Source organism: Gobio gobio (assembly GCF_949357685.1).
Source record: "Gobio gobio genome assembly, chromosome: 3".
NCBI lineage: Eukaryota > Metazoa > Chordata > Actinopteri > Cypriniformes > Gobionidae > Gobio > Gobio gobio.
In genome coordinates, this window is record NC_137099.1 from 53,296,798 (window position 1) to 53,368,886 (window position 72,089).

At 38.5% G+C, this 72,089-nt stretch overlaps 2 protein-coding genes and 1 long non-coding RNA gene across 4 annotated transcripts in view; 1 reads left to right on the top strand and 2 right to left on the bottom strand.

The window, feature by feature from the left end:
* srd5a2a (steroid-5-alpha-reductase, alpha polypeptide 2a) overlaps nucleotides 1-4,252 on the top strand; it is a 7,063-nt gene extending 2,811 nt beyond the window's left edge. The window contains exons 3-5 of the mRNA XM_079812709.1: nucleotides 172-273; nucleotides 2,856-3,006; nucleotides 3,320-4,252. Of these exons, the coding sequence (XP_079668835.1) occupies nucleotides 172-273; nucleotides 2,856-3,006; nucleotides 3,320-3,386 (320 nt within the window). The 3' untranslated portion in view covers nucleotides 3,387-4,252. The remainder of the gene's footprint in view (nucleotides 1-171; nucleotides 274-2,855; nucleotides 3,007-3,319) is intronic.
* On the bottom strand, nucleotides 4,049-5,762 carry LOC307123906. Its single transcript, XR_013816225.1, has 3 exons — nucleotides 5,700-5,762; nucleotides 5,150-5,403; nucleotides 4,049-4,186 (listed from the first exon to the last, which is right to left on the bottom strand). It is a non-coding gene; the product is annotated as an uncharacterized lncRNA (long non-coding RNA).
* Nucleotides 5,763-26,272: 20,510 nt separating this feature from the next.
* jag1a (jagged canonical Notch ligand 1a) lies at nucleotides 26,273-59,239 on the bottom strand. 2 transcript variants are annotated; one of them, XM_079812702.1, is made up of 26 exons: nucleotides 58,922-59,236; nucleotides 58,255-58,563; nucleotides 51,959-52,016; nucleotides 49,577-49,834; nucleotides 48,505-48,565; nucleotides 47,887-48,017; nucleotides 47,683-47,802; nucleotides 43,265-43,378; nucleotides 42,846-42,959; nucleotides 42,430-42,543; nucleotides 40,512-40,558; nucleotides 38,594-38,767; nucleotides 38,310-38,460; nucleotides 36,510-36,674; nucleotides 36,307-36,420; nucleotides 36,105-36,218; nucleotides 35,222-35,335; nucleotides 35,012-35,128; nucleotides 34,371-34,398; nucleotides 33,402-33,487; nucleotides 33,170-33,283; nucleotides 32,947-33,056; nucleotides 32,613-32,837; nucleotides 32,376-32,507; nucleotides 30,164-30,317; nucleotides 26,273-29,591 (listed from the first exon to the last, which is right to left on the bottom strand). In XM_079812702.1, the coding sequence occupies exons 1-26, from the start codon at nucleotides 58,991-58,993 to the stop codon at nucleotides 29,041-29,043; spliced, it is 3,747 nt and encodes a 1,248-aa protein (XP_079668828.1). In that variant the 5' UTR covers nucleotides 58,994-59,236; the 3' UTR covers nucleotides 26,273-29,040. The 2 variants fall into 2 exon arrangements, with proteins under 2 accessions (XP_079668828.1, XP_079668827.1); XM_079812701.1 differs by having other exon boundaries at nucleotides 26,278-29,594; nucleotides 58,922-59,239.
* Nucleotides 59,240-72,089: the final 12,850 nt, after the last annotated feature.

Here is a 72,089-nt window from a genome sequence, read left to right on the forward strand (position 1 = left end):
AGCGATACACCATGAACACAATAAGTGCATCACAAGTAAATGCACCTAATATAAAGTGTGACCGCTCTCTTTGATCAACAATGTGATTCATTTGAATGGAATCAATTAATGCTGTGGTTTCATTGGTTGCAAATCATAAAAACACTCAATTGAAATGAATGTTCCTTCCAGGTGTGTTGATGTTTTTCTCTGGAATGGCCATCAACATCCACAGCGACTATATTTTACGAAACCTGAGGAAACCAGGAGAGGTCAGCTATAAAATCCCTAAAGGTCAGTATTTGATTATGATGAGCGCAGTTATGTTGCGGTCAAACTGATTTATAAAAAATATACTAAATATAATTAAAACGTAGTTATTTTATATATATATATATATATAATATACACATATATATATATGACAGGTGAAGTGAATAACACTGATTATCTCTTCATCACGGCACCTGTTAGTGGGTGGGATATATTAGGCAGCAAGTGAAGATTTTGTCCTCAAAGTTGATATGTCAGAAGCAGGAAAAAAAGCAGGGTGTTCTTCCCGGTCTGCAGTGGTCAGTCTCTATCAAAAGTGCTCCAAGGAAGGAACAGTGGAGAACCGGCGACAGGCTCATGGGCGGCCAAGGCTCATTGATGCACATGTGGAGTGAAGGCTGGCCCGTGTGGTCCGATCAAACAGACGAGCTACTGGAGCTCAAATTGCTCAAGAAGTTAATGCTGGTTCTGATAGAAAGGTGTCAGAATACACAGAGCATCTCAGTTTGTTGTGTATGGGGCGGCATAGCCGCAGACCAGTCAGGTGGTCATGCTGACCCCTGTCCACCGCTGAAAGCACCAACAGTGGCCCATGAGCATCAGAACTGGACCACAGAGCAATGGAAGAAGGCGGCCTGGTCTGCTGGGAAACCTTGGGTCCTGCCATCCATGTGGATGTTACTTTGACACGCACCACCTACCTAAGCATTGTTGCAGACCATGTACACCCTTAAACGGTATTCCCTGGTGGCTGTGGCTCTTTCAGCAGATAATGCTCCTGACAAAGCAAAAATGGTTCAGGAATTGTTCGAGGAGCACAACAACGAGTTTGAGGTGTTGACTTGGCCTCCAAATTCCCCAGATCTCAATCCAATCGAGCATCTGTGGGATGTGCTGAACAAACATGCCCGATCCATGGAGGTCCCACCTCACAACTGACTGGACTTAAAGGATCTGCTGCTAACATCTTGGTGCCAGATACCACAGCACACCTTCAGGGGTCTAGTGGAGTCCATGCCTCGACGGGTCAGGGCTGTTTTGCAATAGATCATTGATTAGAAATATAATTATAAAATAACCTATTATATATATAAAAAAGAATATCTACTAATATCTATTATATAATGTAAAATTATATATATAAATTAAAAAGTAATAAATAATATAATATATGATTATTAAATGATTATTACTCATTAATGCTATTATCTAATCAACCAATCACATGGCAGTTGCTTCAATGCATTTAGGGGTGTGGTCCTGGTCAAGAAAATCTCCTGAACTCCAAACTGAATGTCAGAATGGGAAAGAAAGGTGATTTAAGCAATTTTGAGCGTGGCATGGTTGTTGGTGCCAGACCTCAGTGGTCTGAGTATTTCACAATCTGCTCAGTTACTGGGATTTTTACGCACAACCATTTCTAGGGTTTACAAAGAATGGTGTGAAAAGGGAAAAACATCCAGTATGCGGCAGTCCTGTGGGCGAAAATGCCTTGTTGATGCTAGAGGTCAGAGGAGAATGGGCCGACTGATTCAAGCTGATAGAAGAGCAACTTTGACTGAAATAACCACTCGTTACAACCGAGGTATGCAGCAAAGCATTTGTGAAGCCACAACACGCACAACCTTGAGGCGGATGGGCTACAACAGCAGAAGACCCCACCGGGTACCACTCATCTCCACTACAAATAGGAAAAAGAGGCTACAATTTGCATGAGCTCACCAAAATTGGACAGTTGAAGACTGGAAAAATGTTCCCTGGTCTGATGAGTCTCGATTTCTGTTGAGACATTCAGATGGTAGAGTCAGAATTTGGCGTAAACAGAATGATAACATGGATCCATCATGCCTTGTTACCACTGTGCAGGCTGGTGGTGGTGGTGTAATGGTGTGGGGGATGTTTTCTTGGCCCCTTAGTGCTAATTGGGCATGGTTTAAATACCACGGCCTACCTGAGCATTGTTTCTGACCATGTCCATCCCTTTATGACCACCATGTACCCATCCTCTGATGGCTACTTCCTGCAGGATAATGCACCATGTCACAAAGCTCCAATCATTTCAAATTGGTTTCTTGAACATGACAATGAGTTCACTGTACTAAAATGGCCCCCACAGTCACCAGATCTCAACCCAATAGAGCATATTTGGGATGTGGTGGAACGGGAGCTTCGTGCCCTGGATGTGCATCCCACAAATCTCCATCAACTGCAAGATGCTATCCTATCAATATGGGCCAAGATTTCTAAAGAATGCTTTCAGCACCTTGTTGAATCAATGCCACGTAGAATTAAGGCAGTTCTGAAGGCGAAAGGGGGTCATGGTGTTCCTAATAATCCTTTAGATGAGTGTATATATATATATATAATACATTCCTAATATAATATATAATTATAATAATTTTTTGCATAAAGACATTTTTTTTTCTTTATGGTCTCAAAAAATGCACATTTTTAATTTCTTTATTTTTATTTTGGTGTGAAATAGAACAAACTCATTTTTGAGAGGTTTTCAAAAGGTTTTGAGAGATTTATCTGAGTGTGACTGAACCTCCTTGCTTCTTAATTCAACTGTACACTAAATATTTGCATTGCGTTATCTTCAGGAGGGCTGTTTGAGTTGGTCTCTGGTGCAAACTTCTTTGGGGAGATCGTTGAATGGTGTGGATACGCTGTGGCTAGCTGGTCCTTTCCCGCTTTCTCCTTCGCTCTGTTCACCATCTGCTCCATCGGGCCACGAGCCTACCACCACCACAGGTGCTCCACCAACTCCAAATCTCTCTTCCAAAATCTAATAGTGCCCTACACTGGCACACTCTTGCCAGAATACTGCTTTCTTAAGATATCTGCTTTCAGATATTGATCTATTTATTTTAACTATTGATTAAATTATTTATTTATAACCAGATTAAACTTAAATATTTATAATTATTAGTGTACATCACATTTAAATTGTGACTAAATCAGACCAGAATCGAGCATCTGGCACAGTAGTTATTATAATAAAGAGTTTATGTCTTTATCTTATGCTAACAACCTTGAAGTAAATGTCTGCTTGTCTTCTTCACAGGTATTACTTGGAGAAATTTAAAGATTACCCCAAATCAAGAAAGGCTGTGATCCCTTTTCTGCTATAACTAAGTCACAACCCATACAAAATCTTTAAAAATGGGAAAAATGGCAAAGTTTCCAGCTCATGAAAACAAGTTTACGCCGCAAGCTAAATAAGAACTGCAAGTGCTGATGTTGTTACCGCATGTCCTGCTCACACACAAATATCACACAAGGGAACATTTCTGAAGGTCTGTATTTTTTTTTTTAATACACCATTAAAAACCTATGTTTACATCTGTACATAGTGGAGAATTGTGGGTCATTTATATACATATTCCCATTTGAGAATGTCATAAAACAATTCATCAGTCATAAATGAGTGTTCTGTGTCATATGTCATTGAAAAGATGCTGTTCAAAGTTCACTGAACCATTTCACTGAATGCGCTTGATATGCACCACTGTCGTTTCACCCTCAGTAAATGCTTCATGGCGATGGCTTAAACTTCAGAATTTTAAATAAAAATTATATTACTTTCAAATAATTTCCATATGTGTGTGTGCACCAGAAACAGAGTGTGTAATTTTAATGTCACCAGAGAGACAGACAACAAAGCACTTATATATTAACCGTGATAAACCACACACAAGCCCCATAAATAATTTGCTGTTACTCCTCCGAAGCCATTTTGCTTTTGATCTGCCGTTCGGTGCGCACCGAACTCTTCATGGCCTTCTGCAGGAGCCATGTGCTAAAATGGATTCCAGCAAATGCACCACCGGCAACCCAAAACCAGTTCTTCCTAAGCCAGCTCTGGTTTCTCATCTCCTCAGTCCTCGTTGTACACACGAACGTCTTCAGAAGAGGAGGTGCAGCTCAGGACCTGCAAATGCAAGTGAGAAAGTTAGGGAAGCTAATCAATAAAAGTGTTATCTTCTGCTCAACTTCACCAACAGTCGCTGTTGCTTTATTGAAAACGAACGACTTCCAGGCTCTTTAGCACTCTGAGAAATTGTATGTGTGAATGCTACTAATATCGGGCTGTCAAAAAGTATGCCTGAGTATTGTTGCTGACCATCTCAATCCATTTATGACCACAGTGTACTCATCTTCTGATGGCTACTTCCAGCAGGATAACACGCCATGTCACAAAGCTCGAATCATCTCAAACATGACAGAGTTCTCTAAACTCAAACGGCCTCCACTGTCACCAGATCTCAATAGAGTAGCTTTGGGATGTGGGGGAACGGGAGATTCGCTTCATGGATGTGCAGCCGACAAATCTGCAGCAAACAATCATGACAATTTGGACCAAAATCTCTGAGGAATGTTTCCAGGACTTTGTTGAATCTGTGCCATGAAGAATTAAAGCAGTTCTGAAGGCAAAACGAGATTCAACCCTTAGCAAGGTGTACCTAATAAAGTGGCCAGTGTGTGTGTGTGATTCTGCCCCCATAAAAATGGCACTCTAGACTTTGACCAAAACTGACGTTATCAAGAAAATCTTGTAATCTTCACAGATAAGAGTAAACACACACACACATTTCATCAGAGGAAAGAGCAGTGTGTGTGATTTCATATTCTTTTGTATACAACCAGAAATAGTGACATGAACCCAGTGACTGATAACAGATTGCACACACTTGAGCCAGTTAAAATGAATTGTCATTGTTTACTCACTCATTCCTTTCCAAACACGTATGGCTTTGTTACTTGAATGGAAAGCAAAATCTTTCCAGCTCAATGACAGTTAGAGCTCAAGGTTGTAGTGACAGAAACGCCTTTCAGGGTGAGTAAATAATGACAGAATTTCCATTTTTGGTTGAGCTATCAAAACAATTCCCACCTTGAGCAGCAGCTGCAGTTACTCCTTGGCTTTGGTCTCTCTCTTTCTACTCTTCTCGGGCAGAGGAGGAAGAGGCGGCGGGGACGGGGAGACGTACGACACGATGCCCGGCTCGGGAATATACTCCTCCCTGCTCTTCTTCAGCAGTGGATTGGATTTGATCGAGTACCAACCCCAGTGGACCAAGCCAAGGCCAGAGCCCATAACAATCAGCACTTTATAGTTATGCCAAAAGCTCCGGAGCTTACTCATGTCTATAGACACCAAAACACACGAAACACGTGAATAAATGAATGTCAGACCAGTGGGGAAGATATTCAGTTGACTTCACATCCACTGTCTGTAGTTAAAAAGTGACAACTTGACCGGTCTCTCCTCCTCCTCCTCTATATGTGAATTAATACTCTAATGATACATTTCAGACGCAGTGATGTTGTATATCGGTCTCGTTTATTACTTTGACATGTTTAGAAGTAAATACGCTGGTTGAAAAATGAAATGTCTGTATATGTGTTAAGTGTGCACACGATTACATCAATTTCTCACTCACCTTCAGCTTTTTGATTCACGTTGCCACCATTTTGGGTCCTGGCGATGGAGGCTTAGGTAGCCTGATTACTGTCCTGACTAAAAATATTACTAGGAAAATTTCCCCATTTAAAGTAAATATTTTAATGCAACGCAAGCAAATGTTGTTTTAATCGTTACAATAGTGTAGTCAAGTCAAGTCAATTTACCTTTATTTATATAGCGCTTTTTACAATGCAGATTGTTTCAAAGCAGCTTCACAGTGTTAAACAGGAAAATAATGCAACATAATTTTATTCAGCCGTACAGCCGTTCCGGAGAAAACGGTGAAGTCATCAGTTCATTTCAATTGTCATACAGTGCCAATGTGGGCTTTAGATCAGTAATTCGATCAGTAATTTAGTTTATATGGTTGATTTAGTTTAATAATTAGATTTATTTGGATATTTAGTTGAAAAATGTATTGTCCCCAATCTATAGGCTACATTTTAATGAAAGTATTAGTCCTAGCAAGGTTTTACATTTTTAGAAAACTTAAAAAATAAATAAAAAAAAAGCTACTTCAGGACAAATTGTAATAAACTAATGAATTTTCTTAACAGGCGACTCTATTATTAGTCATAATACTGGGCTTGATTTATTTACACAACATGTAGGCTGTGTTCACATTGACTATTCACTCACTATCCATATCTTCAGAACACTCCTCTAGACCACTTGAAGGAGAGTAGCATCCGAAATAGTGTCGAGGCTAGCTAACAGGGAATGTTCTCGGAACATTAGCTAACGTTCTCTGAAAGTTCTCTCAAAGTTATCAAAAACGTTCTCGCAGTAACGTTATTGGAACGTTGTGCCAATGTTATCTATTGATAAACGTTCTAAAAACGTTAGCTTTAAAACGTTATTCTTACATTGTTAATGGAACGTTTTAAAAACGTCACTACATTTAAAAAAAAGTATTAATCATTACAAATTAGTCTTTTTTCTTCTTCAAATCAATTTCTGATATAATTATTTTATAATCTGGGATTTGTTTTCTGACCGTAAAACATTTAACGAAAAATAGTATTTAAGTGCATTGTCATTAGTTAAATTGTTAATTGTTAAATTATTGAATTGTCATTATGACAATGCACTTAAATACTATTTTTTGTTTTTTTTACGGTCAGAAAAAAAATCCCAGATTATAAAATAATTATGTATTCAATATAAATGTAATATAAAAGTCAATTATAAACGTGGTATAATAATAATAATAATAATATGTCAATAAACAAAAAAAATCACAATACTTTTTTATATTGTAGGCCTATAATTAATTGTGCAATATTTAAAGTAGATAAGGCTAGGAAAATAAACAAAATATATAAAACCCTGTTTTAATAACTTTTGCAATTACAGTAAAGGAGAAAACAGGAATCTTTTATTTGATCGCCTACTCCACATCCTTAGCGTGAATTTCCATATAGCCTACTAGGCGAAAAACAGAAGGCTATGTGACAAAATAAGTATGTTCGAATTCACAGTAGCCTACTCATAAAAAAAAGAGTATAAAAAGTACCCAGATCACCTTATTCTGGCGAGAATCTGAAGTGTACATGCGATGCACACTTTATAGCCATACTATCCCATGAGGCCACAGGAGAGGATGAATGGTGATGATAATTAGGGCAACATGGTGGTGAATAGCCTACATCTGGATGGAATACATTAATAATACACACATAGGCTAGTTTATATAACATATTTTTTATGGTCTTGATTACTTATTCAAAACAAGTAACGTTACGTTACCTAGCCTATTCAAGTACTTTGCTATTTCGGACGCCGCTGAGTGTCCTCAGTTGTATTATTGCAGTGCATTATGGGGACACCACAACAAATGGCTTGCTGAATTTGGAACCGCATACAAGTATGCTAATACTACTTTTACCATATCTTTCTATAGCAGAAAGAGTAAGAGAGTAGTAGCCTAGCATGCGGTTCCGAACTGAGCAATGGGTGATTTTGGACACAGCCGTAGATTTGTTAAAGCTGCTCCAAACTTTGATTTGATCCTTAAAGGAATGCTTTAAACTCTTGAATTACAGGCCACTTTTAATGGGCCTACTTTTCATGTAGCGTGATATTATTGGTTCAACAGAAACTCAATCAAACGGGAAAATAGTCACGCCTATGAAGCACCAGCAGGGGGAGCCACTCACATGTATATAGCCTCATTGTTTGAGCATAATATGCACATTAAAAGTGATGAGCAATAGTTTGGACGGGATACTAGTGAACTGCTTACAACATATTGTGCAGTATAATGTATGCAGTGAATAATGTGTTTCAGGTTAGTGCGTGTACTATGAATTAGTTTTAAGTTAGTTAAAGCTAAAACTGTTGCTTTGACATTACGGTTTAGCCACAATCTCTCTCTCTCTCTCTCTCTCTCTCTCTCTCTCTCTCTCTCTCTCTCTCTCTCTCTCTCTCTCTCTCTCTCTCTCTCTCTCTCTCTCTCTCTCTCTCTGTTTCTCAGTGTCTTACTCCTGTGTAACAAGATGTTGCTGCATCCACTGCATTCCAAAAACATCTATAAAATGTAATGACATTCTGCATACCTGACATGGAAGACAGAGCATTTCAGTTTTACTGCGTTATGCCGTTTATATTATAGTCTGTGAAGTATCTTTTATAATGCCAGGAATGTGCAGCATCTGGGTCTTATCTGTTTAAGGACACTAATGATAGGGTGTGAAGCTTTCTGAGGATTTGATACTCCAACATTAAATGCGAGATCATTCCACACAGCTCCGATCCACTGACATGACTATAGGAATTACAGGAAAACTCAATTGCAACTGATTGCTACTCTTATACCATGTAGGAGCATCTTCAAGCAGCTCTTTCATGTACAACAACGGCTGATAATAACAAATTATGCTTCCCAGAACGTTTGGAAAGGAGCTAGGCTACATGAAGATTTACCAAAAATCCCCAATGTAGGCTATATATGTGTTGGGAATGACATGAGTGTGAGAAAATAATAACAGAATTTAAATTTTTGGGTGAATGCTTCCATAAATCCAGTCCTCTGAGCTTTATGCATGAAGTGGGACTGAAATATCCTTCACAATACTGCATTCCCACTCATTTCGACACCAGGCTTACTCTCTAATTAGCCTGTGTGGTAAACACGCTGTATTTGTTAAAACAGGCCAGCGTCTCTGCAGTTCCCATGAGAATTTGCCCTCATACACACACACACTGTAACTCCACAAGTAATCCCCCCCGAGAGCGTGCCAGGTTCCCCCACTGTGTGTGTATGTGTGTGTCAAGGCGACATCTACTAGATTACTATAAGACGCTAAATAAAGATTAATGAGAGGGAGTGTCTGTCTCAGTTTTTGGTTTGTATCCTTCTTTCACGTCTCGGATTCACAGAAACAGACAGTAATGGATCACTACAAAGTCACTTTATAGAAAACTTGTGTCATACTCATTCCCTGTATTAAGGTGATTGTCTATTTCCATCTCTCTTCAAACAGTTGCCAGACTTCCCATGCAGTGAGGAGTCTGAGAAAGAGAAATGGCAGGTTTAGAAGGAATGACAGAGGGTAATAACAATTCAAACTGGCTAAAAAGCTCAGGGCTATAAGGCAGTCATCTATCACACACACACACACACACACACACACACACACACACACACACACACACACACACACACACACACACACACACACACACACACACATGTTGGGTTTTCATGTTTTATGGGGACTTTCCATAGGCGTAATGGTTTTTATACTGTACATACCGTATATTCTATCCCCCTACACTGCCCCTACCCCTAAACCTAACCCTCACAGGAGACATTCTGCAATTTTACATTTTCAAAAAACATCACTTAGTCTGATTTATAAGATGTTTTCCTCATGGGGACCTAAAAATGTCCCCACAAGGATGAGGATTTCGGATATTGCTATCTTTGTGGGGACATTTTGTCCCCATAACGTGATGATTACCAGTCCACACACACACACACACACACACACACACACACACACACACACACACACACACACACACAGACAGTTAGTGTGGGAAACTAGTTTGTGTTACAGTGACATGCCCAAAATACCCCCCCCCCCCCACACACACACACACACACACGCACAAGCACAGAGAGACGCAGTTAGTGTGGGAAACTAGTTTGTGTTACAGTGACATGCCGAAACTACCCCCCCCCCCCACACACACACACACACACACACACGTGTTAATCCTCCAATCAGCACCCATTCTCTCTTGTGTGCTTGTGCAGACAGAGGTCCTGTTTACACCTGTTATTGACAACCAATTCAATTTCTCAATAAGCCTCATTTACACCACACACTGGATAAAAAGTACACTGTTAAACCTTGCTGTAAAAAATAGCCAAATTCAGACAGTAACACACTATTTTCCATGAAAACAGTAATTTATCGTATAGAAACAATGCATTCTTGGTAGCCTAATATTTGTCGTTTTCGAGAAAATAGCCTACAGGAATACTGTGAGTTAACAGCGCTCAAAGGCAACACTCAGAGGCTGTGAGCCAAATCACACCCTATACCCTCATTCACTAATCCCTACATTAGTTCACTAATATAGTCCACTTGACTATATAGTCCAGAATGAGTGAAAAGAAGAGAGTGAACATGAACACCTGATAAGCAGAATCACTGAAGGAAAGAGAAACAAGAACAGAAAAAAAGAAGAGACGAGCAGAAACACAAGAACTACAACTGACTTCAGCCACACTGAGTGTGAAACCAGTTTAAAAACCAGTTTGACATTATTTATTTCATACATGTACAAATGTTCTTGTTGACAATTAGCAGATATTTAGATGTTGATGTTTTACTGAAAATAATAACGTTTGCCGTCACCATTATGGGGATCAGTGTTTGATTTAGTTGGGCTCTTGACCCTTGACTCTTTAACATTAGTTTTTTTCTGGCTACCTTGACAGTGAGTTTGTAAAGCACGTTTGTTATGGCAAGAAAAAGCCAAGAGACAGTTAAAACAGTGTTGCCAGTATTTTACTGTAAAAAAGCCTGGTAAGGTCTAACAGTGTATATAAATCAATATTATGATATAATTATGTATTATAACATACAAATCATAATTATCATCACAAAATACATAAGTTTTTGTCATAATGATGAACTTTTATAAGTCACAATTATAATCGAGTAATCATAACTTCAAAATGTCATCTCATAAGTATGATTTCTAATGTAGCAGTAAGATACATCGTCTCGATGCAATGGGGGCGCATCATCAGTGTTGTTCCCTGGGGTCCTCGGGTGTTTCGGGTCTTTCAGCATCAGACACCCTCTCCCAAGTGACCCAGCCGGGGTTGATCCGGCCCCAACCTGCATCCCAGTAGCAACTGCCCATGGATCAGCTCTCTTGATCCAAAGCCGCGTATAGATTTGATGGCCGCCCCCCGTGATCCCCAGATCCCCCTGCATCACACCTCTGTGGGCTCACAGTATGTCTTCCAGCCTTGACCCTGGTTATATTCTCCACCAGATGCTGGAACTTTGCATGTTTCCGCTCATTTGCCTCTTCCATCTGCTCTTCCCAGGGCACTGTAAGTTCCAGCATGATCAGCTGTTTTGTGGCCTCAGAGCTAATGATCGTGTCTGGCCCGAGTCATGTTATTGCAATGTGAGGAGGAAACTTCAACTGTTTGCCCAGGTCAACTTTCAACAGTCAGAGGCAGGTTAGAGGAGGCCCGACCTTGTTTTAGCATGTACCTGGTGTTTCTCTCCAGCTTTTTTTTTACAAATCGGATGGACTTAATGGGGGCACGGTGGTTTTTATTGGTATTTATGACCTTGGCTATACTATCAGCAACTGCCCTGAGCACCTGGTAACGGCCTTCCCCCAAGGCCTTTGGGCTGCTGCTGAGAAGATTTCCCAATGAGCCTTTCCTGCGACGACAATAGTTTTTGTGCGCAAAAAAAAATCAAAATAACACCTTTATCCAGCTTGTTATTGTCTTCCGTGTGTGCCTCCACGACGCTGGCGCGAGAATATGACGCAGATCCGGCGTTCGGACAGATGACCCAGAAGCGATTTGTTTACAAGCAGAGGAAGACGCGCGTGTCTAAGCTGTTGGATCGTGCTTTAGGTCTCGGCGTAGTTCTCAAAATGGGGCTAAAGTGTGCATTTCATGGATTCCCGAACGCTGGCGCTACGTCATATTCTCGCGCATGCGTCGTGGAGGCACACACGGAAGACAATAACAAGCTGGACAAAGGTGTTATTTTGATTTTTTTTTGCGCACAAAAACTATTGTCGTCGCATCGTAAAATTATTGTAGAGCCACTGTGGTGAGATGGACTTTGTAACGACGTTTTAAGTGCCTTTTATGGGTCTTGGGAGTGTAAGTGTACTGAATGCCAATGGAGGCCTATCTGAAGCCTTTCTCAGCCATCAGCTTTCAACTAAAATATCTTCATTTGTGTTCCGAATATGAACGGAGGTCTTACCTTAAAAGGTACAATTTTGTACTCTTTTTTTGAGAGTGTGATGTACAGAGCAAGAGTGAAAAGAACAGAAAAATGTCATGTGACTGTATTCCCAGTCCAGTCTTGTATGTTTGCAAATACATGTACATGTGTTGTGGTTAGTCAGCAATGTTGCAGCATTGTTACTTTCCCTCATTTTCACAATAACTACCACTTTTTTTTTTTTTTTTTACAATATATTTATTAAATTTTCAGTTCACATATTACATCCGATTACACAATGAATAACAGTCATGTAAGACTTTTTCACCCTGTTCTCCCTCCCATCACCCCATCCCAGACGGACTACCACTTTTAAAGGACAACAGCCTCCAAGCTATATCTCTACTAAAAAACGCAGTTCGTGTTTGCGTCTGCCAGGGTGTGTTGTGTGAGTGTAACACCTGGTACTACAGCTTCTCCATTATTACTTGAATAGGCTTTAGGGCAATTTCCTAGATGACAGTAACCCATTACACCCATTAGAGCGAGACCTTTCCCCTCTCTCACCCAGTCTTCTTCCTTTTCCACTCTTTTTCTCACTCCCAGGAAATTTTAAGAGGAAACATGCCTAATTTCCCTTCTCCTACAGTACATACAAAATAGGAAACACACACACACACACACACACACACACACACACACACACACACACACACACACACACACACACACACACACACACACACACACACACACACACACACACACACAATACACTATAAAACCTAAAACCAAGCTTTTTTTTTTTTAATGTGAATGCAAAAAAATGACATGATGATAAATCATGTTTTAGTCAAGCGGTGATGTTCAGTTCCCAGAACAGCAGAGAGTCATCTTTGATTTACTACGATTCATTCATTCCCGTCAAACAATTGCTAACTCCACCTTTGATGACGCCATCAGAGCATCCTTTCTTACATCACATATGAGAATCTACTGGAATAAGGTGTGTCCATCAAACACGCACACACACACACACACACACACACACACACACACACACACACACACACACACACACACACACACACACACACACACACACACACACACACACACACACACACACACACACACACACACACACACACACACACACACACACTGTTATCTCGGCTTAGATAAATCTGCAGTTACAGGTAAATCTTTTGGGTGTGTCAGTACTGAGATACATTTCAAGTGTTCTGTAACAAACCTTCAAAACAAAGGTAACAGAGCCAAAAATATATATATAGGTGTGGAGATGTGGAGGCTGGATATGCATGTATGACAACTGCTGGGGCGATTCAGTGCATATGAATGAGTGAGTGTGTGTTCTTGGCAGTACATCTGTGAATCTTGACTTTTGTCAATTTGTTTTTGAACTGCAGAGGGCCTGAAGAGGTCAGACTTTTAGTTTTACTTGTGCCTGACCTACATTCCTCCTGCACCGCAATAGCATGTGGTTTGTCAACAGTTTGCACTGTAGGGTGATAAAATACACACAAACAGCCCAGTGGTGAGTCCACAGAGAGAGCTGGACTCTCAGCACCATATACTCCATCTAAAACACTGCAACAGGATCAGCTCTTCCACACTCTTAAAAGTAAAGGTACAGTCTACAAAAGGTAGTTACTTCTTGGAGGTTGGTTCACTGACCAAAAAAAACCTTCATTAACTTTAACAGAATGTTCGTTCAAAGAAATCTTGTCTTTAACTCTTTCCCCTAGCCTGGATGCCTGCCAAACTTAGCCCCGCCCACAACATTTGAGGTCGGGAAGTTCGGTCTGAACTTGATCCGTTGTGGAGCAACTATGCTCGAACCAGAGCTGTTTGGAGTCGGACCAATCAAATTGTCAGGACGAGCTTTATACGATGATGGACAGATGCTCAACAGTAACATAATCATGCACGTCACCAAAGAGCGCTTGGGTTGAATTCATTCTAAGTCGCTCTATTGCTCTGATTGGTTGTAGGTCTATCCAATTGAATGCAGAGGCATTTTCGACCCCATAATCACAGCCCAATGGAGCAGTATCTGACTCATATTCTGACTAGAATTAAGTATGACGACGTCAGGCTATCTTTCCCCACCACTGACGGAACTTTCCAACTTTCTGTGTTTTCCGTGTTATACGGTAGGGGGCGCTATTACGCATCTTCTGAAAGATCAAAACACAGGAAAAAGTTGCAGAAACAAGCGATATAAACATTGCTTAGGCACGTTGTAGTCTTCGAAAAAACTTGCGATTTGCTCAGACTTTTGTTCAAAATGTTTCTTTTTAAATTAAACTTAGCCACATTCAAGTGTTGATAAAAAAATGAAGCATGAATCTATAGAATAAGACGTTTTTGTTGTTGTTTAAAAGCAGTTATTTCTTTTGATATATTGTATGTTCAGATTTTCATGCAACAAAATAATCTGGGGGCCATGAAGATTTTGTGAAAATTATCAAAATTGCTGTTAATAATTAATAATGTTGATGTTAATAATGTTCTCAAAAAGTTATTTATACATTGTTTTTCTGAATAGTTTTTTTGTTGGATGTTCGTCTAATGTATTTAAACCTTACTAACTTGTTTCAGAATGTTCAGATAACAATAAAAAACGTTCCCATAATGTTAGCAAAATTACAAAATGGAAAGTTCTTGTTTAAGCACATGTTGTTTAGCAATAACCAAGGACATTTTTAAAATTACATCATAAAAACTCAACTGGGCTTTTGGAATGTAAAATTTTCATAACGTAATTGGTAGGTTAGTAAAACTTTCTTTGAACATATTTTTGTTAGCTGAGTCTATGTCTTTAAAGGTGCACTATGTAACTTTTCCGTCCACTAGAGGTCGCCTATTCAAAACAAAGGCGTAGTTTGATGACGCCACGTTTGAGCGCAGAATCTTGGGACATGTGGTCTTCACCTCACAGCCGGTGGAAAAGAATCGGGATTGGACTCGGGCAGAAATCATGTTGATGGATGTCATTATTAGCATTACTGTAGTATGAAGCAGAGCAGGACAGAGTGTTGTGGAGCTGAGCAAGGTCGCTGGAGTGATTGTTAATAAGATGAATGCAACACACGCCTCGCGAGCAGCGGGACTTTGATTATGACACAATCGTCTGTGCCACTTCCGCTTTCCAGGTCATGAGTATGAGGTAACGCAGCTCTGTTTATCATATTAGATACATCTGAGTGTGTTGAAAATGAAGTTATGACGTTACTCTGTACGTTCGCTCGGCGGCTGCTATGACACTTGTTGCACACTGCAGTGAGAGTAAAGCATTTCTGCAAAATAACACCGGAAACCGAGGGGAACACAGATATGACGCCATTGACAGGCGGCTTCCTCACACGTCCCGGTTCCTTAGTTAAAATTGCAATTTTCTCACGATTTACAAATCAAAATTTACAAAAGATCTGTTGCTATTTGCATTTCACCGCCATTTCTTTGGCAAAGACGCTAAGCAGCAATTAGCTATGCCATTGCAACCATCTTTTAACCTTTTAACACCCTAACCCAGAACACCATAGCAACAACCTAATAACCACTGAGAAGAACCTAGCAACAATTTAGCAACCACACGAAGACCCAATCATCCAGAACAGTGTAAAACCTAGCAATGCCTTGGTTATGTCAAATATTAGTTATGTCATTAGTCAATGCAACAAAGAGAAAAATAAATGCATGCTCCTATTAAAGAAATGTCTGACTTGTGGTGAAGTATTTCTTTTGCTGTGATGTTGATTATGTGCTGCAGGTAGAGCGAATTTACAACCAGAACTCACACAATCTTTGCCAATGAGCCAGTTGTGAAGCATTTAAGTGGTCCTGTGTAGCTCACTGTCAATGATGTGGGAAATATCTACAACATCAGAGAAGCAAATCAGACTGTTATCACGCTGAAGAATAGCACAGCAGTTACGCCTTGCAGATAAGCTAATCGCTAATGTTGAAGCCCTGAAATCTAGACTGTCTTACACCGGCCGTCTCTCTGTTTGATCACACACTTCCTGCCCCCGAAACCAAAGATCCAGCTTTTGTTTTCGGCTCAGATAAAAAAGACCTTAAAAACCATGACACAGGAACGTTTAAGATAAAGGCCAAATTCTCTCTCAGTTGTAAGGTTGTATGTTGTTTTTATGACCTCTCTTAAACACTCTCATGTTTCAGAGTGATTAAAGGAACTAAAGAGGAAACAGGAGTGTGTCAGTGGGTTTGTGTTGTGTGTGTGTGTGTTATGTGTGTGTGTGTGTGTGTGTGTGTGTGTGTGTGTGTGTGTGTGTGTGTGTGTGTGTGTGTGTGTGTGTGTGTGTGTGTGTGTGTGTGTGTGTGTGTGTGTGTGTGTGTGATCAGCACATGGGATTAAGTGTGGTTTTGTGACTCTGTATGATTATTAGCATGTGCTATTAGCATGAAACCCTGTGGCGCACACATAAAACTTGGTCTATTTTAATTGACACTTTAGGTATAAGCATCTTTATTTATAATTGGCATTTCCCCCACTTTCTCAAACTTCTTATTTGGATGTTTTCTCTGATCTCATAAACTATTAGCATAAAAGCATGTGATATCTATTTTGACTTCACAATAGTGGGATTTTTGACTAACAACATAAAGTCTGGTCGACGTTGCAGGTTATTCTGGCCAAGAACATGTCTACTTAGACAGGAAGAAATTGTCTGACCAAAATGTAAAGTAACCAGAAATAATAATAATCTGACCATTTTGCTAACTGAAAAATTTTCACTGACAAAATGTAAGATGAACTCGGTGGCTGGAGAGGTGGGAGTGATAAGAGTGATAAATGACATGTAAAAATAAATGGGAGCTCCATGCTCTCTGATGTCCCCCTCTAGCCCAGGGAGGGTGGCTCATGCACAGTTACAGTCAGATCCGTCCGCTCCTGGAGGTCGGTTGTGAGCGAAAACGGTCACAAAACGGACCCTCAGAGTGTTGTCGAGGAGGGGTGATGAAGGTTGATGACACCTTCCTATACAGACCGTCATGAAGCCCACTCAGAGCCACTCTGGGTGGGCATAGAATCCAGTTTCTACCGTGGTGGAAGTCTGGAAGTCCTCCAGTTTATATAGATTATTTAGATAAACAATTCATATTTTTTTCTTCTATGTTTTTTTTTTATTATTATAAATGATTATTAAGACTATTTGTTTTCTTTGGAACCATATGCACTGATGAATCATGCACAATAAAACCAGGGATCAGTGTTGCCAAGTTTTCCCACAGGATTGGGCTATTTTTACATTATTATTATTTTTATTGAACAATATCAATTTACAAACTCAAGTATTGAACAATAATATGAATTATGAAACTATACACAAATAACATGTAATTACTTTTAAACTGTTGCTGTGGGTTGTCTTTTTAGTCTGTGGGTTGAAGTGAACTCAATTTTTACCCCCGAAACACATTTATTTTTATTTTTATATATATACCAGGGAACCCCTCTGGAATGCGATTGGGCAGGTTTTTGAATAGCAATTGGGCTGTATTTGTTATGCAAACCTGATATGCATTAAAAGGATTAGTTCACCCAAAATGAAAATTATAATTTACTCACTCTCAAGCCATCCCAGGTGTATATGATTTTCTTATTTCAGCCAAACACAATCAGAGTTATAATAAAAATATCCTGCTATCCTTCCAAGCTTTATAATGGGAGTGAATGGTACCCTAGATTATGAAGCCCAAAAAAGCGCATCGATCCATCATAAAAGTAATCCATACATCTCCAGGGGGTTAATAAAAGCCTTCTGAAGCGAAGCTATGCGTTTGTCTAAGAAAAATATCCATATTTATAACTTATAAGCTTATAATCACTGGCTCGCCGTACGCGAGTCTAGTGACCTCTGAAGAGTGACCTCTGACCCGACGCATGACGTATTGACGAACACGGAAACGCAGAGGATAGAGCAAAACAAAACACAGGTCACAAATTAGAAGTTTTAAAATGAGGAAAAAAAGCGTAAGGAAATGTCGAATTTGTTTGAACCGCGAGAGGCGTCTACTCTAACCCAGGGACGTAACCACCATAGACAAGCCCCCCCCCAATAATTAGAAATGCCCCCAAATTGCCCAAATTCCCTATGTTAGCATGACAAAAAGGTTTAAAAGTTACATTTTTAGTCTGGTCTTCCTCAGGTCTAACAGCGCTCGTCAATGTCAAAATGTTTGCGATGGCCAATCAAATCAAAGTAGGCAGGGTTTACGTTTAGGTTCTTTTTGGCTTGTGAACAGTCTTCACACAGACGAGCGCGTCAATCTATCGCTATCAGAACGAGATTCTATTGTTTCCGGTGAAATCACGAAACAAAACACAAACATGTTGTCCCTGCTCTTAATATACAATCATTGATGAAAAAAATTCTACCACCAGACCACTAAGGATTTCAAATGATATGAGCAGGTCTATGTATATGTTCACTATTGTGAAGAATCTTGGGACAAATAATATTTAACACAAATTAGTGCAAATAATGTTTGCAAATAGTCCCAAAAGGATTATTTCCCAACTAGAATTATAACTAGAATTTTGTTCACTGTTCTGTTTCTTTATGCTTTATAAAAATAAAGAAAATGCCCCCCCCCCCAATGTTCAAGACATGGTTACGGCATTGCTCTAAGATTACGCTACGCCAAAATCCTCACACATGGAACTCAACTCTCTCATGAACGCTCAGATGGCCGTGACCAGAAGCCAGTGATTACAGTTTATAAAGTTATAAATATGTATATTTCTCGCATGGCTTCTCTTCAGAAGCTCTTTATTAACCACCTGGAGTTTTGTGGATTACTTTTATGATGGATGGTTGCACTTTTTCAGGCTTCAAACTTTATTGACTTCCATTATAAAGCTTTGAAGAGCCAGAATATTTTTACTAGATTCAGTTTGGCTGAAAGAAGAAAGTCATATACACCCAGGATGGTTTGAGGGTTAGTAGATTGTGGGATAAATTTCATTTTTGGGTGTACTATCCCTTTAAGAAAGCAAAGAGAGTCAATTATGATTTCGTGTTGCATTGTTAATAGCCTGTAAAACAACATCATGCGCTAGCAAATCAGTATACAATCATCGGCAAACTGCCTAAGTTAGTCTGTAAATAAACTATTTGTCAATGCAACTGCAGTCTAAATTGCTGACTAAAGCCTAAAGGGAAGGTCCCTCCCTCCCTCATTTTAATTTGCATATTTTTTGGCCTTAAGGAAAGTTGACATCATCATCATCTAAGGACACATAAGTTCCCACACAGTCTTGTGTCTCTGTTTTGCTGTCTCACACACACAGTCATGATACTAAATTATTGACTCAGGAAAGTGTTTCTGCAGGAATGGGCCTCAGTTTCCTCAGGGTGCGTGAATCTCTGTTTGCTATTAAAAAAAAAAAAAAAAAATGCTGGCAGGGAAAGAGTTAAAGACGTTCTATTAAAGTTACTGGAAGAATGTTTGTTCAATACTTTGAGAGAACCTTGCCAGAACGTTAGCCAAAGTTCTGAGAACGTTCCCTGTTTGCTGGGATGTTATCTTAAAACACTATACTTGTGTAGGCATCCCACAAGGTTTTGGAACAGAGCTAATGGTTTTCTGGCTAAATTCGAGCGCAAGTGTCTCTTAAATGCTTTGTACTTTCCAACCTTCTGCTCTGGAATCACTCTCTTTACAGTCCAAACACACACACACACACATAGATCAGTTTCTAATACACTTTTAGAGAACAAATGGCGATAAAACTCCTTCTGGAAGCTCATGTTACATCACCTCAGCCCTGGCAGTTGAACTCGCCGCGGCGTTGTTCTAAAGCGGACACTGAGTCCAGTTACCGTGACAAATTTGTTAACATGATGGAGCCATTAGCGTTGGAGAGGGTGGCCAAGTCAAGTTTCAGAGAGACTTTCCTTCAGCCTGACCCATTTCTTAGGCTTTGAAGTCAGAATATTTTCTATTCTGATGACCAGGAAACAAAGGGTCAGTTAGATTAATAGTCTGAATGTGTTTATGGATTTGTCTACGTCTTCAGGCAAATATGGGATTTTCACAGAAGGCATTTGTTCTGCTTCTGCTTGCTATACATCTGTTAAAATGAAAAAATGATACAGTGGCCCCTGAAAGCATTTATTCCACATTTAAAAATGAATGAATGTCATTGCATTCAAAATGTCGAATCAAGTGTCGTCTGTGTTCAAATGCTTCTAGAAATTTTCTCAGAACTAAGCCATTCACACACACACACACACACACACACACACACACACACACACACACACACACACACACACACACACACACACACACACACACACACACACACACACACACACACACACACACACACACACACACACACACACACACACACACACACACACACACACACACACACACAATTTAAATGAAAAAAAACATTTTGCAACTGGTGTAGGCTAGAGATGATTATCAGTGGATGTATGAAGTCAGTTCTCCTTAAAGGAACACTCCACTATTTTTGAAAATAAGCTAATTTTCCAACTCCCCTAGAGGTAAACAGTTGAGTTTTACCATTTTCGAATCCATTCAGCCGATCTCCGGGTCTGGCAGTAGCACTTTTAGCATAGCTTAGCATAGATCATTGAATCTGATTAGACCGTTAGCATCTCGCTCAAAAATGACCAAAGAGTTTCGATATTTTTCCTATTTAAAACTTGACTCTTCTGTAGTTACATCGTGTACTAAGACCGACGGAAAATGAAAAGTTGCAATTTTCTAGGCCGATATGGCTAGGAACTATTCTCTCATTCCTGCGTAATAATCAAGGAACTGCCATACCATGGGTGCAGCGGCGCAATGATATTACGCAGCGTCTGAAAATAGTCCCCAGCTAGGTAATTTCCAACGTGACTGGCACTAAGTTTGTGTAGTTGCAGACTTGCAGGTTTTCTGGTTCAAATACATACGGATCAGGATCTGCACCAAAGTAAATATCTTCTGAATCGTCTCTCACAAATGTCTCCATGGTTACAACAAGGTTCCTTAAGCAAGCAGGTTGTCACATTGGTTATGTTGACGGAAGTTAGCCTATTTTCAGGTGCTGTGTAATATCATTGAACCGCTGCAGCGATGGTACAGCAGTTCCTTGATTATTAATATGGAAAAAGTCATTTCAGGGAGGTATCCCGAAACCCACCCCGGTAACCCCAAAAATGTTTTTGAAGGAAAGGATATGACATGTAAACTGTACAGCGTGCAATATTGTCATTATGTTTTACGCTTATAAGACAGGGGTAGGTACACTTTCGCATAGTCATGGCGCTCCAATTTCTAGATACACTGATTAACTCGGTTCGGGACGGAGAAGAGATAAAAGCCCGCCCACACTGACAATTGATTGGTTGACTTACCGAAACAGGCCAATCAGGATGCTCTCTGTCTTACATGGGCTTCATCATGGGGCACACACGCACACTAGCGCGCACACATGCAAGGTCTAGATTCCGGGAGATTTTAACTCATTTGCGGGTATCAGGGAGCCGCTATCAATTTGTGGGAGACTCCTGGAACTTCCGGGAGACTTGGGATGTCTGTATTACGCAGGAATGAGAGTTTAGTTCCTAGAAAATCACAACTTTTAATTTTCCGTCAGTCTTAGTACACGATGTAACTACAGAATAGTCAAAATTTAAATTTTTAAATAAAAAAAAAAATATTGAAACTCTCTGGTCATTTTTTGAGTGAGATGCTAACGGTCTAATCAGATTCAATGATCTATGCTAAGCTATGCTAAAAGTGCTACCGCCAGACCTGGAGATCGGCTGAATGGATTTGAAAACGGTAAAACTCAACTGTTTAACTCTAGGGGAGTTGGAAAATGAGCCTATTTTCAAAAATAGTGGCGTGTTCCTTTAAGTTCTCACAGATGAACATGTTCCACTAATGTAAGTCAAGAAAGAAACACTTTTTGTCTTCATTTTGAACGGTGCACAGTTCTACAGGAAAGACTCGGGAGAATTATATTGACAATAGTGCATTTATTAATAGCTCAGAAAGCTAATAATATACAAAGTCAATTTGGCGTAGGCCCCGTCCGTAGGCATAATCCGAGGGTATCGGATCTGCAATTACTGCCTGAAGATGAGGGCAGGGGCGCAGCCGACCCCCCGGGAGGTTTGGACAGGACCATCCTGGTGGTGGTGGGGTGGATGGGGGTAATCGTCGCTTCAGTATCTGCGAACTCAAACATGTTTAAGTACCGGGCTTTTATACAGTGAGCATGAGAATATAATTGGGTTAGAATGAAGGCAATAAGTGACGTAGTAATTGAGTCTTCCCAGCAGAACTTATGCTAGAGCTTTCATTTCTTTCCCGTTTTAATAGTCAGCATCCTCTAGTTTACGTCATAACTGTGCACATGATTTGTTGCTATTGCTAGTCAGAAGAAGGTTGTATTAGTGGGTGGGGCATGTTTATTCCATCTGTATTTGATTGGACAAAAATGTGAAGTGCAAGATGAGTCATCAATATATTTGTCTGTCTCACATTAGATTTTAAATGTCCATATGTGCTAAAAGTGTCAACTTTTAGAAGTACATGCAGATAAAGCTAAAAGACATGACTAAAATCCACAAAATGCAAAGTTAGAAGACATGGGGTGTTTAAAACCTATGCTTTATGTGCTATCTTTAAAATAAATACCTTGAGGTTTGATTATTTTATTATCTTATGCAAAGCAGTGCATATATTTAAATGTCTTAGATGACTTTCTCATTGTGTCATTTCAGTAACGTGATTAATGATAGGTGCATGTCAGTCACTTTAGCTCCAGAGAAACAGTTTTGCACGTGTTCAATGCTTCAGTGTAGCAGGCCTGTTGAGAAAGGGTCACCGCGCGGTTTTCAAAGAAAAGCTGATCGGAGGCGGAGATCTAGAAGAAGACGCTCTTTGTGCGATGCCTTTGCAAACACGTTAGGCAAACGCGTCTCATGCCGTCTATTTTGGTGTGCATCTTCAGCTTTCCCACGACAGCAGAGAGAGACAGTGTGAAAGGCTTTCATAACCTGTCTCACATGGTCGCCCACCCGCCGCGCTCAGCTGAACGTCTAGCCACACACAATGTGGACCCTGTTGGGACGGTTACGGCTGTGTCCACCATGTCAGACCTGCAATTCAGACCCTGGGTTACATTGAATCATGGATAAATAAAGAAAACATCTACAGTATTCTTAGAACTAGAAAGGAGATCATACGTCGTGATAGTATGCCCTTAAAACTTTAAACTCCATAGAAATGAGTGCTGTCAAATACTGTAGATTAAATGCGATTAATCACATCTAACATAAAAGTTTGTAAATATATGTGTCTATATATTATATACAATATATATATGTATATAGTTTTGACAAGGCAAGGCTATTTATATAGCACAATTCATCCACAATGGTAATCCAAAGTGCTTTACATAGAAGGAATTAAAATAATCAAAAGAATAAAAAATAACAGTAAAAGGTGAGAATAAAAAAATTATATTAAAACAGTAGAAAAAAAGGAGGATGCAAAAATAAAATACAGAATCAGTCAGACATACAGTGGCACAGTTAACTTCTTGAGCAATTTGAGCTACAGTAGCTCGGGGCCAAACAAGGGCCAAATTGTGATGGCTAGACGTCCGGGTCAGAGTAGCTTCAGCCTCAGACGTCACGCCCACGGACCGTTGACAGAACGTCTGATCCATATAACACTTATCTGGAAACACTTCAGGAGTTTCAAAGTCGTCATCTGATTGGTTGAATTCTACAGGATGTCTGTGAGACGTGTGTGTTGCGTTCTTTAACGGTCCACCTGGAAAGAAACTTTCTCGTGGAAGAAGAACGCCATCGTGTTTACACCCGTGACAATGAGCGCTTACCAGGATCAACTAAATGCTAGATTTTCAAAAGTATGTGAAGTTCTCAGCTCCATTGTTGCAGTAAACTTGCACAACGTTCTTGAATTAATAATTTATAGACGTACGCCGGTCTGTTATTGCAGGGACATCGACTTTAAATTTCCACCCCCCCTAACCATGATGTAGAACAAAACTAACATGTCAGTCAAACGTCCTCTCAGGCAGTCCTTGACCAATGAAAGCTGCAATAGAGTACAGACCTTCTGCCGTCAGTCTGAAGGTCTGGCTACGCGAGACTAGGGTCAGAGCATCTCCAAAACTGCAGCTCTTGTGGGATGTTCCCGGTCTGCAGTGGTCAGTCTCTATCGGAAGTGCTCCAAGGAAGGAACAGTGGAGAACCGGTCATGGAAACGGTATTCCCTGATGGCTGTGGCTCTTTCAGCAGATAATGCGCCTGCCACAAAGCAGAAATGGTTCAGGAATGGTTTGAGGAGCACAACAGCGAGTTTGAGGTGTTGACTTGGCCTCCAAATTCCCCAGATCTCAAGCCAATCGAGCATCTGTGGGATGTGCTGAACAAACAAGTCCGATCCATGGAGGCCCCACCTCGCAATTTACAGGACTTAAAGGATCTGCTGCTAACATCTTGGTGCCAGATACCACAGCACACCTTCAGGGGTCTAGTGGAGTCCATGCCTCGACGGGTCAGGGGTGTTTTGGCAGCAAAAGTGGGACCAACATAATTGGTGTATATAAATCTATGTAATTTATGTCAAATTGATTAAATTCCATTTCATATAAAAGTTTGTTAATCGAGTAATTATGATTAATCACATCTAACATACGTTTGTAAATATGTTTCTCTCTCTCTATAAATCTATTAGTGCCGTCAAATCGATTATTCGCATCTAATATAAAAGTTTGTAAATCTATTAATCGCATCTAACAGTTTGTAAATATATGTGTCTATATAATATATATATATACGCACACTAGTGATGCGCGGGTCGTCTCATAACCCGCGGGCCCCGCGGGTAACCTGCGGGTCGGGTTGGGGCGGGTTAAGAAATCTTCACTTATTTGCGGGGCGGGTTGGGGCGGGTCATTAAAAACAAAATAAAAAAATCTATGTATGTTGCCTGCAATTCCCTATAGCCTATATAAAATATTTGGGAGTATCTATTTTCATATTTTATTAGGTTTTTTTGATAAGGTTACAATATGAAAGCTGTAGCAACGTAACTTGCATGATGTCCCCAAGCCTTTGGCATCACGCGGCACGTCATGACAGCTGCGCGCAACCACGACAACAAAAACGGAGAGATAAAAGTGAAGATGGAAGACGAGGTGCTGGAGTCTAGCCGAAATAGATTAAACCCTGGTACAGTGGACGCCATTCTTTTTTTGCACAGCGAATGTAAACACGCTATGAACATTTCTGTGTGCTAAATAAAACAAAAGTTTAGTGGTTATGTAGCGTAGGCTATAAACTGCCTATACAAATCTGAAATAAAAAATGGTTAAGCCTTCAAGATCCAAACGCTACTTTGGTGAAAATTAAAGGTTGAAAATCTTTATCATTATCTTGTTATTAATATGACCTGATTTATGATTAATGGTCGCGGATGCGGGGCGGGGCGGGTTTTAAAATTGATACACTGGTGCGGTGCGGGCTGGGGCGGGCCAAATAATTTCATAAAAGCAGGACCCGCGGGTTGGAAAAAAAGCCGACCCGCGCATCACTAACGCACACACATATCTACAAACATTAGATGTGATTAATCGATTTGACAGCACTAATATAGATTATCTGCATTTGAAGAGTCCTACACTTTGACCAATGATTTAACATGATTTTCATCAGTTGTTAGTGAACACTGGATAAGGATTTTTCATCATTCAATGAATCATTCAGACCAATTTGTGAACTCATTCAACTGATTCATTTAAATGAACTGACTCAAAGAATGATTCACTCACAAATCAGACCTCATGTCAGCAAGTTCCACCCTACACAAGACAAATATTTATCCAATGAAATATTTTACAGTATAAAAATGTATTTTTATGGCATAATGATCAGTTTAGGATTAGTTTTTACACCATAGAGTTTGCTTGGTTAAATATATATTTTTGACACACAAACCAAAACTCGTCGTTGGATAGTTTCCAAAAAAGAAAAGTCAAATTCCTAAATTCAAAACATTCAAGTGAAATTTTATTTGATTTAAGGGATCCAAAAGTCAACAACTGAATTTAATAAAAATCGAAATAAATGTTTTGACAAACCCCAGGATGATTTGTTTTCATGGCTCTGCTTTTTCATAGAAGAATTTCATAGACAAACACAAGAAATAAACAATTAAAGGAATTCAACAAACTCTAGACAACATGGCAGTAGTAACACAGATTGCAAGTGGGACTGAAGCAGAAAAGCCCCACAGTCCTATTGTATTGTACAATTAATAAAAATGGTCTACTAAAACTATTTTGATTTCATGTTTGTCTCGCTTATCACATTCAAATCTGTTTTCTTCATATTTCACATTACATTGCACTTCTAATACTGTTGGTTCCCTTTAGACGTTTTGGTTCAAGTTCATTCGAATACTGTGGTTTACCAGAAAACTCTAGACAAGCGTTGTTTGATATCCTGGGCTGCCAAATTCATTGAACACAGCTATGAGCAGAAAATATGCTAAAAATCTTCAGGAATGGTTTTAAAGTCGTAACATCTAGAAAAGTGTATCTGCATCAATCAACACTAGATGGAAAACCCATCTAGCCTACGTCTCAGGACATTACAAACACAAGCCATGCACGTTTTCTTAACAGACATTGCACATTGTATTCTGGATTTAGACACAAATAAACAAGCTATTCTTCAAAAATAAACTATTATTTTGGCATTTCAGAAACAAGAGACAATATTTTCCATCCAAAAATACAAAGATCGGACACATTATCAAACCTAAACAATGTATATAAATAAAAACAAATGATAGGCTCTCGATTATTAAGTTAATAAATCAAATATACACAATGATTAATTAGAAAATATGTACAAAGTCATCTATACAACATCTAAATTGACAGTGAATTTCTTCATATAGACAGTAACTTCTAAGCATGACTGTACACATGTAAAAAAAGGAGAAAAAAAAAGAGAGCTGAATAAATAAAAATGAACTGCTGGAAAGAGCGGGAAAATAAAATCCAGTCAAGAACCCAATAAATGGGAGTTAAATACAATCTTCAAGCACATTTAGATTTTTGGAAATGATTCGCAAGCTATTTCTGGTGCATCACGTTCGAAGATTGAATACAGTCTGCACGTGCCATTCAGTTCAACAATTGGGTGATACTCACGAAACCATCAGGAACATTTCCATGGCTAATTTCATCCCAAAGTCATAAGAAAGTATAAAGAAACTATATTTTTCACAACCTATGTTTAGCACTATAAAGTTTAAGCACATTACCCTGTCATTCTCATTTCCGCAATGCAAAAGAACAGCAAAATTCAAGCATAATTTGAATTACTGTAATGTCATGTTTGAACTTCTAAATAATGGTAGGTTATTTTTATTGTAGAATTTATTGAACTGCCTTTAGGGGCCGTTTGACACTTTGACTCCAACTTTTTAGGCATTTTGGCTGTTCATTTACACGACAACAGCGTTTTGGGGGCCTGAAAACGCCAGCTTTTGAAAGCGGGTTTCAAAGTGCAAGTTTTTGAAAACGATAGTTATCGTCTCAGTGTAAACAACAAAAACGCCAATATGTGAAAACGGTGACGTCATGCGCATGCGTACTACGTGTTCAGTCTACACTCTCAGAAAAAAAGGTACAGTGGAGGTACAATTTTGTTCCTTGGGGAACAAAACGTATAACTGTACCTTTAAAAGGTACACAATTGGTCCTTAGGGTACAATTACACCAATGTTTTCCTCTACTTAGAGCAGGGGTAGGCAAGTTCAGTCCTAGTGAGTCGCCGTCCTGCAGAGTTTGGCTCCAACCCTGAAAGACATCTATAGACGCTCTTATTGAGAATGAACAGAGGTTTAGATGTGGATGTTTTATTGAAAATGGTGGTGATCCATTATGGTGATTAGTGTTTCCTTTAGTTGGGCTCTTGGCACATCAAAAATTCTGAATTTTGATTTTTAAATACATTCTAAGGGGAAAAAAGTTTAGATGCACACAGATATCAAGATGGTGACATACTTAATGCTGCAATGCATGCTGGGAGCCATAATTTAGAGGTACGAAAATGTACCCTTAAGGTTACCACCCCAGTGACGGCCAATTGTACCTTAAAAGGTATAATTTTGTACTTTTTTTTTTGAGAGTCTATAGGCATGTAGTGTTTCTTTACAAAGTGATCGCCATCTACTGGCCTGGCATGAATAATACAGCGTTTTTAGTCGTTTTCGTGGATACGTGCGAACAGGGATCGTTTCTGTACACAAAACCTTTAAAAAACGTGAAGGAAAAACTTTCCCCTAAATTTATGTAGGACAAAAAAATCCTAGATTTACAATATTTTTTACTGTATAAAACGGCAGTATTTCACTTTAAAAAAAGAAAAGAAAAGGGAATTGCAAAAATACCATAATGAGAATTTGGGAGACAAATGTGCTTAATTGTCATTAAGATAATGTCATAATGTCTATGAATTCTGGGTTGAAACGTGACCTGGACATGTTTTTGTGAGATTCACGCAATTAGCAGATTTGAGCCAATTACACTCTCGTTCAGGTTTTGTGTTTCAGGCTAGAAGTTCTGCACAGGTTAACGTCTTTTTACGACTGGCGCACATACAAAGAAAACGGACCAGCCTGTGGTCCGCCGCAGCGCAACGTCTGAACAAATACTGTCCGGACTTGTCGTCACAGTCAACAATAAGCTTTTTGATTCATTCGCTATCCTTTGACCTTTTGAGACGTCGTCAGTGATTGTTATACGATAAACTCCATTTTGTGCAAGCTGTGTTGCGTGTCCAGATCTCTTTGCTGTGAATCCGGAGCTCTGTGCTGTGACTCCAGATCTCTGTTGTCGCGTTTATTAGTCCAGTGCGGGTTTTTTACGTCCGTGCCGTTGGAGCTGAGCCTGTCGTCTCTGTCCACCAGCATGTAGGCCGGCTGACGTGGAAAGCGTGCCTTCTGCAGCCGCGTGTTGGAGTCGTCCTGCGCCAGTCTGGTGGATTCCGAGAAATGCGTCCTGATTTTGGCGTTGACGGTGTTCTTGTCGTCACAGAGGTGCTCTTTTCCTGGCAGGCTGCCGTTAGACGCGTTCTTCTCGATGTGGTTCTTGATCTGGTTGAGCTGCTCACGAGCGTTGTTCACTGTGTTTTCTTCTGCACTTCCTGTGGTGAAAGGAGTGGCGGGGTTGATCGCGGTGGCGCTGGAGCTTTGTTTGCGTCGATGGCGAACACACCACAGAAACACCGACGCCAAGGCCAAAACCCAGATCGCCGTCACAATGGAAACCAGCAGTGGCACCAAGTAGTCTACTGAACGAGAACCAATGAAAACTTAGATTAATAAAAACAAGCTGGCAAAATATGACACCCCTGTATTGTGTGCAAAGAACTTAGCATTTCATACTAAATCTTATCTCATGTAATTCAATACTGTATATACACACACACACAGTACCATTTAAAGGTTTGGAGATTTTAAAATATATTTATGCATTTATTTGATGAAAAATACAGTAAAAACAGTAATATTGTGCAATATTATTACAAATTAAAACAATTATTTTCTAATTGAATATATTGTCAAATGTCATTTATTCCTGTGATCAAAGCTGAATTTTCAGTATCATTATTCCAGTCTTTTTTCACATGATTTTTGTAACATTACGTATTTCACTTTTGATCCATTTACTGCATCCTTGCTGAATAAAATAAAGTATTAATTTCTTTAAACTCACTCAACCAACCTTTTGATCGGTAGTTTATATCTCAATATCTATGTATTTTCTCTGAAATTATGATTTCATTTCCAATCAGAGGTTCCATAATTTTGACCTACGGCTACTTCCTGTAAGGTTTAAACACTTCCTGTCGTGTCTCACCGTTGGGGTTTTGCGGTTGTTTGCGCTGCACGCGGACCTCAGCGATGGAGCCGATGATGGTGCTGTTCGCGCTGTGTTTGCTCACCAGATCGATGATGCTGTCCGTGATCTCTTTAACAGGAACTCTGCCGTGAATACCATCCTCAGTCACATGCTGGAAAACACAATATTTATTTTAAGAAAACAATTCAGATCTAGATAGATAGACCATGGGCCCTATCTTGCACCCAGCGCAATTGACTTTGTAAACCGACGCATGTGTCATTCCTATTTTGCACCCGCGCAAAGCGCGCTTTTCCCTCCACAGAAGCACGTCGCTAAACTAGTGAATGAACTTGCGCTACCTGGGCGGTTCAGTGCAAAAAAGGAGGCGTGTTCCGGCGCAAACAATCCCTGGTGTTATTTTGCTGTTCCATTAAACAATTGCGCCACTGACCAGAAAAAACCTAGTCTAAAGTCAGTGGCGCGTTGCGCGTTGTTCATTATGCTATTTTAAGGGCGCATGCTTGACCATAATGTATAGCGTGCACAACGCGCATACACTTTGCTCATGTAATCTACACAGATGCAACAGTTATTTTTGCAAATCATAAATTGTTACACTAAAAAATATTAACACATGAGATGACGGAAATCATTGTGGTGTGCCACGAAGATGTGAAAAAATAGGCATAAATCTAGCTTACAAATTATTCAGGCTAATTGTAGTCTAATAATTAAGGAGACCTGTTTGCCCAATAGTGGCAACTTCTGGCAAGACATATATGTATATAAGGACATCTAACAAATTGGTTTGTCCGTCAAGAACCAGGAAAAAAAATCGGTGAGGGTGGACGCAGCGATGTCCTCTGCTGACGTCAGGTCCTGAGTAGAGGCAGATCCACCTCCCGTTACACGGCGTGCCCGATTGATGCTGGCAAGCTTGGACTTTCCCCGTCTTCTGATGTCATTGTAGCGCTTGCGGCACTGGTGCGACGTCCTGGGGATGCCAGCTGATGAAACAATTGTGGCTATTTCCTCCCACGCCTGTTTAACCAACGCTATTTTGGGTGGGTTTCTCCCATCCCCATACAACACAACTTCTCTGTCTTTCACTGCTCTTACAAGAACATCAGTCTCCTCGGCTGTGAACCGCTCCTGGCGTGCGCCTGGTAAATACGCCATAATAATAGCAATCCATAATGGAACTTGCGCACCTGCTTTTACAGGGAATGTTGGATGACGCTCTGAAAATAGCAACAGCGCCGAGACCCGCCCACAAAGTTACTTGCGGTTCGCGCTTTGACACTTGCGTTTCAGATCGTTAAAATAGGGCCCCATGTGTATTTCAGCAGTGGCGTGGACGCAGTCACTCCTACTAGCCCCTTTGGCGGGTTGAATTTTATATATAATATATACATATACAAGTCTTTTAAAAAGGCATCTGAAATAATAAACTAAGTGCAATGTAGTGTTTTTAAAAATATCGATTTTTTGATACATATCTATACTGAAATATCTGAAACGCTTCCGATACTCATTTTCCGCAGAATAGACACACAATACCAGCTGCTCTTTCTCTCTTTCTCTCTCTCTCATCTCTCCGACAGCGAATTACACACAAACCCACCTCCACTCACTCACTCGTTTCATTTGCTCCAGATGAATATTGTTGCTGCTAATTTTACTCGTTCCCGCAGATTTTGTGTTCACACCCAAAGAGCATGCTCATAAAGCCGCCTCTCAGCACTAAATTGAGTTGTTTTTTGCTGCTTATTGGGCTTAAACAGCCAAATAAACACAAAATCATGTCAAAATGCTGGTCTTGGCGAGTATTCATGTAAACACAGTCAGTAGTTTTAAGTGAATGTAAACAGTTGAGGAAGAAAAATGTGTAACAGTATAATGGATCCGTGCGTCATGTCTTAAAGTGACAGCAGCCTAATATTCCTGCTGCCAAATTATGAGATAATATAAAAAATATCTATAATGGCAGTTTTTCCCCATGGTATCAATGTCAAAATTGTGGCCAGTGGAAATGCTGAGTGGCTGGTAAACCACGAGCCACAGTGGCTGGTAAGCAAAAAAGTGAATGTCATGCCCTGTATATATGATTTTCAATGATCAATGATTTTTCCAGTCGTTCTTTATTAAGGATACTAAAGCATTTTATAGAAAGTGCACTCACAAAAAGCCTTTTCTAGCCAATTAAATATTGTGTTAGATCACTTACGATGGCCACATGGATCTCATTGTTGGCGGCAGAAGAGAGTTCACAAGTCATAGAGATGGAAAACTCAGTCGAAACATTCTTCGTCACATACAGATGTCTCAGCTCACGACACACCTGCTCCACCGTCACTCCCTGAGAGCCAAAGTACATCCATTACAGACATCATATAACGAGAACGCTAATTGAATATATGCAACCATATCACCAAACTTTGACTCTTCGTCTCAGTGGGCTCACCTGTGGCATGGTGTCCTTGTTGAAAGTGAAGGTGACGTTGGCGCAGTCGCTCTCGGGGTGACAGCGTGCGCGTACGGCCGGCCGGTGAGCAGACCGGCACTCGCCCAGTGACGAACAGGGCTTTACGAAACACTGCTCGTCACGTAGCTGCACACACAGCTGACCCAGCGGACAGTCACCTCGCCCGGAGCCAAGCATACGGCAAGGCTTAGGGCCGCACCACAGCTGGCGGCCAGAGGAAGGAAGCGTGAGTATTGTAAGATAGCAAATTCAGAGACGATGATGCTTCACTATTAATATCCGTCAACAATTAAACAACAGCTACAACACATACCTTAGTACAGGTGACGATCCCCTTTTGACAGTAACAGGTGTTGCAGTCTTCGGCCCACTTTGCTCCGTCTACAGCGATCCGACCTGCAGCCACACACGGACGTCCCGTGACTAAGAGAAAAAAACAAGCCATTTTAGGAATCATGTGACATTTACACTTTTTAGCAACCACAATTATGTTAAATAAACAGCAAGCATGAATTATGTGAGTCTGGGCCATGTACCTTCCTGACACCTGGACCCGGTCCTGCCGGGTGGACACAGGCAGCGGTAGCCGTTGATTTCATCAACACACGTGGAACCGAATGCACAGGGAGACGACTGGCACTCATTGATGTCTGTAGGGTGAGACGCACATGTTTAGCCAACAATAACATTACTGTCAAATCATCATCTTATGTGTCAATATGACTATATATATCATATCCATTAGATAAAGCATCATTAATCACTCACTGATGCGACAGTCCGGCCCTGCGAATCCACTGGCACACTCACAGCGGTACCAGTTATCACCGTCGACACACGTACCGCTGTTATAGCTGCACAGAGATGATACACGTAATGAGATAAGGGGTCAAAGATCAACAGGACACATGCTATCTTCAAGTCCTCCAGGGAAATTTCTGCAAGTTTGGACATAATGTCCATCATTTTTTGTCAGAATGTATTTATTTCACATTTCATTCTCTTGTTTTTACAGAAAGAGTTTTAGTTGTAATGAAAGAAATGTACCAAAAAATAAATACATCTATTAGTAATTTATAAAAAATATTTTAAAAAAAATTGTATTTTGTATGAAAATATTATTTATTAATTTTAAATATTTTAGAATTATTTGTATTTTTTATTCTTGTGCACACACAGAGAATAATGGGAAATGTAGTTTTGTCACACAAGCCATTATCTTCATAAAAAGGCAAAATTTGTAGTATTTTCTGATAAAATGTATCACAATTCTTCATTAACAATAAACAAAATATGTATAAACTACATTGTATAGTTTATGCTCACAATAAAAACTTGATTATGATTAATACCAACTAGTTTCCACCATTTTTCTTTAGTTAAAACTTGAATAAGTTCAGAAAGTAAAATTATATGTGGGTAAATATTGCTATTGATCACAATAGATTGTTATATTTTATTGATAAATATTATTATTAATTTAAAATATATAATTTTTAAAGATTAAATTAGGTTAAATGATTTAAGTTGTTAAATTAAGTTAAAATAAGTTAAGTTAAACCTATCAAGTTACTAAATTAAATTATGTTACTAAATGACGTTAAAACAAGTTTAAATTAAATAATTAAATTAAACAAAATGATTAAATAATATAAAATAAAATAATAACATAAAATAATAAACAAAATAAAATAAAATAAAATAAAAGGCAGCAACACAATTGCAATGTTGACTTACCATGGTTGTGGGTTGCAATCGTTGGAATCTGTAAAACAAAACATCACACATTTTGTTATTACAGATTGAATACAGATAAAAAAAATAATCATCTAAAAAACTATTCTCATTGGAATGAAATCAACACGTCAACAGTCGCAATATTGTTACCCTAGTTACATAGCAGATCATTATCCCACGGTGGGATTCCCACCTGAACAATCATTCATCACAGATACGTCTGCCAATGATATTTGAGCTGAACCTACTAAACAGGCACAGACAGAATCGGTGACTATTTAGGGCGTTTTCTGTGTTTATTTTGGAAAACCTGGAGTTCTGAGGTGCAGATTCTGTGTGGGTCTGCAAACTAAAGGTAAAGGTGATGTGTGTCATTTTCCTACGATAAAATACTTTCTTCTCTGCCAGTGCAATATGCAGAGACAACTATATACGCAAGTAATTCGTAGATAAGGCCCGTCATTATTTTGGGATGACACTTGTGACGTAGAAATGACACACTTCAGCTTTAAGGGACTATCCAATTAGTATATAGTTTGGAAGAGAACCTTAAGCAGCAGTAGGTGAGAGTTGGAAACAGGAGGTAGACAGGAGTCAAGACAGGAAGTAGTAAGGAAGTGGAACAGGAAGTTTTGCCGTACTCTGGCTGCAGGTGAGCCCCTCCCAGCCTTCTTTGCAGACACAGGTGAAGCTGTCACCTGTGACGACACACGTGGCTCCGTTCTCACAGGGGTTCGGCAGGCAGCTGCTGTTCTTTGCTGGAGAGCGAAGGATAAAAAATAAAACAGTTCAATATAACGGACTCAGAGCCCAGCTCACAAAAATGGTCATTCAGGTCATCAGCTGCTCACCTATATTACAGGTAGCGCCTTCCCATCCAGGAGCACACATGCACTTAAACGAGTCGCCTTCGTCAGAACACGTGCCACCGTTGTTACACGTCGCCTCGTCACATTGGCTCTCGCCTATAAACGACAAGAAATCAGCTGTCAGACAAATGGAATATATTTGTGATGATTTTGCTGGCCATTTAAAATGAAGCAACATCATGAGTATCACGACACTATGAGATAAAAGTGTCTCTGATTTAAACGTGCAAACATGACATTCGAGTCCAGAGAGTGTGATTCATTTCTATGAATGTGATCAAACTGTTCATTTAAATGAACCGATTCAATGATTCATTTGCATCATCACTCATATTCAGGGAATTCATACATTAAAATATTGTTTAGTAAAACAAAAAGTAGATAAATCTAGCTGTTTATCACTAATTATTGTTATTATATATATATATATATATATATATATATATATATATATATATATATATATATATATATATATATATATATATATATATATATATATATATATATATATATATATAAATAATGCAAAAACCTAAATAGACATATTTACTAAAATATTTATATAAAAACTATATAGATGGAAAAATGACCCCCCCCCCCCCCAAAAAAAAACACACAAAACATTTCTTAAAATGATAAAAATTAATAAAAAAAATTTAAACGAAAACTAATTCAAAATCTTAAAGAAATAGCATCTTAATGATACTAAAATAACACAGTAAAAACCTAGCATGTTTTGTTCAGTGTTTTAGTTCTTACATTAAACATTTTGAATCTACTCATTTTATTTTTGTACATCATTTTGTTAGTTAAATGATCTAGCCCAAAGTCAGCGGTATGCAAATGAGGAGGTGGGGCTTACGTGAATGACAGGTCTTTCCCTTCCAGCCGTTTTCGCACTCGCAGTAGAAGTCATTGACCAGATCGCGGCACACTCCTCGGTCCCGACAGGGGTTCATGCTGCAGTCGTCAATGTCTGTTTTGGAAACAAACAACGTTTTAGTGCTAAATATAATTAGAGAAATTAGAGGACTGCGTTCCATTCAAGGGAGAGATGCACTCACTGGTCTCACAGTTGGGTCCCTCCCATCCATCAGCACAGATGCACTGGTAAGTGTTGATTTTATCAATGCAAGTACCGCCATTGCGGCAGGGGCTACTTTCACAGTCATTGATGTCTGAGGAGAAAGAGTGAGCGATGATAATAAAAAGTCTGTTCTTTCTAATGACAACAGAGAACACAAATAGCGCCGAACATCGCGCTTACTCTCATGGCAGTACGTTCCGGTGAATCCCTCCTGACACTCGCAGCTGAAATGCCCACCGGCGTGACTCCGACAGCGGCCGTGAGGACCACAAACGCTAGAGGAGATGAGCCGCGTGCCGCCTGGAGTGCTGTTAGACGCCACGGCAACCGTGCAACTGTCAATCACTGGGGGAAACATAAGCTCAGAGTTATCAAGAGTCATTTTGGTACAAACTAGCTACTACACACATGAAGGGGCGACAATAGGACAAGTCTGTGTAAAAATGAGAGCTTGTGCCGTCTTGAAAGGTTATGCAGCTGGATAAACAACATAACAGCTTATGTTAGTTTTTAAAGTTGGTTGATGCAGGCTCTAGGTGGTCTAGATCTAATTTGACCATGATGGTCAACCAGATCAAAATACACTGACTGCTAGACCAGAGGATCAACAATTTAGAACAAACAAAACCATCAGAAACTGGTTTAAGCTATATTTACCAGCAAGGAATCTCTCCACAGTATACCTAATAGTAATTATTATTATTATTATTAGTAGTAGTAGTAGTAGTAGTAGTATCAATATTATTTCATACTAATTAAGATGATAAAAAATTAATAACAATATAATAATTATTATTTGTATTATTATACTTATTATTAGTATGAATAATAATATTATTTATATTATTAATAATATTATTATTATAGTATTTAATAATTATTTAAATATTAAATAATAATAATAATTCTTAATTGCTATGCAGTAAAATAATAATCAATAGAATTAATATTATTAATAGAATAATAATATTAATACAATTAATAATAATTAACAATGTAAATGTTTACATAATCATCAATAATATAATTTCATAATTATTTATAAGTATTTTGCTATTTACTCTTGTTTTAGATCAAAAATATCTAAACAAAATCAAATAATTTCAAAAGAAAAAAGTGAACAATGACTTTTCCAGCAATTTGTGCAATTTGAAATATTTTAGAACTACAAAAAAATAACAAAACTACATATTTAGAAAACTAGAAACATGACTTTTCCAGGCCTGGAAATTCACATGTCATTTTTTCCCCAGGTTTTCTATGACCGTGGGAACCCTCGAAATATCTCTTTCACGATGACAAATATGATGAAAGCATTCAGCGGCATGCTAAGAATTAGCAAAGTCGTCATGTAGTCTGACTAGCGGGGGGTTTTCCCCTCTCGGTAAGCTCACGTCGGGTTAGCATACGCATGGTGTAACGATATCTTAGCTGTAACCATGGTGAAACAGGCCGGGGGAGAAATAGACTAGAGTTAGCGATCGCCAACGCTACGGCGTACACAATGGCACGGCATCAAACGCAGCGCGGCCTTGAGACGGGGATAGACTTACGGCCGCGCTGACTAAAAAAGACTCGACTTCTATTTCGAGAGCCCATTAAAACCTCAGTATGTGCCCAACCAGATAATCTTACAACCCCACACATGAGGGTCGAGATCTGGAGTCTGAGAGCGCCGATTAGCACTCAATAAAGCTGGAGACATGAGGACTCCTGGAGTCCACGGTCTAGCACTAACATGGATATCATTCATTGACTAAACCGACTATCTCAGGTTTGTCTACCTCCTGTTTCCAACCCTTAAGGTTCTCTCCCAAACTATACTAAGTGGATAGTTCCTTAAAGCTGAAGTGTGTCATTTCTGCGTCACTAGCGTCCTCCCAAGATGGTTTCCTTATCTACGAATGACTGGATATTAAAAGAAACGGCCGTCTCATCAGTATTATATCCATATACATGTAAATCTTCTGGGTAACCTACCTTGACATGGTGTGATGAGGCAGTGGTCTTTGAGTTGGGAGCAGTTTTTGCCTTCGTAATCTTCCGGACATTTACAGTAGTAATCCGAGGCCAAACTAAAACACTGTGCTCCGTTCTGACACGGGCCGCTCTCACAGTAGTCTATGTCCAGCTGAAGACAGAACCACACAGACTCTTACACCTGCTTCAGTCATTTTGTGTGTGTTGATTCAATATCCACATACATCGAATGACCACAAATGGTTAAGACATGAGGTGTTCAGGCAGGGGTGTGTTTTGCTCACCTGACATGTGACTCCTGAGAAACCAGGTGGACACAAACACTGGAATCCGTTGACACCGTCCTGACAGCGTCCGCCGTTGAGACAGGGTCGACTAGCGCACTCGTCCACGTCTCGCTCACAGTGTTCACCTGCGAAGCCTGGGGCGCACAGACATCGATATCCACTGACCAGATCCTGAGGGAGAGACACGGAGAGGGAGAGACACATTAGAACCGGGCGGCATATTCACTGACAAAAACTAAAATAGAATACTAATCAGTATTAAACAATAATACCATTAATAATGACAACAATAATAATAATATATTGTAAAATAGAATAACAATAATTATTATTATTAACAATAATAATAATGCTGACAATTATTACTAATGATATTTAATAATTATTTATATATTTTCTTAATTCTTACTTGTTATACAGTAAAATAATAATACTAATTTGTCATGAAATTATTATTGTTAAAATAATTATTATTATATACAGATTAAGATGAAAATAATTATTGCAACATTAATTGCAATAATAATGATGTTGACAATTATTTTTAATAATATTCCTTAATTGTTTATATATTTTCTACATATAATTACCTGTTACAGTAAAATAATAACAATTTGAATAATCATAATAATAATAATTATATTATTATTTCATACAGATTAAGATGATAAATAATAAATTACTGTCAACATTAATAACAATAATTATTGTAATTAATAATACAATTTTGAAAATAATTCATATGATTTAATAATTATTTATATTATGTTATTTTATATTATTTGTATTATATTTTATATTATTATTTATTTATTTTATATATTCTTATCCAGTAAAATAATAGTAATATTTATTAATAATAATATTTAATCATTATTTATATATATTTTTAATTCTTACAGTAAAATAATAATAATTTGTAAAATTGAATAATAATAATAATTATTATTATTATTTCACACAGATTAAGATTACAGATTATTCATAATAATAATGATGTTGGCAATAACTCATATAATTTAATAATTATTTATACATTTTCTTCATTCTTGTTATACAGTAAAACAATATTAGCAATAATAATAATAATTTGTAAAATTGAATAATAATATTATTTATTATTATTATATGTTAATAATAAATTTATTATTATTTCATACAGATTAAGGTAATAATTATTGCTAACATAATGTTAATAATAATAATGATGGTTAATAATTTATATTATTACTTAATAAATATGATTAATAATAATAATTCTTACTTGCTACACAGTAAAATAATTATTAATTGTATTCATGTTTTAGATAAGACATATTTTCATAGAATATATCTTGAAGCTAATTTTTCTTAGCCCACTGACACATTTTTTCTTTTAAGTATAAAACCAACAACAATTTTGTGAGGTGTATGCAAAAACAACATCGGCCACCCCTAGTTAAGGATATTTTACTGTCTTGCAGTCTAAGGGACTAATATCCTAAAGTCCATTACAACATGTTGCATTTGATCAAATCAAACACGGTATTGTCAGTACTGATTAGGACTTTACTCGCTGTGTTTTTATAGCTAACTGGCTCAGACAATGTCCTAATGCATTCCAGCTGTACAAGTATCCGCCTGGACTACAGCGCTGAGAGCGAGTGAAGAAAGTATACAAAAAGAGCACAAAAACAATGAATAGGAGACAAGGGCAGGAGACAAGAATGTTTATGGTAATCTGATCGTTTTACAAACTCACTCTGTCTTTTTGACCACTTTGTCTTTATGTACATTCTCCAAAGCATGACTCAGCTTCTGCTATTTTTAAACAAGAATGGATGGAGGTGATAGAAACGGAGCGGTAGACAAGGAGAACGAGAGTCTGGGGTGCTTTCACCTCTGCCAAAACCAATGGAAACATCGGAGTCCTTACCTTACACAGCCCTCCGTTAAGACACTGTCCATGGCAGTCGTTGACATCTGCGGGGGGTAATCCATCAAAATATCAGTTCACATTTCATAAATCACGCCAAGAAAGCAACATTAGGCTCCATATCAGGCCCAGATCTATGCACACTTTTTTGCATTTCCCGCACACTGATTTTAGGGCGCAAAATCCTGGGTTTAATCGAGGTAAAACATGTGAAACAGAGAAGGCTGAGAGTCCTAGACTCTTTGAGCAGCTGAACGCTAATAGAATTAGCCATAATATTGAATAAACTAACAGACAAATGGCAAAGCAGTTTCTAGGTGGTTGCCAAGTCTGATATTCTGGTATCTAGATATTGCTCAAGTTCCTCCTTCAATGTAAGTGTACAGGAATTCATTCATAATTGAAAATTATAAGTGTGGTCAGGTCACTGTCAAAAACTCTTCTCAACCACCTGCACAATGTGAGATATTATCATCCATGTCTGTACTACAGATTGCTCAAATGTCATGCTGGGATTAGTAGGAAAACTAGAATGATGACTCGACGATTTGGTGAATCCATTTTTTGGAGCGGATTCATTTCAAAGAACTTGCGTTTGTCACAATAAACCACTACTTGTTGGAAAAATAGGACAAAAATAATGGACAGCTTTGAAAACAGCTGAACATATTTCAGCAGTATTAGTGTTATTTTGTATAATTTATATACCATTATAGTATTTAATATTTTTAATTAGCTTTTATTTTTATATTTTCATTTAATTTTAGTTTTAATGATTTTGTGCTTTTGTAATTTTTAAAAAAATATTTATACTTAGCTTTAATTGATTTTATTTCCAATTTTAATTTGTCATTTTAGTACATATAACTAACTTAAACTTAGTTATTTCAACTTTTAAAGTAAATTTTTTTAAGTTCAAGTTATTTATCTAACATTATATTTTATTACTATAATTTAATATATTTTATTTCAATTGGAATTGTTTTTTTTTATAGTTTTAAGTTATAATAATAACAACACTGAGTAATATCATAACTTTCTACCCAACACTTTTATAAGATATTGAAGCATCTTGATATAATTGTGCCGTTTTATTCGGAAACACACTTGCAGGGTATCTGCAGGTTTCACCAAGTCAAATTTAAGACTTTTTAAGACCATTATAAATTACATTTAAGATGACGCAATAAAAAAACATACAAAGGAAATGCAGAATCACAAAATTAATTGCAAAGCAAATTAATTAATTCAAATTAAACAAAGTATGAGTAAACTTGCACTTCCTCATAGCTCAATCCCACTAGGATTTCACTATATATATATATATATAAATTGTGATTTTTTTTTTTATATCAAAATGACATTTCCAGAAATTTGCATCAAAATCTTGGCTTCAAAAAAAGGCTGGTCCAGTGGTAGATTACATGAACAATAGAGGTAGCGTTACATGGAACATTAAGACCTGTTTAAAATTATTTACGAACTCATCTAGAACTCAATACTTCAGCGAATGTAAGACTTTTTATGGCCTAAAATTTAGATTTTTAAATGCAAGACATTTAAGACTTTTTAAGACCCCGCAGGTACCCTGACTTGTTGACCATGAGCACACTCCTCATCTTTTAGAGCTCCAATGGGGCCGTTCACACAGTATGCGTTTTTCCATTCCACTGCCCTACTTTTCCATCGTTTTTTAATGTAAACGCACTAGACGGGCATCTTTAACCATTGTGCTCGCGCCTCGCGCATGACTGGGCGCTCTAAAAGCGTGGCGCACAAGTTAAAAGAACTTCAACTTTTAAAAAATCGTGTCACTAGACATTGCCGTTTTTTCATTCAGTCTCACGTCTTTAACAGCAAAACTGCGTTCTGTGTCCAGTTATAAGAAGTCAGTCTCTGACTGCCATGAAATACTTACTGATGTCGCAATTCTGTCCTGTCCAACCAGGGAGGCACTCGCAAAAGTATGCGCCAATCAGATTCCGGCAAGAGTGGGCATTGATGCATGGGCTTTCCTCACACTCATTAGCATCTGGGCCAAAAATGACAACAGAAATCAGCATGAGAGTAGTCTAAATTACAATCAGACAGATACACATACAGCCAAACGTCCCTGAGGAATTTGTATGACTATGTGTGTGTGTGTTAATGGACTGTAAATGCACTCTAGTATGAAACAGCGGTGGGGTCTCATGGTGGTCTGTTACTTAAATTCTTCCAAAGCGGACTCGGTTACCACGGAAATTGGATTTTTGGACAAACACACCCTGACTCAAAGAAAGAGAGGGAGTGCTGTAGAGGAGGCACAGAGAGGGGTAAAGAAGAGACTCTCACCAATGAGACACGTCTTCCCGGTCCACTGCACCGGGCAGATGCACTTAAAACCGTCCACCAGGTCCACACACACGCCGCTGTGATTGCACGGGTTTGGACTGCAGTCATCTTCATCTGAGGAAGAGGAAGAGGGAAAAACCCAGAGGAGATTGGCATCATATTTAAAGAGACTCCTGAAGTTCTGAGTTTCATTTAAGTATCAAATCTTTGTCTCAGATGTTTCCCTTAAAATATATGACATAAGTAAGAGTGGTACATATCACTGTAATGTTACTAATGTAACTGTGTCAAAAGAGCCCACCTCCATGTCTATATGACACTCTGGTTTCTATATATGGCTCGGCGCTCTCTTTCAATGTAAGTCTTTTAATGTCTGAAGGCAAATCTGAGCAGTTTGAAACGTTGTAGAGAAGGCTTACTGATATTGCAGGACGGTCCTGTCCAACCCGGCGCACACTGGCACTCAAATCCCTGACTGGACTCCACACAACTGCCTCCGTTCAAACACGGCTCAGACAGACAGGCATTATCCGCTGATATAGAGAGCCAGAGAGAGAAATATTATAATGTCGTGCTCACACACAATCAAAGCAAAACTGAGACAGAACAGCATTTTATGAAGGAATGCACAAAATACACAGACATTCTACCCCAAAATAAAACACATGGACCACACATTCGCCAAACAATGACAAACTCTCCTTCTGTTCAAGCAGCGCTATAGGCCTGTTTCGTGTCATTTTATGGCTCCACGGTCTCTTTCTACACACGTAATAGAATCATGTAAACTCAATATTTATTGAATTAGTTATTAGCCACTTCATATCAGTTGCTATTGTTCTAGCAGCACTAAACTAAAACTATTAAAAATCGTTATTTTTAATATAAAAAAATAACACTGAAATAAAATATAATATAAATATGACATGAAAAATTCAACTACATTTAGAAATGTTCCCTTTGCAACTAACTGAAATAAAATAAGTTTAAGGTGTTTAAGTTACTTAAAGTAAGTACATAAATAAGTACTAAAGTTACAAAACCTAAAGGGAAAATAAATGAAAGCTAAATAGAGATTGAGATAATAATAATAATGACAAAAACAAAGCTTAAATTATAAACAAAAATTAAAATGAAAACTGAAAATCTAAAAATAAAAGCTATTAATTAATTAATATTAATGATTGCTATAATTGTAAATTAGTAAAGCTAAAATAACACTGATGTCAGGGTCCTGATTGCAATGTTTTATTTATATGATCTGCTGACTGTACATGACTAAATTTAGCCGTACAACATAGCTCATTTTAATTAATTAATTAATTAAATTAATTTAGTTTTGTTTACTCCATTTACACTATTGCCACTTCACTTTTTACTTATATAACAATGCTTTGGCAATACAAATGTACAGTTATATCAATAATATATCAGTAATTTCAATAGTTCTGATTGGGACTGATCTGTCCTTTACATCCAATCCGCACGCAATCACATTATTATCGCACGGCACAAGCTGATTGGCCTCTGCTGATCCTGCAGCCAATGAGATTGCTTGCTCGACATTTAAATAATCTGGTTCAGAGTTCTCTGTAAACTGGTCCTGCAGCAGCTATCAGAGTTCCTCTGAACCCCTCCACCTCCCCAGCTCCACCTGCCTAGATCAGCTACAGGATTAATGTATGATTTATGCAGCAGCAGCAGATCTTACACGCTCATGTCAGCGTGTCTGTGTATCTATTAGCAGTAGCAGCAGATCTAGTCCACCAAGACCAAATACATCAACATTGCCATATTTAATAACATGCTAAAACTATTCAGAGAGTTGTCATGATTGAACTGACATTTCACATTATATTCTGCAGTTTTCTAATGTATGCATATGGAAGTCTTGTGTGTTTGGAAAGCTTTACTGAAATCTGCAGTTCACCAGTTCAGAAATCATGGGGCGTTTTGTTAAGCTTTTGTTAACCGAGGGGGGTGATTTTAGCAAAGGATCAACTGAATGTTAAATTGACAGAGAGAAGAATCAGTATCGGTTTTATTGTATCAAAATCATATTCTCTTAAGAGTTCACAGGCAGTCAGGCAGGGTCACGTCTTGGTTTTCCCCCTTTCAATCTCCCAGTCACTCCCTCTCCTCGGTCTATCGCTCTTTATCAGATCAGTCAGTGGACGGGAAAGCCCCTTTGGCCTTTCTCACACCGAACAGAGACCACCAACAAAAACAGAGGAGTGTAGCAAGAGGCTGTGAGCATTAATTTCCAACAAGACACGACAAGAAAAAGGGTCAACAAAAAACCGATGCACACCAGAACAAAACGAAAACAGCAGAACAAGAAAAGATCTCTATTATTGAGTCCTGGACGGCCTGGTGAAGTGTGTTTGACAGGAGACACATCATGCCAAACCAACCAGAGCTATTTTTCCAACACACATTATGCGATGGAGCGTGCACACGATGTGATGGATTTTTCTGCTCAAATCAAATTAATGCACTCTGCATTCTTTGGCTTGGCCAGGACACCGACTGCTTGATTGGTATTTCAAGTGTATGTGTGCATTTTTGGCAGGGCATCGTCTCTCTTTTACTGACTGAACAAATCTCCGACAGATCACAGAATCCAGGATGAATCGAAAAAAGAGAAATATGCAACACTGACAAGCAAGGTCCAAAATGAACCCTCGCCAAGTGCCAAATGTGAGTAAAAACTGGCTTTGGCGAGTAAATAAAATTGAGTTTCTTGCCAGTTGGACGGTATGAACGGCAACATGATACATGCTTAATTTGACGACTCGCTGATAAGCAACACGAGCGATTCGAATCAAAAACATACAAATCGTGCACTCAAGAAAACATCTGTCAAACCATTGATGAACAACTTTCTTCTCTTTGGAAAATTCGAATAAATCAGTATTTTATCCAGGACGTTTTTTCTTTTCTCCAGATCTTCCATGAATGTGGAATATTCCTCTCATCAAATACATACACTAGTGTTCAAAAGTTTGGGGTTAGTTTTTCTTTTTCACCATAATTAATACTTTTGTTCAGCAAGGATGCATTAAATTGATTAAAAGTGACGGTCATTTTTAATTTCTATTTTAAATAAATGCTGTTCTTTTTCTTCAAATAAACGTCCTATTCATCAAAGAATCCTGAAAACATGTATCATGGTTTTCACAAAAATATGAAGCAGCATATTAAACTGTTTTCAACATTGATAATATTGTTTCTTGAGCATGATTTCACTGAAGACTGGAGTAATGATGCTGAAAATACAGCTTTGATCACAGGAATAAATTGCATTTTAAATATATTCAAATTCATATTAAATTACATTTTACTGTATTTATAAATAAATGCAGCCTTGGTGAGCAAAAGAGACTTCTTTTAAAAGATATTTTCAAAATCTTAAAACGTTTAAACTGTAGTGTTAATATGGAGAAATCTTCAGGTTTTGTGTTTCATAATACTCTAAGGGCCAGATTTACTAATGTTTTTTTGGCGTTAAAATACTACTGTCAGAATTTACTAAAGACACGCAGTGAAAAATTAGCGCTGAAAAGGCGTGGACGGGGTTATTTTTGCGGCTGACCTTATTGCATATGCATTTGTAGGAGTTTCCCTTTTAGACTCAAAATTCATGGGAGGACATTATTTAAATAATATATTATGCAGGTGATTTAATAAGCTTTGCGTTCATCAATTTACTGGTATTTTCTAAATTATTTACCGCCAAAAAAGCATGTTTTTAACCAGAAGCTAACTGGTAAAATTCTGTCATTAATTACTCACCCTCATGTCGTTCGAAACCCGTAAGACCTCCGTTCATATTCGGAACACAAATGAAGATATTTTTGTTGAAAGCTGATGGCTGAGAAAGGCTTCAGACAGGCCTCCATTGGCATTCAGTACACTTATACTCCCAAGACGCATAAAAGGCACTTAAAACGTCGTTACAAAGTCCATCTCACCACAGTGACTCTACAATAATCTTACGATGCGACGACAATAGTTTTTGTGCGCAAAAAAAAATCTAAATAACACCTTTATCCAGCTTGTTATTGCCTTCCGTGTGTGCCTCCACGACGCATGCGCGAGAATATGACGTAGCGCCGGGGTTCGGGAATCCATGAAATGCACACTTATGCCCCATTTTGAGAACTACGCCGAGACCTAAAGCACGATCAATGTAGAATCCAACAGCTTAGACACGCGCGTCTTCCTCTGATTGTAAACAAATCGCTTCTGGGTCATGTGTCCGAACACCGGATCTGCGTCATATTCTCGCGCCAGCGTCGTGGAGGCACACACGGAAGGCAGTAACAAGCTGGATAAAGGTGTTATTTAGATTTTTTTTTGCGCACAAAAACTATTGTCGTCGCATCGTAAGATTATTGTAGAGCCACTGTGGTGAGATGGACTTTGTAACGACGTTTTAAGTGCCTTTTATCGGTCTTGGGAGTATAAGTGTACTGAATGCCAATGGAGGCCTGTCTGAAGCCTTTCTCAGCCATCAGCTTTCAACTAAAATATCTTCATTTGTGTTCCGAATATGAACGGAGGTCTTACGGGTGTCGAACGACATGAGGGTGAGTAATTAATGACAGAATTTTCATTTTTGGGTGAACTAACCCTTTAATTTGCTGGAATTGCGTTCTCACGTTAATTTGCCCAGTTTAGTAAATCTGGCCCTAAATAAACGAAGCTGAGCTCATGTCACAAAGTTCAATCAGGAGTCCTCATCCCCCCGCCCATCATTTTCTTTTTTTATACCGGATGTTTACAGTGGACATCACTCATGTGAGGTGTGTCTGTTTGTGTGTGTGTGACCCACCTCTCTCACAGTTCTGTCCAGAGTAGCCATCAGGACAGGCACAGTGGTATTTGTCTGGTCCGGTGTTACTGCAGGTGCCGCCATTGAGACAAGGCTGCCGCGTGCCACAGGTGTTCAAGTCTAAATCAGATAAAACAACTCAACAAATGAGCAAAGCTGAAGAGAAGAGAACAGAACAGAATAGAAGTGAACAGAACAGAATACCTTTGTCACAGAGCTGCCCTCCCCAGTTGGTGTCACACAGGCATTGCCAGGGTTCGACGCATGTGCCGTGCACACAACCGGGATGTGGAATACACTGGTCACAATACTCTCCCTGCCAGCCGTACAGACACCTGTGAAGGGCAGATCATCACCTCTGAATATAAGACACACACATTTTGTAACACTGATGTAATGTGGCTCTGTTGCAATTCCTAGTGAGCTGCCGACATAGAAAGGATTTCAGAAATTATGCTTCAATGCTTTTGCATTCGCTCGCAAATGTTCGCGTTCCCCCGAGAAACTTTTGCGAGTGAATGCAAAGGCATTAAAATATATTAATATATCTCCCATCTCATATTTTTTCCATCACCATGTCCGTTTAGGGGTTCCATAGAATGCGTTATTCATTATCCGTGCCTTTCCGTATAAGGTATTTGCCTCCGGGCACATCCCTAATAATGAGTAGGCCAAAAAAAGGCTTTGTTTGTGTCTATTTATAAGGCTCTACTCTTTTTAGTTAGCATGCTTTATTTGTACAGCAGACAGCGAGGCAGCTCACCTGGTTTTGGAACAGAGTCATTCAAAGCATTTTCTGTGTAAATAAATGCTATAAGTTACCTGCAGTCTCCAGGCACTTTACAGGAGCCATGCTCTGTGCTACAGCCCTGCTTACAGATCGCTAAGAAAACAAGAGAGGAAGAGAGAATATGGTTACTGCTATCAGCTCCATCTGTGTGATCTCAGCAATTCTCTCTCATCACGCCATTTCAGCCGCTCTGAAAATCATCGCACACACTCTGCCAACATGATGTCATTTCTCCTCCCCTCCACTCATGTTTCTTCATGCGGGAATGAATGAGGGAATAAACACTATTACAGAGATAAAATCCACCCTAATACTGTCGCAAACCCACACCGTATCAAACACTAACACACACTAGCCGTCAGACGGGATGCTGTGTGTGTGTGTGTGTCTGAGAGAGCCAAAGCTTTGTTGTGATAGTGACATTCTCAAATAACAATATCCCTATGAGGTCAATGATACAGAGCCATTATAAGTCTGGCCGAGCCTGAATCCAATTCCCACACTTTATAAACAATTCTCTTTAAAAAAAGAAGAGTTTGCAACCAAGTACAAAGGTTATAAAATTATAAAAAAGTTATAAAATGTACATTCAGTACATAAATGTACATTACTTTACATAAACATAAATTGTATAAGTGGAAATTCCAATTTTTAGTAAAAGTAAAGTCATTTAAAATCTTTCTATTTCAAATAAATGCTGTTATAAAACTTTAATGAGCTTTCTATTCATCAAAACACAACTTTTTTCCACATTGATAATAATATTAAATATCTATTGAGCATCAAATCATCATAAGTGGGATCATGTGACACTGAAGACTGGAGTAATGATGCTGAAAATTCAGCTTTGATCACAGGAATAAATTACATTTTAATATATATATTCAAATATTTCTATTTGTATATATATTAAAATGTAATTTATTTTAAAATGTAATCAAATTTCACATTATTACTGTTTAAACTATAGGCTTGGCTTGGTGAGCAGAAGGTGCTTCTTACAAAAACATTTAAAATGTCTTTCAGACCCTAAATGTTTGAACGGTAGTGTACATCTAGCAAAATCCATAAATATGTGGCCACTATCAATGCCCCGCCCCTTACCAGTGTTGCACTCTGGGCCAGCCCATCCCTCCAAGCAGGTCTTGTTGCCATTGTGATCGCAGGTATAGTGGCCGAAGAAGTCATCTCTTGGCCGACAGAACTTATTGCAGCCGAAGCCGAAGTAATGCTCATCGCAGGTCACCCGAATCTGGTACTGGAACTGAGCCACGGGGCCGTTGTGCTTCAGAAGCTGCCACTGCCGGTTTGGGTTGATCATGCCCGACTGGACCGCTTTCTCTATTACTTGTCCATTAATGCCTACAGGAGAGAGAGACAGGGAGAATTGGAGCAGCTGTGGTTGAATTACGCTTGTGTTCGGCGTGACTGTGAAACTATGGCACTAGCTTACGCAACTCTGACACGCACACTCAGACTGTTCGCAAACAAGCGGATTTGTGTACTGGCTTTAAGGTGAAAGCTTTCTGATATGCTATGACCCCATGAAACACAAAAGGAGAGTTTAGGCTGAATGTAAATTATTATTTATAGTCTACAAAATGACAAAAAGCACAATTAAAGTATTTAATTAACATAATTTAAGTCTTTTGAACAGCTCAGCATGACAGATATATTCCTAAATGTTATCCTTTGATCCTTTTAGGAGCTTGATAGTATAAAATCACCAACTCATTTTGTTGCATGGAAATAGCAGCTCAGAGATTCTGCTTAAAGAGGCCATATTATGCCCTTTCACAAGTCTCGATTTAGTTTTTGGAGTCCACTAGAATAGGCTTTCATGCTTGAATGTTCAAAAAACATTATTTTTTATCATATTCTTCATTGTTGCAGCACCTCTTTTCCCAGTATGTCAGTAACACTCTGTGTAGTTCCTGTCTCTATGAAGCCCCTCCTTCTGAAAAGCACAGTGTGCTCTGATTGGTCCGCTGGACCAGTGTGTTGTGATTGGTCAACCGCTTTGAGTGTGTTTGGGAAATGTCACGCCCCTTACCATAACTGAGCCTCTCCCCTTCATTTGCGTTTGTCTTGGACGGGAATTATTGAAATGAGGAATATTGTGACGTGTTCTTTCCCGGAAGGTGTTTCAGGGCATTTCAGGGAGTTCAGAAACAGTGTGCACTAATACAGAGACTAACTGACTTTGCTTTGCAGAACTTTTTCATGCTCAAACCGCAACATTACACACTAAAGAAAAGTAGAATAAAAATGTTTTCTGTAATATCTGTTTTATTGTGTTCGTGTGTGACAGGAGGTTAAGTAAATTATGATCTTTGGGGTGAACTGTCCCTTTAAGAGCAGTGTATCGTTCTTTGTTTACTATTGTTCTTATGTGCAGAGAAATACCGTAGTAATTTTTTCAGGGCAGGCCAGTATCCAGCACAGCGGTGAGGTATTTGGCCGAAGGGCTATAAATTGTGAGAGGAGCGTGTGAAGTGTGTGCGGCTCGTGGTTTATGAGAACAGAACTAACTGTCCTGACCCAAACCTGTCCTTCAGAAATACAGGAGGAAAGGCATCAGTGTCAGGCTGCCAAACCTGAGATCTCACTGTTACCTCTCCTCGCTGTTTACCTGAGAGCGGGACGGACCCTCACACTCCCGCATGACGCTGGAAACATCACACCATTGTGCAAGAGGGAAAGCTGTCATAGTAAATATTTACATATATAAAATGAAGGAAAATAACAGCAAAAAGTATGCCCAGTTTATTAATTATGCACAGTATACTATATACAGCAGAATTAGTATGAGTATTATTATTAGCATGAGAATTAATATGAGTACTTGAAAACTTAGTTAAATAGCAAATAAAATAGTAATTTAATTGGTTATGCTTACAGCTGTTTCATGTACTAATGTGTGTGTGTGTGTGTGTGTGTGTGTGTTAATGAACGGTGCACTACAGAAGCTGGACCCGTGCTAAAGGCTACTTGACACACTGGTGTTAAATACAAGTCAATATTTGCACTCCTGTTCATATTTGGCACAGTAACATCGCTCACTTAGATCGGAATTAAATAAATAATGACCACACGTTACATCTTTGTTTGTGTACAAAACTATTGCAAGTAATAACCCAAATGTCCTACTTTTTCACTGCTCTCTTTGTGTGCGTGTGTGTCTCATGCTTATAAAAATGTGTTTAAAAGACTGATGAATGCAAGCAGGTGCAAGCAGCGGTTTAGTAACAGGATGTGTTTGCCAGCCATCCACAACACACACACACACACACAAATGCACGCAAATACACACAAGCAGCATGCTGCTTTTACACACTCTCAATCTCATTGTCACTCACTGACTGTACTCTCTTCAAACATACAGAACAAAGTGTGTGTGTGTGTGTGTGTGTGTGTGTGTGTGTGTGTGTGTGTGTGTGTGTGTGTGTGTGTGTGTGTGTGTGTGTGTGTAAGTGTGATACTTACTGCCAGTGCTTGAGTCATTATTGAAATCCAAAGCCTCCACAATCAATGTATACGACCTCTGAAAGAAAGAAAAGACATGAAAACATCAATACACACTCCAAAGAAAACACGTTAAATTTTAAAATGTTCATCTTATTTTCATTCACAATGATCCAATGGAATACAATAAGGACGACCCCCTGGCCTGCAGTTAAAAATAATAAACCGATGTTCACGTAATATTTCACCAAAAGGTTTGCACTAATTGTAGAGCTAAATGGTTAATTATATGCAGGCCAGGGAACCAATCACAATTCAATATGCATATAATATGCCATCACTGTTTGTTACATTTCAGAATATTCTATACATTAAAGTCTATGGGATTTAAAAGTGTAAAATGTAAAAAAATACAAAAAATAAAATAAAAATGTAAACAAGTATACTTTAATATTAAAGTCTAAAATTTACAAAAACCAAACACAGTCACACTACCTTTCAAAAGGTATTTTATCATATTTTATTGCCTCTTCTGCTCATCAAGGCTGAATTTATTTGATTAAAATACAGAAAAAAACTGTAATATTGAGGAATAATCAAATCTGTATTTTCAGCATCATTACTCCAGTCTTCAGTGTCACATGACCCTTCAGAAATCATTCAAATATGAGGATTTTATGCTCAAGAAACACTTATGATTATTATCATTGATGAAAACAGTTGTGCTGCTTCATATTTTTGTGGAAACTGATCGTTTTTTCAGCGTTCTTTGGTGAAAAATGTCTTTTTTTACAATTTAATGTGTCCTTGCTGAATAAAATTATAAATGTCTTTAAAAAAAAAGGTACTGACTGAGTTTTTATTAATAAGCCTGAAACTATCTATGAAACAAAGTTCGAATGCATTCAAGCTGAATTAACGCAGAACTTCCATACACAGGGTGTATAACAAACATTTCCAGAATGTTTGAGGAACATTAATACACACTAATGATTGATCACTCTTCGCTTTATCAGCAGACATCACTGAACTACTTTCGCTGTCTCGATTAAAGATAAGTAACAGGACAGACAGGAGAGTGAAAGAATGCATGAGAAAATCTTCGACACAATGTTTGAGGAAAAAAACTGAAACTAACAGAGAAAGACTCTCAGAATATGAGTGTGATTCTGAGAACAGACAGCAGAAACATTGACTCTGTCAGGGAGATGATGACCTCACGTCACACACACCAACAATGCCGGCTCTTCCTGCCAGTCTGAGGGATCTATGGGCCTTTATGAGCTCTAATCCATCCACACACACGCACACACACACACAAGCGAAGGTAAATTCAGACGAATGTGTGTAGCTTGGGCTGGAGCTGCACGCATGCAGGCCATTCAAAGTTCAAACTCACACAGAAAGACACAAGTGACACCTCAGTGATTTGAACTGGAGATGGTCTGAGAAAGACATGAAGAACCTCTCCGACAGCCCTCACTTCACACACTCGGAGATGTTTGTTTGACCATATTCAATACTTATATCTCTATGTGTGCATTTCATCTGTAATGGCTTAAACTGAGAGTTCTATCAGTTAGAAAAAAACATCATTTCAACCAAATAGTGATTGTAACCAATGAGATTCGAAATATTTAAAAATGTTTTTCACTAATTTACCAGACTATTTATTTCATATTTTCATCTATATGCACCAACATAAATAAATAGCACTGAACAGCGTTATATTAACTACATATTTCTCCATGAAATTCCACAAACTGAATCATTGAAACGGACAGTTTGATTCACAGAACTGAATCAAACTTACCAAAAAAATTTATATAAATTGTGAATATTCATTATATCGCACAGCCCTAATCAAAACTTTTTTAGTTTCACCTGGACAAACAGGATGTTATTATGACTGAGAGATCAATATATGGATCTGAAAATCTATCAAATGTAACAAAGAACCTTATACAGTGAAAATGGTTCTTTGCTGAATTTAGGGCATATTAGACAAAAGTGAAATATCTACAGTAACAGTTGAAGCTCTCTAGTCTTCAGCGTCTCCAAGTTCACTAACAGCGGGACGCTGGTTACCAAGACACTGTCCTAAACATGCATACACACACTGCATTTTCATCTGACCACTGCTGATGATGCAAAAACGAACAACAGACGGATCGGAACACACACACACTCATGCAAAGACCCCCTGCGTTTCTTTGTGAACCCGCTTTGTTGAACCGCCGTCCCACAATCCAGCATCCAGTTCAATTGCTAGGTAGACTTGTGACGGAAAAGAAAGCATGCAAGATGACAATGTCTAATTAATGTCCATTCAGAGCGGCTGTGAGGCAGGTCTAGACCGCTCTGATCCACGTGGGCAGGGGGTGAGATGTTTGAGCGCGGCTGCCACGGAAACGGGCCCTAATTGGACTATCAGACTGACTCGCTTTGACCTCGTATTGACGGCTCGGTCTTATGAGTTGTGAAAGTAAACATGGGCTTCGGCGAAAACAATTCCACCATTCAGATTGAGAAGAGAGAAAAATGGACGCCAGAATCAGATCAGCCTTGGGCGCCGTTCTAAAAAAAGTAGTGGTCGACTGATAAAGAGATTTTCAGTGAGTCTAGTGGTTGACCGACTGACTTTGAGTTCAGACTGCAGGTAAATGTGGCCCAAATCCAATGGTTTTTTTTTTGCTCACATGACTTTCGGCACAAACCACATGAAATCTGATCTTTTTTATTCTGATTTGGGCCACTTCCATATGTGGTCCTAAATCCGATACAGGTCGGATACGACCTCAGTCTGAACGGTCATATTGGAATTCATGCGACTTTTACGTCACTCTAGGGCAATATTTGTCACAATTCTGCGCTCATAGGAGTCACTTCAAAGATTTGACATACCCGAAGTTATCAAGACAGTTGCTAAAGTCAGTGTTGTGTCAGAACTTATTGTGCGAACAAAATTCGCTCTGCCAACGACGCTGTAGAAAGATTTGTGGACGCGCTGGCGCTTTGACGTAGATCGAATGCTTGGTCTTTTTTTGAACTATATTTAAAGGGGCCAAGGCAAACATTCATGTTGATCGGCATTATAGGAGACGTTTGCTAGCTTTGGTCTTTAATTAACATTAACATTAATTTGTGTGCAGCCTACATTACAATAACTGTCCTGGTTGAAGTGCAGCATTAATGCAATAGAGACAGAGCGTATTTAGGCCACGCCCACACCGGGGGGGGGGGGGGGGGGGACAATCCAACGCTCTCCATTGACTTTGCATTGTGTGAGGCTTCCTTCTTGTCATTTCGGACTTATAACAAAAAACTGAACAATGTCTAAAAGCTGATATGTGACAAAGTGTACAGCAAACAAGCTAAAAAACACAGACATAAGTTTTTATAAGCTGTCGACCCAAAAAAAACGTGAGTTTAAGGAGACAAAAGTGGATACAGGCAATACGAAGTGAAGCTTCAGCAGGAAGAATGGGTAAATTTTGGGATCCTGACACTCAGTATGCCTCAATATGTCTATGTGTGCAGTAAACATTTTGTCACTGTTAAGTCAAATATCCAAATGTCAGTATTATATATTATATTTACTGTCCCCTCTAGTCGCCGTAGTTCTCAGTGTAATATGACCCGCGCGCTCTGTCTCAATGGCCTGAATCCACTTTTTTGTCCTTAAACGCTCGTTTTTTGGGTCAACAGCTTATAAAAACTGCTGGGTTTTTGCTTCTGGGTGTTGTTTAGCTTGTTTGCTGTACACTTTGTCACATATCAGCTTTTATACATTGTTCAGTTTTTTGTTATTAGTCCGAAATGACAAGGAGGCAGCCTCCCGCAATGCAAAGTCAATGGAGACGGTTTGATTGTTTTCCCCCCAGTGGGCGTGGTCTTCAGATTATGACGCGTGTCGCTCTGTCTCTATTGGTCAAATCAGTGTTGTTTTGAGCAAATTAATAGCATTCCCGCTGAAAAACAAGCGTTCTACAGCAAAAATGTTGCCTATAAATAGTGTTCCGCGCCTTTTTATCAAACCCGCCACAGCAATGATCAACCTCTCCTCCATTTTGCTTGGGAACTAATGTGGTCGGAACCAAAGTTTACAGCACTGCGTTCTCTGGAATCCTCTCAAGCGGAGCACTTCTACATTCCCATTGGTTGCTGCCTGGTTGCCGGCCGAACCGCATCATAGCTCATTACCATAAAGTTGACCTAATTTCACTATATTTACTAAAATAATTAAATAAATCTGAAAAATAAATAGATGTACACTTTAGATAGAAAACTTGTTATTTATGTCTATGTGGTGTTTTTAATATGCTTTAAGACAAACCATGTGCAAATTCAGAGTCAAAGTCAACATATATATCAAAGAATATTCTCTACTTGAAACTGCAGTGAACCAAAGAACCAATCACTGGTGTTTCTGCCGGCACAAACTACCTTGTAACCAATCACGTCAATGTGTGGGCGGGGCTTTAACATATCATTAACTGTGACCGCTTTGAAGCAGGCGAGCCACATCGGTATATTTTTCTGTTGATATGAAAAATCGAGTACTTTTAGCAATATAGTGTAGTGGGTGAATTGTGTATATGACGTATATTACGATGTTATGATGAACTATATGCCTTTCTCCACTGACGTTCAAAGCATTTCTAAAGATATTGATTTTTAGAAGGCAAGGAACTTGGTTTGTGTAACATTAGCAACACATTAATCATATGAATTAACGTTATGTGTCCGCCGTTGTAAAGAGCAATACCTTTGTGCAGCGTTTACCACAGTAAAGTTGAGCGAGTGGATGTGTGAGCTTTGTGAGTGAGTGGAGGCGGGGCTAATTTGCATATTCATGAATATGCGTATACTAAATAAAGCAAGGGTGTACATTCAAGCTATTTTAAGGCATGAAGACATTTTTTTCACATGCAGGAAAAAAAAAACGTTTAAACGTCATTTTGGTGATCAACGATGAGTTTTAAGGAATAAAATTATTGACTGCAGGGCAACTTTAAACTTGATTACAAAATATGTCAAATATAAAGATGTATACTTTAGATAGGAGCTTGATTATGTAATCCAATCCTTGATTATGTCTAGACTACAGAGGAAGGTGGTCTGTCTCTGGTCAATATATATCAAATGTGACATACATAAAATTACTGAAATGAACACTTATTTTGCACAATCTTTACTCAAAATTACCCCCCAAAAAATGTGTATATTTCATTGACAAGGCTGTCAGAGGAACACTTTTGCCAATCAAGTGTACAGCCAATGGCAATCAGCGCTAAACGACTGTATATTGCTCAATCATATTGGACTAATAAATCAGCTTGGGTGGTCAATTGGCCGAAATCTGACAATTTTGAAATGATCAGCACGAGGCAATAACCGTGTATTATTTTGTAGTGTTGATTTAATCATTTGAATTTTATTATTTCTGCAAACAGCATTATATTGTCCACTCTGTCCTAGTTATCCATATCCGAACTGACCCATATAAAAACCTCCTCATATCTGAATGCACGCTTAGTTTAGGTTGAATTACTGAATGTGCCTCAAAACATGTGGACCAACCGCATTAATTTACCAGCATCATAGGCACGTTTTGGATATATGATGCCCACAAATCCTGTCTAGGTAGGTAGGCACCTCTCTAGGTTTCATTAAGAGATACAGAGATACAAAGATAACCCCCCCTTTAAATGATCAATGGTGGCCCTGACTGGATATCTAAAGCCGTTTCCTGTGGCCATTGTGTGTTAAACAGCCTCTGAATGTCCATCAGTAGGTGCTGGAGATAAACTCAGGTGTTTAATAACGCATTGTCCTGCTTTTTTGTCCGGATAGGGTGGGGTAACACACGACCCCTGTCCAACCTGAGCGTCATCATGCAGGAATGCCATGGCACGGAGCACGTGAACGGGGCCAGAACCGGAGCTCACAAAACAACAGCTTGTAATCAGAATCCTGGGAAATGTCGACTGTGTGTTTACAAACAGAATGTGACGCCGGACGCCTCATGGGAATGGTAAGGCGTAGCCTATGTATGGGGAGACCGGGGCAAGATGTCACAGAGAGTTTCATGACCTGCTGTTGGGGGCATGTTGTCACAAAAACTTATTTTTTTGTAATGGTCAATAACAGTGTGGATGTTCAGTATAGTCTAAAATAGTCACACATAAACCTTGACCCACCCACACATAAACAAAAGAGTGTGACAACTAGCCCCAGTCTCCCGTAATCCCATGTTCAGCCGTTTTGTTTAATCAGATTATGATTTCCCAACAAAATCAGCTTTTTCAACTCACCGGCCACGCGAAACTGAAGGGCAGCACAATCCTCGATTTATCGCTCGTGCTGTCGAGGGGCTTGACAGAAAAAGTATTCCCACCGATAACCGGAGTAGATCCGCTTCCGTAGCTGCACGGGCCTCCCGAGGACACCCGCGACTGATACTCCTTCAAACACACGCGGAAAAACGTATCGCACTCGTCCGCCGTGCATGTGCGGTCCGCCGCGGCTCGCGCGCCGTCGCAGCACGCGCCGCTCTGCAGCTCCCCGTTCACGTTCTGCATGGACAAAACCTGCATCTCAAAATGTCCCGATGCCTCACACACCTGGAACAAAAACATACGAAAACAGTTACTATATTAGCCAAATCTTTGACATTTGTGGGTTAAATCTATCTATCTATCTATCTATCTATCTATCTATCTATCTATCTATCTATCTATCTATCTATCTATCTATCTATCTATCTATCTATCTATCTATCTATCTATCTGTCTATCTATCTGTCTATCTATCTATCTATCTGTTGTGTGCATAAAGAATTATAAAACTTTTGAATGTGAGATCCAAGAAAAACTTAGATGAGCACCAACTACAGGACATCTCTCATTCAAATCTCAATTTCAATACATTAATAAATGTTCTGATAGCATCATCACATATGAAAAGCCAAAGCGCACGTACCCGCATCCACAGGCACCGCAAAAGCACATGAACGGACAGCACCGCAAAACTTGGACTCGGTCTCAGGATCATGCCTCCTCTGTCTGTCTGTTCGCTGTGAAACTAGAAGTTCAGCCGACACACGGCTCTCATATAGTGCCTCATGCACGAGGACAGAGCCGCTCGGATCCAATAGAGGACAGATTCCCTGATGCCCCTTTAGAGGCTCTATTATCCTCCACTCTATTCTTGTATTGTCCTTCTGTTTTTACAACAATGCCCACGGGCTGGAGAGGAAAAGCTGCGAGTGCGACTGAGCGAACGCTCCATCTATACAGCGCGTTCACGGAGGAGGGGCGTGGCCGACACTCGCGATGCTTGCATATTCATGAGTGGGCGGGGCCAGCGATGGAAATAACATCCACCTTGTTTTCTAAAGCAATTTTTGTCGACCAATTATTTTGGATAAAATAAAATAGTGTACTTTGAACAATGTATATTTATAAGACAATCATATATATATATATATATACACTCTAAAAAAAAAAGGTTCTATATGGCACCAAAAATGGTTCTTGGCTCGTAATCATAGGGGAACCTTTTTTAGTGCTATATAGCACCAATTTTGGTGCTTCAGTGCTTCTTCAGCGGTTCTTCAGAGGTTCTTCAGCGGTTCTTCAGAGGTGCTATAAAGCCCCTTAGTCAAAGAACCGGTGAAGAACCGGTTTTATATATATATATATATATATATATATATATATATATATATATATATATATATATATATATATATATATATATATATACAATTTAGAATAAAAACATTAAAATAGTGACAAGATTGAACCTTAGTCAGGGTGAATGCCATTTAATTTTGTATTGGCTATATATGTCACACGATTTTTGCAGCCAATGTTTTTTCTCCACTACACTCAAAAAAAGTAAGCACTTACGCATTACAATTAATAGTAAATTTCCATCAAATTGAATAGAATAATCCTAACATATTATTCTATAATAAGAATTTTAAATGAGTACAACAACTAGAGCTTAATAAATTTTTTTTATAAATCTTAAACTTAAATGTACACATTTTTTTTATGAATACGATTAAATTCCCTTGTTCCATTAAGATTTATACATGTTTTATTAAGCATTAATAATTTATTTATTAAGCTATATATTTTTTACTCATTTAAAAAATTTTTATTCATAAAAATATGTAAGTATTATTTAATTCAATTTGATGTAATTTTACTATTTATTGAAATGCGTAAATCTTGAAAAAAGACAATTTTAAGTGTAGAAAGACATTTTTAATGTTCTATTGTCTCAACAATCAACGCCAAGTCACGGTACAATCTCTTCAACTGTCTATACGTCAATCCCTTATAGTGTCATCTTCATTCATGTGAATTTAAAATGGCCTTCAGACAGCACAGACATGTTCTCTGACAGTTTTTCCCATGAGCCTGCATAGACGTTATCAGCGCATCAGCATGTCAGTCTGAATCGTGTTAGGCATCGCTCTCTGACCTCCTTTCCTGCATGGTGTCTCTGCCTTATTGCATTTTTGGTACTTGATTGCATTCTAATGAGGCTCATTCGCTACACATTTCGGCACAAGTTGCCATTGTGACAGTCCTGTTTATATGCATATATTATTCATGAGCAAGAACCATGAATATCACAACACAGGACCGCTGCTAGTTCTCCATTGTTTTTGCCACAGAAACAGCCTCAGTCTTTTCATGCCTGTAATGGCAGCTGGTCGGAGACGGCTCTTTCTCGGGACGACAAACTGCTCTTTTCAAAGCTAAACGTGAAGCGGTTAATCATCTCCCAGTCCCGTGCTAGAGGAGTCCCTAATGAAAGGAACATGACAGGAATTGGGGGGGATGGAGAAGAAAAGGGGATCAGGAGGGGAATCTCCTGTGAAATAGAGATGGAGGAAGGAGGGGCTGATAAAGGTGGGGGTCTTTATTTTTAAATTAGAGCAGCTGGGTCTCACTCTCCTTAAAGAGCGGTCATGAATAGATTATGGCACAGGCCTAAACAGGAGTCGCACACCCCCTCCCTTTGGGACACGCCCCCTCAACCTCTGCAATACATTGACAATAAAGAGAGCAGGTATGATTCAACCACACGTAAAAAACTAGTGCTGTCAAATCGATTAATCACGATTAATCGCATCCAAAATAAAAGTTTCCGTTTACATAATATATGTGTGTATGTGTATAATTAATATGTATGAATACACACACATACATGTAAGCCTATACACTCTCAGAAAAAAAGGTACAGTGGAGGTACAATTTGTCCCTTGGGGAACAAAATGTATAACTGTACCTTTAAAGGAACACAATTGGTCCTTAGAGTACAATTACACCATTGTTTTCCTCTACTTAGAGCAGGGGTAGGCAAGTTCAGTCCTAGTGAGTTGCTGTCCCGCAGAGTTTGGCTCCAAGCCTGAAAGACATCTATAGACGCTCTTATTGAGAATGAACAGAGGTTTAGATGTTGGTTTTATTGAAAATGTTTGGTCACCATTATTGTGATCAGTGTTTAATTTAGTCGGGCAGTTTGACTCTTTGCTTTTTATGCGAGTTAGTGGTTTTTGATACAGTGTTAACAAAACACATAATCTGTTCAAATCAAAATAAGCCAGAAAACAAAAAATCATGAAGAATAAATACATTCTAGGGGGGGGGGGGGATTTAGATGCACACAGATATCAAGAATCAGCATATATGTGTCTCAACCATGGTGACATACTTAATGCTGCAATGCATTCTGGGAGCCATGCGTTTTATACTATGGTGATTTAGTAGGGTTGGAGCTAAACTCTGCAGGACATCAGCTCTCTAGGACCGAACTTGCCTACCCCTGACTAAGAGATACAAAAATGTACCCTTAAGGTTACCACCCCAGTGACGGCCACTTGTATCTTAAAAGGTACAATTTTGTACTCTTTTTTTGAGAGTATATATTTAAGAAAAAAAAGATATATATATTTATATATAAAATATTTGTATTTATATAACTGAATTGATACAGTTTATACATGCAAATATTTCTTAAATATATACATGTATATGTGTGTATTCAAATATACATAATAATTATACACATATACACACACACATATATTATGTAAACAAACTTTTATTTTGTATGCGATTAATTGACTTGACAGCACTAAAAAAATATGAGGCTCATCTCATGAACAAGTAAACACAGTTCAGTAAGGGGTCGTAAGTTTTTTTCTGCTCACCAAGACTGCATTTATTTAATCAAAAATACAGTAGAATATTGTGAAATATTACTACAATTTCAAATAACTGTTTTCCATTTGAATATATCGTAAAATATAGTTTATTTCTGTGATGGTAAATCTGTATTTTCAGCATCATTACTCCAGTCTTCAGTGTCACATGATCCTTCAGAAATCATTCTGATATGATGATTTGATGCTCAAGAAACATTATTATTATTATCAAAGTTGAAAAGAGCAGCATTTATTGCAAATATATATATTTTGTAACATCATAAATGTCACTTTTGATAAATTGAATGCATCCTTGCTGAATTAAAAGTTTAGTCACAAACAATCAACTATCATGTCTTTAGATAATCTATCTAAATATTTTATTAGTTGTAGTACATTTTCCAGGACTGGAATTATGTTTTTTTTTTTTTTATGGCAACAAACCAGAGCAATTACAAGTGTTTCAGGTAGGGCTGGGCGATATATCGCATGACATTGTTAGGCGCATCTCGTCAGTAAAGCCGGTTCCTTGATTAGTAGTAAATCGCCATCACCTGCTTTCAGATAGAGCGGCATTTACTACACAGAGCCGTAGTTCACTGACAAGCTGAGACATATCGCATTAATTATCACGGACGTATCGCCTGCGATAATTAATGCGATATGGCTCAGCTTGTCTGTGAACTACGGCTCTGTGTAGTAAATGCCGCTCTATCTGAAAGCAGGTGATGGCGATTTACTACTAATCAAGGAACCGGCTTTACTGACGAGATGCGCCTAACAATGTCATGTGATATATCGCCCAGCCCTAGTTTCAGGTGTAATTTTGTCCCATTCTTCCTGCAAACAAGTCTTAAGGTGGGCAACAGTACGGGGTCTTCGTTGTCGTATTTTGCGCTTCAAAATGCGCCACACATTCTCTATTGGAGACAGGTCGGGACTGCAGGCAGGCCAGTCAAGTACCCGTACCCTCTTCCTCCGCAGCCAGGACTTTGTAATGTGTGCAGAATGTGGTTTTGCATTGTCTTGTTGAAATATGCATGGACGTCCCTGGAAAAGATGTCTTCTTGAAGGCAGCATATTATGCTCCAAAATCTCTATGTACTTTTCAGCATTAATGGTGTATCACAGAAGTGCAAGTTACCTTTGCCAAGGGCAATGACACAACCCCATACCATGACAGACCCTGGCATTTGGACTTGTTGCTGGTAACAGTCTGGATGATCCTTTTCTTCTTTGGTCCGGAGCACACGGCGTCCATTCCTCCCAAAAAATACCTGAAATACTGATTCATCTGACCACAGTACACGTTTCCACTGTGCGATGGTCCATCCCAGATGCCTCCGAGCCCAGAGAAGTCGACGGCGCTTCTGGACACTGTTAACATAGGGCTTCCTTTTGGCACAGTACAGTTTTAACTGGCATTTGTGGATGTAACTACGTATTGTGGTACTTGACAAAGGTTTGCCAAAGTAGTCCTGAGCCCATGTGGTGATATCGCTTATAGATGAATGACGATTCTTGATGCAGTGCCGCCTGAGGGATCGGAGATCACGGTTGTTCAGCTTAGGCTTGCGCCCTTGTCCTTTACGCACTGAAATTCCTCCAGATTCCTTGAATCTTTTAATTATGTTATGCATTGTTGAATGTGAAATATCCAAATCTCTTCCTATCTTTCTTTGAGGAACATTGTTTTTAAACATTTCAATAATTTTCTCACATATTTGTTGGCAAACTGGCGATCCTCGGCCCATCTTTGCTCCTAAAGGATTAGACCTTTCTTGGATGCTGCTTTTGTAGCAAATCATAATTAAAATCACCTGTTGACATCACCTGTTTCAAATCACATCATTATTTAACCATTTTACCTCATTAGCCCTAAATTGCTCCTGTCCCAACTTTTTTTGAAATGTGTTGCAGGTCTGAATGACAGGAAAGGATGCATATTTACAAATGACATGAAGTTGACCAGACAAAACATGAAATATTTTGTGTTCATATTGTCTGCAATGAAATACAAGTCAAAGTAAATTTAGAAATCACTTCTTTCTTTTTTTTTTTTGCGTTTTCCATACGGTCCCAACTTTTTCTGATTTGGGGTTGTACTTCATTTTTCTTTGGCAAGTTTTTGCACACATATTTTTAAAGTAAATTTCAATACATTGTAAATTGTCTTTGCAATACATTTTACTCCAAAAATATAAAATTGAATTATACCACACTTTTGAAGTCAACAGTATATATTGTGTAGATACTCTACATTATAGAAGTAACAAGACATCAATACTTGGTACACAATACACAGTGACGACGGTAACCTTTGATGAATCGTTTTTGAGTATGAATGTGTCATTTTGAGTAGAAAATGAACTCCAAATGTCAAATTACTAAACCTAACAACAAAAGCAATGATAAAACAGTGTAAATACAGCTGGAAAACAGTGAAAAATGGACCTAATTAATTATTCAAACCCCAGTGCATGAAACATTTTCAGTATCAGCAAAGTTGAGTAGGTTTACTTAATTTTATAATGTTGATATTTACGCTTTAATTCCTTCAAGCTTGAATTGAGCACTAAATTTACTTTGTTTTTCAAATTCTTGCCTGAACAAACTTTTTCATGTAGAAACTACATTAGTTTTTTTCTGTAATATTTACTTCACCACAAAAAATTTTTCAGAAGCAAAAAGTGAAGGTTGTTTGTTGGCATATTGACATCTGCTCCATTCCCCTTTGTGGTCAAAACAAAATTGAGGTGTGATACTAGACGAAACTATTCAAATAAAAAAAACTAATCCAGGTGTCTTTTATCAAGGAATCTCAGACTCTCCCAATTCCTCAGAACCCATAAAGACAGTGACATCATAGCACCTCAACCACAATTACCCAAACTGATATTAGCATCCCAACAGGCCTGTAGCCACAGGCAGTGGTACGCTGTCAAGCTGCCAGTATGTTACTCTTCCCCCGTACGCTTCACGAGGAAAGCAGTTTTACTTTCCTGTATCTTCACGCCTTATCATGCATGACCGATGACAAGGGTTTCCTCACCCTCATGAGAAAAAACTTAATCAGTCAGTGTTTTTGTTCATTTGCATGTTTGTTTACCTTTGACTTAGTTTTTGGAGATTGATCATTCATAACTGGGATGTTTTACAGTAATATCGTGCTCTTCTTGTGTTTGTGTGCGCGTGTGTTTGTGTACGAGCAGAAGTTCCCACAGCCTCTCCTCTCCTTTCTTGCTCTGACCTGTGTGTCATTTCCCTGCAGGAGCGACGTTGCGAAACATGTCAGTGAGAAAAAAGAAAAGAGTTAATGAGCAACTATTGTTACATATTAGATCTGCAATCCTTGTCCTTCAGATTTCTCACAGACACCCAGCATTTCCTTAATCAGCGTTGCTGTATTTCTTCACTGTAAAAAATTAATCATGGGTCTTGTAATTTTCACTCACAAAAATTAAGGTGCTATTTGAAAATAGTACGTATATCTTCTTAAGAAAATTGTGGTTCAGTGTTGTATAGAAAATATTGAGAACATTTCACTAATAAAACTAAGAAATACATTTCCCACATGTTTTTAAGGAAACGTAAGCAATTTTAATTAAGGGGAAAAAAATGTCTTCATCCCAGGTACAGTGGCATATGTTTCAGCATGTCATATGAATATAATTTCATGGGTTTTATTTTTTTCAAACGCCAAATGATCGCGATTCTCACGTTTACAAGCCAGCGTCATAGTAGCCTAGTCTATTGGTTCCCGTTTTACGGAATCTATATGATACTTCAATTCAATGTTTGAGTGGTAGATAATAACCATACATCGTCAATATTATAATATCAAGCTACCATAGATGAATCTGCAAATTTGAAAAATCGATTTGCATTATAGCTTGAGGCAAGACAAAAAAACAAATATCACAGACATGTTAGGTATCCTAAAATATGATTTTGTACGTCTTACGTATTTACTTGCAAGAATGTAGCCCCTCCTCCTTCAGCTCACGCCAACGAGCAAACGCTGGCCCAATGTTGATCCTCGTCCTGCCTTTAATCCGATCACTTTCTCGTTTCCTCTTTTTACTTTCCTCCGACAAAACCTTTGCTTTCTTATTTTTCTGTGCTGCTTCGGCCATGACTATAACATCTGGCAAACAAACGATAGTTTGGCTCGCACATCCGAATTTAAGGAAGTGGGGGTGGTGGTGGAAGTGACGTATATGCCGTAAAGCAGTCGAATTTTGTAGTTCTTTTTGTTCTCGGGTTACTACCCGAAACCTGAAGTTTAAAAGTACGATTAAAAACGATACAGACCCCGTCAGGCTATGGCAGACGTGTCATTCAACCTATTGTAAGTCGATGTATCATCACAAGAGTCTTGAAAATATATTATGAAGGTTGAAAAGTTACCTAGTGCTGCTTTAAGTGCTGTATAGCACCAAATCTTTGTGCTTCAGTGGTTCTTCAGTGGTAACCCAGCTTCTTGTCCAGGCCCTGGTCATTTCTAGGCTTGACTACTGCAATGCGCTTCCGGCCGGACTTCCATCATGTGCGATCAAAACGCTCCAAATGATCCAGAATGCAGCAGCACGTCCAACTCGATCTCACGGCAATTCGTACATATTTTACGAGGTGGCTAATTTGTACGAATTTGTACGATCTCACTCGTACGAATTGGTCGTGCACGTCTTCTTCAACGAACCCAAAAGGGCCCACGCCACACCACTCTTCATCTCTCTGCACTGGCTACCACTCGCTGCTCGCATCAAGTTCAAGGCGCTACCGCTTGCTTACAGATCCACCACGAGCTCAGCTCCTGCATACTTTGACTCGCTCCAAAGTTTACAAAGAGAGAACTATTTGGGGGGAAAAATATATACCATATACCATTATATTATATATATATATTTGAAGGACTTTTACACGTCACCCCTGCTCTCGTCACACGGCACCCCGGTTGGGAAACACTGCTATATAGCACCGCTACAGAACCTGTTAAGATATGGTGCTATATAGCACCAAAAGTGGTTCCCATGATTACGAGCCAAGAACCACTTTTAGTGCCATATAGCCCAATTTTTTTAGAGTGTATTTATTTTAAGAGAATTTGTCCAATTATGCCGTTTGATTTAGAGACACCATTGTTAGTTCCCATCATGCTTTGCATATGGCTGGAAATGGAGTATTAATGTTGAAATTAACTATGATTAATTGAAGTTTTTGAGTGAAGGGAAACATCTGTTAATGTTTGACTTTTGAAAGAGTTTCTGTTGTGTTGAAATTTTGATCATTACCATTGTGCAGAAGAGTAGCTCTTCATGTTCAAATAATATGATGCATGTTGCTTTGTTCAATGAGCAATGACTTTGCTAATGGCAGTGCAGTAACAAGTTTGTTTCTGCTTGTGCTGTGCTGCATATGGTCTGTTAATTGAACATCACGACTCAAAGTCAAAAATAAACAGGTCATTTCCATTCACTCTAATCCACACCCTTTTTTAGAGTCAACTTAAAATAAAAAGCACATTATATTAAATTAATTGTTTCATAGACTAAATCATGTAGGACATATTATTCAGGTTGATTGCATTAAAGAAATACTCAAAATACTATGTGTTATATTGTTACCATATTTTTTTTAAGTAAATAGCACATAACATTTTTTACAGTGTTCCAGTAAAATATCTTAAAAACTAAAAACTATATATTATGCATTTCATATATATATATATATACAACTAGAAAAACATTTGCAAATGCAATAAAAAACATTAATATATATTAAATTAATATTTATTACATATATTAATTGGTAAATTATTAAAATATATGAAAAATCGAACATTAAATGTAATATATTTTCTGAAAATATTTTGTGCAATTTTGGGTCTTATTTAAGAACCAAGTAATTTAAGTATATTAAGTCAATGTAATTTTCACCCCTGTCTCTATCACCCCTAAACTTTTTTTTTTTTTTTTTTTTTTCAAGATAAATATAATGGAATTATATTTTTGGTTATATGGTTACATGACCTCTGCCCATAGCCATTTGTCCATTTTCATGGCACTGAACATTTTTAAAAGGGCTATATGCAAGAATTTTCATGTATTAATATTAATTGAATTTTTATTTCAAATTTCTTAAACAATGTTTATAGCTTTTTTATTGTATGTAACAAAACTTAAAAAAACCAAGACCTTCCCAGACTTCCTAGGTTCTCTGAAAGCCAGACTGATTTTATGTGAAGGACTCGGTATGTTTTTGTCAGGAAAATCAAATAGTGTGATGTTTGCACGCTCCTGAGAGCCTCTCTTCCGTTCAAAGACATAAGAAATGAATATATAATGATATAGGCTACAATGTACAGAAAAATGCACAAAGAGCCATTCTGTATTGTAATGTCAATGTGAAATGCAAAGAAAGAGGATTAATTCAAACTATAGTCTATATATAATCAGACATATAGGCTTAATAATCAAACTATCATAACCCTATCATAAAACTATCATAACTTTACTTACCTCATCTGTTATGATGCCAGTGAATTGCAGAGCTGGTGCAAACCATAGACCGTAAAAAAATATGGACGACGCGACTTCATTGACTTCCGCTGACCATAGTTGAAGCTTTCATAGGCCCGCTCACGGCGCTGACATCTTGGGACCGAGTCTGCGCAGTAGCGATCTCGGGACCGGAGTTGCGCAGTAGAGAACAGGAAGTAGAGGCGCGATTATCAAAAGCCCACCCACACTCTCACAGATGCAGAACAATTCATTATGTTGGTGTGAAATAAACAGTTATGGAAATTTAGAAATTGAAGCTAAAGCTCCAATCTCCTCCCAAAAATCCCGAAAAAAGTCAGTTAGTGCCTCAGTGACAACTTCACTCAGAGAAGCCGTCAATCTCAGCTGTCAATCATGACGTCACACCCCCCATTTTTATAGCATCAAATAACTCACTAAAACTAAACTTATTTAAAAAACGAACACTTGAAATGAAATTATCGTAATAAAAACTGCCTAAAATGACAGAAACCATCTTTAGGAAACAATTATTTGAAGTGTAATTAAATTGTTTAGTGTGTCTCGCGTCCATTCTAATATATGGAGGGGTGGGGTTTATGAGCTATACTGGGACCAGCCACCGGGGGGGGGGGGGGGGGGGGGGGCGATCGAGGCGCGGAAGCTTCAGTTCCTGACAGGAGTGCTGCAGGCTTGGTGCAAACATATCCACATATGATCAGATGCTTTCTTAACTGCTGTTTTCTCACTGCTGATATTGTTGCATGTTTATTTTGTCATTGAGAGGAAAGCGTGCAGCACTTATTTAGGCCTACATTTTAACGTCGCTCTCAGCAGGGTGGGCGATGGCAATATGTTCGTTAAAAGTAGACAATGAATGTCAGATTTTGCATTGAAGGTATTTCCAACTTCTTTTTACTTATAGGCAAATCATAAAAAAAGAACTTTGCCGTGAGTGTATTGGGGCCTTGAATTACTTTCAATCTCCTGTACGTTGCATGTGCACGAGTGCAAACACGTTGCTGGCTGCAGTTCACTTAACGGCCACCGGTGTCGCTAATAACAAGAGTTTCTGAATTCTACATACCGCCACTTTCAATGAACATGGTTGTGTTTCATCAGCTCTCAAACTATAAACTATTATGTATAAGCACCTGTATAAGGACAATCTGGAATGTCCAGCTCCGGTCATGAAATAAAATGACCGGTCTTCCTCTCATCTGCTCAGCCCTGTTGCATCTTGGTCCCCCAAAAAAAAGATTGTCAATGTTTGTGTGCGTGCTGAGGAAAGCTTTGAGGAAAGAGTTTGTTTGAAGGGAAAACGCAGCTAATTGCTAAAGTCTTTCTTTGTTTTCTGAAGATTAAATAGCTCAACGCAAGCCAGACACTGTAAATACTTACAACTGGACCACATGATGAACACATTTCAAATCTCTCCGAGTTTAGCCAGATGTTGTCATTGTCTTAAATGAAAAATTGCTGCAGCTTCTACAGTTTTTCTATTTTTAGCTGGACATTGAAGTAATGGAGGACACATTCTCACACATACCAATTGTTACAGATAAGGCAAGATTCCCAAGAACAAAAGAAATGGCAAAGCACAGCTTACAAATGTAATGTTGCGAATTTCCACAGATAGATAAGAAAACAGAAAAGACATTTGACAACACCACAAAAAGGCCCGTAGTATGACATATAATAAAAGATTACGATTACAGACATAGCTTAAAGTTTACACATTTGGCAAAACTTTGAAAACAAGAGCTATACGGGCACGCACACATTTAAATCACTTTTTAATTTCCCCCTATAGATCAATGCCAACAAACACTTCCTTCTTTTGCATACACATACATGTCTTATTGTATATGATTCATCATTATTGCATTGCTCCACTTCTAACACAATCTTTCTTTTTGGCTGACATCACAGATCCACTATTTTTCAACCTCCCCCCACTGACCACCTGACTCCATTCTGGAATGTACCGTCCACCTTTCAAAAATTCCTGATGGATAAATAATGTCCCACCCTATCTTTAAATGTTTTGTTTTACTCACAAATATGTCAGATTACATAATAAAGACAGTATATCCTCCTGGGACCCAGGGATAGACTTTTGTCCACTGTAATGGACATTATATTTTAGTGAATTTTTCTGACATCATACATGTCACTTTGCAGAGATACCAAATGTTTGGAGGTTTCACCAGGACAACAACTTCTGCTTGGTCTTTAAAAATGGCTGACATTAATGTTTAGCACTCTTATGGAAATATGATAATATTTTGTAATTATCATTTAAATCTTAAATTTTCAAATTGTTTGTTATAGATCAACATTTCAGGAAAATGTTATGGGGTTTCTAATCAAAATATGACTTTCTGTTACAAAACAGGGCATTGATTTCATAAATGTCCACTGTAGTGGACGCCAGGACTTAAATCATGATTATCAGGTATTTTGAAGACACAACAAGTGAATAGGGAAATAAATTACATATCAATGTTCCTATGAAATATTAGATATTATTATGAAAATGTGGCCAATTATTACTCCCATTATTACACTTCTTTTTTCATTAAATGTTGCACCAAAAACACAATAATATGCAAATTAGATGCAGTGTATACATTGTATTGAATGGGAAAATCCAACCATTTTACCCACATATTGCATAAAGTAAATCAATGCATTCTGTTATATCTTTCATAACATAGTCCAGAATCATCTTTAAACAAAGTTTGTTTAAAAACAATCCTTAAACCTAACAATTGATTGTTGAATTAAAAATTAATGCCATTGTTTTTGCCTATGTCATTTCATTCAAACAACTGAGTCCTGGTGTAAACTACAGAGGACATATCATAACATATGAATAAAATATCATTTTTCAAAAATGTTTATTTTCCATTTGTTTCTTATGCTCTAAAAAATGTAATGCTCAGTGAAATAAATATTTAGAAACACACAGGGCTTGTTCTTTATGACTGTGTTGAGGTGCAGTGGGTGGGTTACTTGTCTTTTGTTGTCATTGGTTTGTAAATGGCACGCTATCAACAATCAAGAGTCAATGGGAGAATATGTGTGGGATCTCAAGATTATGTTTTATTGAACTGTGCTGAGAGTGTGTGTATCCTGAACTCGCCCTCATCGTTTCCTATAGAGCTTATATGTGCTTTAAGTGACTGACAGTAATTACTCTTGACTTGAATATGACGTCAGACTTTATTTCTTCCACTAAATTAGATAAACCATAGGGCTGGTCAAGTAAAGGTAAAGGTAAGCTGAATGACATATATATAATATATATAAAAGCAACCCAGTCCACCTCAACATGGCCATACTTGTTTTGCTGAAAGGAGAAATTAGGAGAAATAAATTAGGTTAGCTGTAGCTA

What these genes read in the sequence shown, in the direction of transcription:
- jag1a (XM_079812701.1), bottom strand. Translation starts at nt 58,993, where the DNA reads ATGATCCTGAGACCGAGTCCAAGTTTTGCGGTGCTGTCCGTTCATGTG. An exon ending in CGGGAAGACGTGTCTCATTG is followed by an intron (nt 42,544 to 42,845) that starts GTGAGAGTCTCT and finishes TTTTTGGCCCAG; the next exon opens with ATGCTAATGAGTGTGAGGAA. An exon ending in TCTCAGGAGTCACATGTCAG is followed by an intron (nt 38,461 to 38,593) that starts GTGAGCAAAACA and finishes TTCTGTCTTCAG; the next exon opens with CTGGACATAGACTACTGTGA.